Here is a 72,089-nt window from a genome sequence, read left to right on the forward strand (position 1 = left end):
ATCGACACTGTACCTGGCATGAGCTCAATATAGAAGTCCACCTCTCTGTCTTGTGGAATGCCTGAAACATCGTCAGGGGAAAAAATGGAGAATTCACTGACCACATCCACATCCTCGAGCCTCTGACTGACTGGCTCTGACACTGATACAATGTTGGCCATAAATTCCTTGAAGCCTCTCTTCATAAGCTTCCTCGCACACAACCAGGAAATGACATGCCACAGCTGCTGGTGTCTGGCAGCCTAAAAAACGTACGGCTTACCACTGGGCGGTCAAACAGAAACTGACCTCTGTCGAAAGTCTATGTCAGCTTTGTTCAATGAAATCCAATCCATACCCAGAATAATGTCGAACCCCAGCAATGGTAGGACTATCAAATCTGCCTGAACCATATATTTCTGTAACTGAAGCTCCAATCTCTTCATTATCTGAGAAGTGAACATCTAATCCCCGGATGGGATCGATACTCTGAACCATGAATCCATCGCTGCTGGTATGAATCCTAGTCGCTTTACGAAAGATTCTGATATAAACGAATGTGTAGCCCCAGAATCTAGAATTGCATGCGTGGCCACACCTGCAATATATATCCTCCCTGCGACAAAACATACCATCAAATCTAATCATGTTGAATCTTAAGGAATTTATTATCGGCAATTATCCCAAAACCCACAAAAAATTCTACGCATTAACCCAAATAATCTTCAAAGATTTAGAAATTAGCCCTCAAAAATCGAGAAATGCCAATTTTCCCCTTCAAGTTTCAAAAATACACATTGGTCCTCCAACTTTTTGAAATATGAAAAATGACCCATAAAAATTATCAGTTATTATAATTGGTTCCTAAAATTTTCCAATTAAATAATTACACTCTTAGCCACAACTAGGTAGAGCATGCATCCTAATTCTTTCTAAGTTATCATTCCCAATAATATCATACTCATACAAGCATAAACTCCATGCAATCATGCGATAAAGTAAAATCTTAAACACAAGGGTTACTAGTAATCAGCGTCGAATTTGGCTCTGCATCGGCCTCCTCGGCATGCATCACATAAGCTCGGCCAGTAGTGGGGCCCGTGTTCTTAGGGCAGTCTATTGCTTTGTGACCCTCCTGCCCGCAAACGAAGCATCTGTAGGTCCCCCACAAACACTTGCCGACATTAAACTTGTTGCACTGCAAGGCTGCATGTCCTCTGACTTAGGCACCCTTGGCACCTGAGGAGGTCTCTGCTGCTGGGGCCTCCTAACCTGTCCCTGGGGTTTCTGCTGCCCTGTTGTCTCGATGGCCCTGAATATTGTTTCTTCTGCGGCTGGGAGCTGGACTTAGTCTGATGCCGCTTCCTTTGCATCTCAAAGTCTATATCCCGCCGAGCCTACTCCGCCTGAAAAGCGCAGGCGGTGACCTCATCATAACCTGCTGGCCTCATCAGCATCACGTCCTGGCAAAGGGTGAGTTTCAGTCCATCCAAGAAATGTCTCATCTTCTGGGCGGCAACTCTAGCTATCATGGGTATAAAATGGCAGCCCATGTCGAATTTGCAGATAAACTCCGCGATAGAAGAGTCACCATGGTGGAGACTTATAAACTCCCTATTCAGGAGGCCACTGACGTCAGCTCAAGAGTAATTCCCATAGAACATCTCCTTGAATCTTTCACAGGGGAGAGTAGCCAAGTCCACTACATGAGCGGCTCCCTCCCACCAAAGGGATGCATCATCTCTCAACATATAAATGGCGCACCTGGCCCCGTCTCCATCTCTCATTTGTATGTATTTGAAATGCAACTCCAGTGATCGAATCCACCCCTCTGCCAACAATGTATCAGTAGTGCCCCCGAACTCCTTCGGGTTGAGCCGCCTAAACTGCTCATAAACATCAGTCTGAGGACTGGGAGCCCGCTGTGCCTGCTCCAATGACCTAGCCATACCCTCCAGCACATGAATAGTTGTATCCATAGGAGGTGGTCGTGGTGGAGGTCCTCTGCCACGTCCAGGATTCTCATCCTATCAATCTGCACTAGGATCGCATCTGGGACGCATATCTGAATACATTCCAATTTTTAAACATAACCCATAATAAAATTAATCTAGTTTTCCAAAATAAAAAGTCCTTAAATCATAAACTAAATTAAACATGCATGGAAAATCATCGTAAATCGTACATCATGAAGGTATGTAGGTGATAGCAGTAAATCATTTAAAACAATGAAAGCTTACAGACTTGAGACTTGACGACTGAGTTGCAGAAGCTAGTGGTGGCACGACCATATACAGGACCCTTGATCTGATACCAACTGAAATGTCTACTCACTTAAAATGCAGAAATATATATATATATATATATATATTTAAAAGCTCACATATTTGAAATATACACTTAAACATTTTGCATGCATGCGACCCTACTGAAATACATACCAATTAAAAATAATCGTAAATGTTTATCAACTTAAAACAGTGCAGTTAAAGTGGCCAAACTCGACCAACAGAAAAAGCGCAACATAACGAGTAAAAATCCTAAAAATAGCAGCATAACAAAAACAATGTATAAAATTCCCATTTCCTCTCAAAACTTATTAAAACATAATGTGCGGAAGAAATATGGTCCTCGGGTCGTGCACGCACATCCAATCCTGCCGACTCAGAGTTCGGCACCTCTAGTCCCTTCATAAACATGATCACCTGCATCACACACACCTAGTGAGTCTAAAGACTCAACAAACCTGTACTAGAAATAACAAGTACATATACATAGCACACATCAATGAAATTATACTGTATTTTCAACATACCTTACATGAACTTTAAAAGCGTGAATGCAAGCATGTCATATGAAATCATAACATGTCAAAACAACTCATCATTATCATCATATCCTCATACATCATTTCCTTTAGTGAATTCAGTTCATTAGTTTTGACTGTCGTACAACATTCATCATTTACGATGGACCCATCTCTACATAACCGGCGACTGTCAAACATCAGTGACAGTATTACCCATCCACTATGCCTTTGCCTCATCATCAGCATTTACATATACATCTTAAGCATTTACATATACATCGATAGCCGCAAAAAATTCCCATCCTACAAAACATCAACATTTACATCACTTATCAAAATTATGCATATGCGTAAATTTTTCTTAAAACCAAGCATACAACGTATATTTCTTTATTTCATAAAAATCATGATTGTAATTCATAAACATTTAAAAGCATGATAATTTGTGCTCAGGGCGCTGTTAGGACTAAAAACTCACCGGGGCAAAAAATGACCATTTTGCCCCTGGAAACCCAAAATGACCGTTTTACCTCTAGACCTCTCAATTTTGACCCGAAGCTTACCAGACTCCTTAAAATCAACCCAAACATATTTAAAATTATTTCTTAGACGTAAACTCGGGCCCGATAAAAACTCGACCGATTCATTTTAAAACTTGGACGGGGTCTCGGGTTTAACCCGAATCGACCCAAAACTTAACCAAATTATCCCAAACTTAAACCATGCCTAAAATATGTCCTACCAGCCCCTAAACATCACATTTCAGCCCACTAGGACCCACGGAAAAGAGGCTACAAGACGCTGTAATTTTTTTCTTCCCACTTAATCATCTTCTAGCCTTGACTCTCGAGTCAATCATCGAACCCACACCTAACCATCTAGGACCAGACACAAACCAGCCCTTTTATACCACCATAGGACCCTCCTGGACCGAACCACCTCATGCAAGCAGCCCCATGCATTCAACACGGGAGACACGATCGTTAAGTCCTCCAAACCCACAAACCGAGCCAACCCTCGTCCGAATCCCTCTTCTATTTGAGACCAACTGTGATGAGGCCTTCCCTGGACCTCGGTTGGACACTCATAGATCGCACCTTGGTCTGGTTCAGTCGCTTTTCAGCCGAGTCTACCCTACCTTGCCCCCAAAGCCCTCAAAACCCTAGCCGCCTAGGACACAAGTCTCGGCCTTCACCTAATACCGGCACTCCATCGACTTACAACACTATAACAACATTAAACCACCGTTCCTAGCCTCTTAGAATGCAAGAAATCGGCAGCCCCTTTGCAACAATTCAAGAAAAAATGTGAGTTGATCATAGAATCCAAGAACTTGTAACAAAAACAAACAAAAATTTTATGCTGCAAGCTATATCGAAGGTTTTACATTCATTAACATAAATTTTTGCATAATATCACCGTGTATGATGCAAAAAAGAAGAAACAAGTGTGCCTTGATGTTATATGTTCGAAATCTTGAAGGAGAACGCATCGGGGAAGCGCCGGAGGAGCGGGGAAATGATTTCTTCTTGACAGAAAATGGAGGACCGAAATTCTTCAGTAAAGTGCTACTGAAAATCATGTGAATGTGGATGCTGGAGTGTAGGGGCGGGCGGCTGATGGGAGTAGGGTTAGGTTTATGGTAGATTAGTGTAGTAATTAAATAGATGATCAAATGTTAATGGGCCCTAACTTGGATATAAAAAAGATTAAAAGGGTTTTGAGCCCATTAAACTTAAAAATAGGCATATCAAGCCCAAACACACTCCTGAGAAATATTTTTTTTGATAGTTTTTTAAAATATTTCCCGAGCCCTCAAAAAGTCCTCGAAATCATTAAAATTTGTGTACCGATTAAAAACATGCTCAGGTGGGTAAAAATACCCAACAAAGCCCATTTCTTGAAAAATACACTTAAACACCTTATTTTAATAAATATAAATTAAACATGTAGTAAAAATATGTTTACTAATAATTCACTGGCCTCCGTTCCTCGATCGAGCACGAAATACATCTAGAAATTCTAATGCATGAACTTTTAAAATAATCGCTAAATGAATCCTATCATGCAATAATTATGCATTAAATTCATAAAATTAAATACATCATATAAATAAAATCCTAGATTGCTAGATTGCATGCATTCAGGTTACATAATTTTAATTTCCTGAACCTTACATTTTTCCTCGTTTTCATCACTTTATAAAAATAATGCAATAATATCAAATTTTTTTAAAACCAAGCATACCACACATCTTTTAGCATTTATCATTTTCCATCATAAAATTTCATAAAATTTCAAAATAAACATTTTATCATTCATTACAGCATTCAGGGCACTACCAGGACGTCTAACATTATTCAGGTGTAAAATGATCGTTTTGCCCCTGAAACCCTAACTTTCCCAGTTTACCCTTAGACCTTAAAAGGACAACACAAATCCATCCAAAATTAACTGAAACACCTTAAAATACACCTATAAACATTTCTTAGACGTAAACTTCGGCTCCTCGATTAATTTCCCAGTTTTTTTTAAAACTTAAACCTATGTCTCGATTTTAACCCAAATTAACTCGAAACTAAACCAAACTTGAACAATATCTTATTAACACTTAACCATACCCTATGCAAACCAAATCAAACCATTTAGAACCCTTAAAGACACATAAACCTTGTTGTAAAATTATGTACTAGTTTCGAAAACCCTAACTTGAACCAATCATAAATTCCTTTGACCCTAGGCCTCGACCGACAAGACTAGACCCTATGCACCCTTCCTAGGACCATAACCAAATCCATAACAAGAAATTGGCCTAGCCTAGACATCCATGCAAGCCGCAACCCTGACCCGTCGACTATAAGACACGCGCACCCATGCTTCCACGTTCCAGCCCTAGGCCTTGCACCAGCCTTCCCTCAAGCCATCTAGGACCATGACTAGACCCTATTATGACCCATGAACAGAACCCTACAGCAGCTAGAATCCTGCTCCTTCTGAGCCACCAAATCGAAACCCTAGCCCTCTTACAGCCCAATTTTCGTTCAACCCTAACCTTCCTTGAACCAGCCCAGAACCGTGGCCCCTAATGACCCTAAAACACACTGCAATTTATTCCTTCCCATAGCCCTATCATGGGCCCTTTTGTGCATCATAAACATGAGTTTCAAAAGCAATAAAAAACATGATTTTCTATGTATATGCCATAAAAACGAAAAATAATTGAAAGTGCATCATATTTTTCATTCAATCATGTTAAATACACATAATATGGTATGAAGGATGAATGAAGGAAGATTAAGACACGCTTTTGCGTATTTCACGCACAAAAAAAAATACTTGATGCGAGGGACGTTGGCGGAGATATGAGGGAGGAAGCTTTCTGCGTTTTTTGCCCAATTCATGTGAATTTGCCTCAAAAAGGACGTGTGGGTGCACTCGGCTGTCATTTTCTAAAATAACATTTAAAAAGTTCTCAAAAGTTGCCATTTTCGAAAATAACACTTAAAATATACCATATATTATATAATTAAAAATAATCATTTTAGAAAAATATTTTTCCTTTATGGTCATCGGTCTCTATTCCTCGATTGCGTCTCGAATAACTTTTAAACACACAGTTTTATGCATTATAGTAGGATAAAATATTTTAAAAATGTTTATCACATTTAGTATATGCAATTAAAATAATTTACTTAGTCATTTTCTATTTTTTTTTCCTAGATTTGCATGCAGATGGATTACGTTATCGCATTTTGGACCTTTCATGAACATTCTGCATATTTCAATTTTTCATTTAGGTTCCCTTCATACGCCAAATATTCTATCTCTACAATGTGGTTTGGGTCCGTACATATCTCCTTATTGCGACACAAGAGAGAAATTGCGAACCTTTAAAAGGTTTGAGGGTAAGGCCAATAGGTATTACAGAGTACCGAATTTTCCTAGGTTTTTAAAAGGGCCTACATATCTTGGACTTAGCTTGCTGATCTTGTTAAATTGTCGAACTCCTTTCATTGGCGAGACCTTCAAGTATGCTTTCTCTCCCACTTGGAACTCCAGTGATCGCCTCTTAGTGTATGTTGATCGAGCAAAATTTGCACTGTTAAATCCTTAATAAAAATACGGTTTTGTATGCTCAAAATTTATCGTAAGTGCACGATATCAAGTAATAGTACAATGTATGTGAGTACGAGTATCGTTCCACTAGAGACTGTATTTGAAAATTATTATTTTCAGTTATTAAATCTTTAGCAACGAAAATTTGAATGATTGTTTTATTGCTACTATAATCAAATAAACATGCAAATAAACTGATTCAAGTATTAGATAATGAAATATAATATCTAAAATAGTTGATTAAAATTCAATGAGAAATGAATTTTTTGGGAATATCGGTTCACCTACCCCCTCGTTAATTAATTAATTCGTTCGATAATGATTGTATGCTTCCGACAGGATTTCCTATTCAATTAAACACACACTCTCGAGCTATGCCAAACTAATTCTACTCATTGAAGTAATTAAATGTCTTTAATTATTTATCAAGAGTGAATTGCATGTCGATTTATGAAATACCATAGTTTTCGACCCTTAGGACTATGACTATCGGCGCGTATCCAATTTCATCTGTCTATGTAAATTGTAGATCCACGGATTATACTACTCGTTCCTATCACAAGCTATTCTCTCAAACTCACTCGCCATATAAAAACGTTGTTAAAGTTAGCTACGCTCTAACAACAAGATAAAACAGTAGTATAATCAAGAATAACGTAACAATCGAAATATAAATTAATTAGATCAACGTCTAGGGTAGGATCCCCTTAAATCCCAACAAATAATATAATTAGCTACTAGAATTCATAGTGGAAATAAACACAACAATGTTTAAGAGATAAAAACTAAATTAGAAATACTAGAATTGATGGAAATTGCGAAGAACGACGCCCGGAAAGCTTCGAATCTTCAATCCAAGCGCAACAATCCTCTCCAAAGCTTGCGCGGCTGCTCCTATGAAGTCTGAATGAATCTCTTTCCGTGCCTCCCCCTTCCATATCCTCTCCATTCAGAATTAAGGTAAGGAATCGTCCACAATTTTTTCCAAAAATACAGACGCGCCCGGGGAGATGGTCTTCTTAGATTTCTTTCTTCTTTTGCGCGCCCGGGCGGACATCGAGCGGATGATTCTGGCAAAATTTTCTTTTATTCCCAGCTCTCAAGCGGCCGGGTGGATATGAATTTTCGCACGGGCGGAAGTCCTTCACAACTAATTCTTTTTCCTTCATTTTTACATGAATCTCCTGCATTTTCACATCGAGACATATGATTAATAATAAAACACAATATAAACTAAAATGTGACAAAATGCATGCAATCTAAACTATAAATGCAACACAATGGGACAAAACATGACATGAAAAACAAGTAAAATCCACCTATATCATATGTCCAACTCATTTTTCAATCATGAGATACTTAAAGGAGTTCTTTGATGGTTTAAACTTTCTCTATGGTTTTTTGGATCAATTCTGGTATAGTGATAGAATTTTCTCCCAATTCGTCCCAATGTAGTGGTGATCAAAATTTTTGGCCTTAGAGAGCCTCGTATGGTTCCATTCCGATGCTACTGTAATAGCTATAATTGTACGCAAATTCGATGAGGGGCATGCATTCGCTCCAATTATCATTGGAATCTAGTGCAGAAGCTCTCAACATATCGTTCAATTTTTCAATGTTCCTTTCAATTTTTCCATTTGTCTTGAGGATTTTTCAACTTCATGCCCATTGCATGTCTTGAGGTGAACCTTGTATATCTTTCGGATAGAATAATGAGTCGGATGCAGTGTATTCTTATTATGTTGTCCATATATAGTGTTGCTAGTTTTTCGAGGTTGTAATTCGTGTGCAGTTTTACTGAATGTATCCATTATCACCCATATTGCATCATGTCCCTGGTGAACCTTTGGTAACCCACCATGAAATCCATTGATATGTGCTCTCACTTACATTATGGAATAGTCGTGGCTGCAGGAGTCTTTCAGACCATAGATATTTCATTTTGACCTGTTGGCATACCAAGAACCTTGTGACAAATTATGGCACGTCCTTCTACATATCATTCCACCAAAATTTTTGTTTTAAGTTCTTGTATATTTTTGTACTTCTAGGATGTATTGAAAATTTTTACTTGTAAGCTTCTGTAACAAGCTCTTGTAGAAGGTCATCTGTTTACTGTATGTGGGGACCCGGACTCTAACTCAATTCTTTTGGGATTTATTGGATCTTTTCTAAAAAATGTGGGTCAAAATTTTGCTTTTAACATTAAATCAAATGTATAAATAAAGCAAGATGTCTCTGTTTTATTTCAACAAACATAAATACAAACATGTCTTGTTTCCACATTTATATACAAACTAGTATTAAAAATGTTCAAACATCTAGACCACTAGTTCTTCTTCCATGCCCGTGATCACCACTCTATCAATCTCTCATCCTCGTCGAGACCCAGATCTTGTCCCACCTGTTGCCATGCACACATACAGAAACAACAACAGCCGGAAACTCCAGTGAGAACGAATCCCAGTATAAAACATGTATACATGCATATACAAAATCATAAATCATAAACATGCTATTATCATGAAGCAAAGTAATAGCAAAAGGTTCCATATTCTAGGAAACCAAGTCAATAAAAGCATGAAACTCAATCAAATCATATCTTGACTCGACTCAACTCTAACTCTATGGATCCTGGTGTGAATAAGACGTCACTGTCTTCCACCTACCCTCCCAATCGAGGTGAAGGTACGTCTTATTCCTAGACTTCGGCCCTGTCTGTATCGGATATCTACAATCGGAGTCGATCTTCTCCAATGCGCTGATACCACCGAACGTCTAGTTTGGCAAGTCTGCCAATGACTCCTATCTCAATGCTTGAATATGAATCTATAAACAAGGCATAATCGAAATCAAACATAAACAACAATCTAGTATGTGATTTTGGGAAACTCCAACCAAGTCTGATTCGAGTCATATCTCCTGAATTCACATGAATTATACCTTCTAGGCGTTGGAATAAATCGAAGTCTCGAAATTGGTATCAAATCTGTCAATCCAAATCTGAAATGACAATGTTGAGATGCACAATATCAAACCACAACTCAAACTAATACTAGTACGGTTCAATATCAATCTTGATACAATTCGACGGTATAACGCATAGTTTCTCGATACCGGTCACTCAATAACAATCAATATATTATCCACAAGCCATAACATCAATCACAACAATCATAATCTCCCAAAATCTGCCTTATCTCAACTCATACAAGCTGGAATTTGATAACAATAGCATATGACATCCGATAATCGATCCGGTTGCAAATATACGTGTCCCCAAAATCTTAAGAACATATCATAGAGCTCAATTCATCATTCTCCCAACACATATATATATATCAAAACATGCTAGAATTTAATAAAACATATACCCTTTTGAATCCCTTGATGCAAGGAGTGCAAATCTATGTTTAGATTGAAGTTTGGATGGATAAAAGTTTCACAATCTTGCTTCCAAATGAAATCACCTTCCCCTTTTTTTCTGAAATGCTCCCTCGGCTCTTCTGCTCAAATGGAAGGGAAGAAAGACAACACACCTATATGCATGGCCAAGGACACATGTTATTATTTTTCAAGCAACACGTATGACCGCGGGTGCGGTAGCTCATGAACCGCGGCTGCGCTCAAGCTTCGGCAGGCCATCCAAAATGCATAAACGTCGACTGCGGGCGCGGTCACTTCTGCACCGCGTTGTGGTCCTAGTTCGTATAAAATTTCCCACCCTACTGGCCATCTACCGCGGGTGCGGTACATTTCTAGGCGCGGGTGCGGTGTGGCTTCGGCCCTACATTCTGAAATTCAATATAAATGAGCGCAGGTGCAGTATAAACTGGAGTGTAGGTGCGGTCTCTCATCCACGCAATATTTCATTATTTCATATTATCAACCTACAATCTCGGGCATTACATTTCTCCCCCTCTTAGATATGAGTTCGTCCTCGAACTCGCAAACAATAAATCAAGGTATGTAACGGAAGCAATGTAATCAAAACTGAATAAATACTCACATCATGTAAATAACTCGGGATGTCTCTGTCTCATATCTGTTTCTGTCTCCCAAGTCGCTTACTCGATGCCATGACGACTCCACTGAAGTTTCACAAGAGGAATAGTCTTTGTTCTGAGCTGCTTCTCTTTTCGATCAAGAATCTGTATCGGTTGCTCAACATAACTCAAAGTCTGATCAAGCTCGGCTTCGTCAGGCTGAATGACATGAGAAATATCTGGCATATATTTACGTAACATCGATACATGAAAAACGTCATGTATCCCAGATAAAGAAGGAGGAAGAGCAAGTCCATATGCTTGATCGCGAATCTTCTCAAGAATCTCGTATGGATCGACGTATATAGGAGACAACTTTCCACGCTTGCCAAATCTGACAATGCCTCTGAAAGGTGATATCTTCAAGAATACTCTGTCTCCCTGCTCAAATACCAATGGTCTACGTCTGACATTTACATATTTGGCTTGCCTATCCTGTGCTGCCTTCATTCTCTTCTGAATTATCTTTACTTTCTCAGTAATTTCACGAATCATATCAGGCCCAAGTTCTGGTACCTCAGATACATCTTCCCAATACAGAGGAGATCTGCACTTCTTGCCATACAAAGCTTCAAACGGTGCCATCTCGATACTCGTCTTATAGCTGTTGTTGTACGAGAATTCACAAAATGGCAGTGAATCTTTCCAACTAGTGCTGAAATCTAGCACTACAGCTCTCAAGATGTCCTTTAAAGTCTGGATAGTCCGCTCTGACTGTCCGTCTGTCTGAGGATGATAAGTAGTACTCAGGTGCAATGTCATACCTAAAGCCTGCTGCAAACTGTGCCAGAAATGTGAAGTGAATCGGGGATCACGATCTGATACGATAGACTTCGGTACACCATGCAATCTGACTACCTCTCTGACATATAACTCTGCCATATGATCGTGTCGGTATGTCATTCTGTATGGAATAAAACACGCTGATTTGGTTAATCTGTCAATAATGACCCAAATCGCATCACAGCCCCGGGATGATCGAGGTAACTTCGTCACGAAATCCATGGAAATGTGATCCCATTTCCATTCAGGAATAGACAAACTCTGAAGTAGACCTCCAAGCTTCTTTCTCTCCGCCTTCACCTGTTGGTAATTCAAGCACTTAGACCCAAATTCGGCAACATCTGACTTCATCTGTTTCCACCAGAACTGTGTTTTCAAGTCATTATACATCTTTCTACCACAAGGATGAATACTAAACCGACTACAGTGGGCTTCTGACATAATCTGTTGTTTCAATTCTGGAACGTCTGGCACTACAATACGGCTATTTACATACAGAACATAATCATGTACCTGATACTCTGACTGATGTCCTGATTTGGCCATATCAATCGACTTCTGCACATTCTGATCAGTTCTTTGGGCTTCCTTGATTCTCATAATCAAATCTGGCTCAATTTGAATCGAAGCAAGTCGTAGCGGTCTACTATCTGTATCAAATGTCAATCTAGACAAACAGCAATCTTCAACTAAATTCGAAACACCTATCGTCAATAAGGATAGGGCACATGCCTTTCGACTCAAGGCATCCGCTGCTGCATTTGACTTCCCTGGATAGTATTTGATCTCGCAATCAAAATCTTTCAACAAATCGAACCATCTACGATGTCTCATGTTCAACTCTGACTGAGAAAACAGGTTTTTCAGACTCTTGTGATCGGAATAGATCTCAAATTTCTCGCCATACAGATAATGACGCCAAATCTTTAGTGGAAATACAATAGCCGCCAATTAAAGATCATGAATTGGATATCGGGTCTCGTGTGGCTTCAACCATCTAGAGGCGTATGCGATCACATGTCCTCGCTGAATAAGAACACATCCTAGCCCTCTGTGAGATGCATCACAATACACAACGAAATCACCAATACCTGAAGGAATCATCAAGACAGGTGCACTGGTCAGCCTCTTCTTCAACTCCAAGAAGATAGACTCACAATCCTCAGACCACACAAATGGCGCATTCTTCTGTGTCAACTGGGTAATCGGCTTCGCAATGCTGGAGAAATCCTTAATGAATCGTCGATAGTACCCTGACAGACCCATGAAACTGCGTATCTCTAGCACAGAAGTCGGTCTCGGCCAACTGATCACAGCTTCAACTTTACTTGGATCTACAGAAATACCGTCTCCAAATATGATATGACCCAAGAAGACAACCTGTCTCAACCAGAATTCACACTTTGAAAATTTAGCATACAATTGCTCATTTCTCAATGTCTGCAATACAATTCTCAAATGATCGGCATACTCACTCAGATTCTTAGAATAAACTAAGATATCATCAATAAAACAATCACAAACTCATCCAAATACCTCTGAAATACACGGTTCATCAACCCCATAAACACCGCTGGAGCATTCGTTAAACCAAAAAGCATGACAACAAACTCATAATGTCCATACCTGGTTCGGAATGCTGTCTTCGGTATATCAACATCTCGAACTCTGAGCTGGTGATATCCTGATCGCAAATCAATCTTGGAATAAATAAAAGATCCCTGAAACTGATCAAATAAGTCGTCGATACGAGGCAATGGATATTTGTTCTTTATCGTTGCCTTATTCAGTTGTCGATAGTCGATACACAATCTCATCGAACTGTCTTTCTTTCGTACAAAAAGTACTGGAGCGCCCCAAGCAGACACACTCGTTCTAATGTATCCCTTGGTCAGAAGATCTTCTAACTGTGTTTTCAATTCTTTCAGTTCAATAGGTGCCATTCTATACGGAGCTCTCGAAATAGGAATGGTACCTGGAATAATATCAATACTGAAATCTACCTCTTGAACTAGAGGTAACCTTGGAAATTCGTTAGGAAATACATCTGCAAACTCCCGTACTACTGACAAATCTGCCAATGCCGGGCTCGATTTCTGTAGATCTACAGAATAGACAAGGAACTCCTATGCTCCTTTCTGCAACAATCTACTCATAGTCAAAGCAGATACTAAGGGAATCTGAGTTTTGGAACCCTTACCGTAGAATTTCCATTCTTCTGTCATTTCAGGTCTGAATCATACAATCTTGTGAAAACAGTCTACGGTGGCTTTGTACTTGGTTAACATATCGATACCCACTATACTATCAAACTCAGCTAAACCAAGCACTATGCAATCTAAGTCAATTTCATGACCCTCAAACTGTAGTATGCAATGTCTAACTAAAGTCACAGATATCAGACCACTTCCCAACGGAGAAGAAATAGACACTACAGTAGACGATGGCTCGAAAGGAAATGCATGTGTCAATGCAAAATGCTCAGAAATGAATGTATGGGATGCACCTGTGTCTATCAACACATATGTAGGATAACCGCAAAGAAAACAGTTACCTGCAATCACATCGTCTGGCGCATCCTGGGCCTGCTCCTCTGTCAGTGCGAACACTCGAGCCTGCTGTCTGGGAGGTTGGCTCACTGTCTGGCTACCTCTGGCTCGGGACTGGGTCTGTGCAGGTGGCGGCTGGAAGGAATGAACAGATGATGCTTGCCGCTCAGGCTGAGATACTGAACCAGATGCTCCTACACTCTGAGCTTCCTGTGCACCTCTATGGGGACAGACTCTGGCAAAGTGTCCCGGATGTCTACATATATTGCATTGGCCCATCACTCTCTGACACTGCTCAGTGGCATGCCTGCTTCCACAAGAACTATAGTAAACACCTGTATACTCTGAACTCTAGCCAGGACCTCTCTGTGGTGACCCACTGGAGCTCGAAAAACTGCTCCCTGATCTCTTGAACTGTTTGTCTCTAGCTTTCAAATAATCTTTCTTGCCACTACTACTGCTTCCACTATCAAATCGAGGAAGAGGTGGTGGAAACTGGGCGGCGACCTGTGGCGGTCTCTGACTCTGAACATTATAGGAAGCTCCTTGCTGCCTAATCAAGCCAGCCTCTGCTCCTTTCGCTCTATTCAGTGCATCAGAAAAAGTGATGGGTCACCCCGTGTTGACTAAAGTAAAAATATCTGGGTTAAAACCATTGATGAATTGATCGGCGACCGCTTCATCATTTCCTGCCACGTGTGGCGCAAATCGGAGCAAGGAAGAAAACTTGGCAACATACTCTTCTATGTTCAACTGCCCTTGTCTCAAGTTGGCAAATTCTGCTCCTTTGTCTTTTCGATATGAGACTGGAAAGAAACACTGATAAAATTCATCTTTGAATACCTTCCAAGTAATATCGATCCCTCGATGCTCTAATGCTCTTTTCGTGGTAAGCCACCAACTCTTTGCCACTTCCTGCAACTGATGCCCAATCAACTTCACTCTCCGTTCATCTGTATAAGCAAGAGATTCAAATAGCATCTCTATATCGTCTAGCCAGCTCTCAAAATCCAATGCAGTCTCCGTGCCCTTCAAAGTCGGGGGATGGAATTACTGAAACCTCTTCAATAACGTCTCCATAGGTGTAGCGGTCACATCCATCTGAGTACCTGACGTACTATCCTGTTTTGGCACTTGACCTGCAGCTGGTTGTGGTATTCTTCTAGGCGGCATATCTGATTATCAACAAGATTAGTATACAATTTATACAATCTGTTTCAGCCCTCCTCTGATCATATACCTCTGATCTTGAATCGGTTTTGATTCATGCTTGACAATTATATGAATTGATTACAGCATATAATAGGAAAAACAATAAATCATGCTAGCACCACAAAAGCAAGGAAGATGACTTGATCTACCTCGCTCATTCTATTCTATCTCAGTCTACAGAACCTACTGCTCTGATACCACATGTTGTGGGGACCCGGGCCCTAACTCAATTCTTTTGGGATTTATTGGATCTTTTTCTAAAAAATGTGGTCAAAATTTTGCTTTTAACATTAAATCAAATGTATTAATAAAGCAAGATGTCTTTGTTTTATTTCAACAAACATAAATACAAACATGTCTTGTTTCAACATTTATATACAAACTAGTATTAAAAATGTTCAAACATCTATACCACTAGTTCTTCTTCCATGCCCGTGATCACCACTCTATCAATCTCTCATCCTCGTCGAGACCCAGATCTTGTCCCACCTGTTGCCATGCACACATACAGACACAACAACAGCCGGAAACTCCGGTGAGAACGAATCCCAGTATATAACATGTATACATGCATATACACAATCATAAATCATAAACATGCTATTATCATGAAGCAAAGTAATAGCAAAAGTGAAACGTCTGCTTATTCGTTTTCTTAAAAAGTACTAGAAAAAGAATTTTTTTTTAAAACACTCGATTTCTCATCCATGTACCTTTACCCCAAGAAAATATTTTATAAAAATATTTTACCCTTTAAAAATAAACATCAACCAATTAGCATTTTAAAAATCAACTGCAATAGTCATAAAATGAAATCATAAATCGTTTTACCAAACCTAGAAAGCAATAAATGTTGAAAAGTGTATCTCATACTAAACCTCTCAAAATCTCTCAAAAACATAAATAAAATGTCGTAAAAATCTTTAACTTAAAATCATAAACTTAAATGCGGAAATAGAAGCGCTGGTCCTCGGGTTATGTGCACCGACAGTCCAGCAAGTCACTCGTCAAGACCTCCAATATCATAGTTATTTATATCACCTGCATCATACACACCTAGTGAGTCTAAAGACTCAACACGTCCTATCCTTGATAACAAGTAATACATAATACAGTTAACATATAACAGTGAAAAATACTTGTACTTAAAATATCATTTTCTTGACAATGCATAAACTTTAAACTTAAACAGTAACGTACCGTACTTTTTATACTCAAAATTTGCGGAATAATTAAAAATTTTCTTAAACATAAAATGATATTCAAAGTTTACCATAAAAATATCCCAACCAAGTCCCCATAAGACATGGCGGTTCAAAGTACTACATTAAAATTTGCTCACAAAAGTTTTTCTCAAAGTGTTTCCCTCAAAACATGAAGTCAGAGTAAATTAACATTTGCATAAAAACATAAACATTGCGGTCCTCGGGTTAGCCTCTCGCTCAGTCCAAGCCTGCCCCTTGGTCGCCACCTCCTGTCTCCTCATCCACATGCTCACCTGGATCGATCAAGTCTAGTGAGTCTGAAGACTCAACACGTAAAACTGGAATAACGAGTACTACGTAATAAAATCGCATGCACTTTAAAATAGGACATACATAACTCGAAGCTTGAACTTGCATAATAAACTTGGACATACGTACGTACATAACTAGACGTGCCATCAACATAAACTTTCATAAACATGCTGCATACTTGAACATACATAATTTCTTCATTTTGCGTAGAGGATGTTTCAAGGCAAGTGACCCATACATAATAAACGCCTGATCAGACAAACCACAGTACTGGGCTGACAGGGACGTATCCACTGCCACTATGAGATCCCCGTTCATAATTTAACGAGCTGGTTGGTCCCCGTTCATAATTTAACGCTTTCCAACCACGATCTAACCCGTTCATAATTTACGAGGTGGAGAGGTCCTCGGCCATGTTCACCGACTTCCAAACCCATTCATAATTTGGTCACGAGACAATTATCATACCTCAAAAACTTAAAATATTTTCTTTTGCACGTCCACATACTTACTTGGCGTTGAGGGATTCGTTGGACTTCGACTGGGGCCGTTGCTGCACATACTAACATGAATTTGCATACTTAACTTGCATAACTAAACGTAGAAATCATACTTACTCTCGAGTTCGACCACTACTTAGGACATTCTAAAATTTCCCATGACACGACCTTGATAATCCTTGCACTAAACCAAGACACGGACCCCGTGCCCAGGTCCGGCCCTGGGTCCGTGTAGGTATTGTAAAATGTGTGTGCAGAAAAGGGGAGACACGAACCCCGTGCTTAGGTCCGTGTAGGGGTCCGTGTGGACTCTGGAAAAAGGCACTCCGGAAGAACAAAGGCACGGACCCCGTGTCGAGGTCCGGGTAAGGGTCCGTGTACTCTCGGTTCCTCTGCACCTACGAGGAAACTTGTGCAATGTCTATTCACCCAATTTGACACTTAAATGATGTAATCCAACACCTTACGACTCTTCTTAGGACACCATAACATTGCACCAAAACCCATACAAACTCCCCAAAACACGATGTCCCCTCTACTACCCAATGCAACACAAAAAAAACGGCAATTGACATCAAATCGATTTCCTACGTCTTCCCACTAGTTCAATTGCCTAACGACACGAAACGAAAACGCAATAACCATCTTAACAACATGCTAACCATACCTAAACGCAGCAACGATCGCCCGTCAATCCCCAACGAAGCCTGCAACTTAAAGACTTCAAGACACAAAATTTCGCAAAAGTCGCAGTTTGAGCAGTCCCACGAAAAACGTCATAACTCACACAATTTTCATCCAAAAATCTCGAATTTTATATCAAATCGAAGGCATCAAAAAGTTCTACAATTTTCTAGTTGAAAGTTTTCTTAAAATCTCGACCGAAAATTCGCAGTTTCAACCAGACCAGTAAAAACGTGATTTTTAGATCTAAAAAGGGCTCCAAAAGCGATTTAAACATGACTGCTCAAACTTCTACACAACATACACTTGGTTTTACGCATAAATAACAACACACGCATAATATGACATGATCGATGCATCAAGAACAGAATATACGTGCCTTTTGATATTTAAAAATATCGATACGACGATACCGAAGCGGAGACGGTGCGAGGCTCGGTCCGGGACGAACGTGGCGCTAAAGTCTTGAAATAAAATTCACGAAAACTTGATGAAATGCTGAAGGGATTGGGCGGCTGTTTTCTACCTTAGAACCCTAGGTTTTCTTTCTTTTAAAATCTGAAAATGAGATGTGTAGGGTGTGTTGTGTGTTTTAGTGTGTGTAAAAACATGTGCGTGTGTGTGAGTGTGTGTAACGTGTGTGTATGTTTTTAATTAGGAGAAATTTGTGCTAAATTAACTAAATTAAACACTAATTAAAAGTGAACACACTAATTAAATCAAACTCCCCATTTAAAAATGATTACACACTAATTTTAAAAGTTCGAAACTCTAATTTACTAAACACCCAAATAAGGCTTTAAAAATACTAAAACTAAATAAATTATTTAAAGTGCCTCATCCTTAACTGTAAAATAAAATACCGCATTTAAAGTTTTCATCAATCGTCACCGGTCTCTTTTCCTCAATCCCGCCTCGAATAATCGTCTGGAACATAAAACTCGAAAAACATTTTAACGTTCATCACATAAACATAAATAATTTAAAACAATGCATTCAAATAAATCATGCATGGCTTAAAACTCACGATATCTCCAACATATCAGTAGTCACAATCCCTTCACATCCTTCAACATGTTATCACCACTTAATAAAAACCATGCATATACGTATCGTTTTTATTTTTGAAACCAAGCATGCACAATTTCTTTTAAATGTCAAATATTAAACCATAAAAATCCTTAAACATTTAAAAATCATAATTTAACATATAAAAATTCATAACTTTTAAAATAAACGTTTTAACGTATAAAATTCCATAAAAATTTTAAAACAAACGTCTTAACATATTAAATCCTAAAAATCCGAAAACATAAACATTTTAACATATTAAATCCACAAAAAATTAAGAATACATTTTTTGACATATTAAATCATAAAAAATCCATAACCATGAAAAATAATCATATCAGCATGTAAAATAGCATTTAGGGCACTGCCATGACGTTTACTAATTTCTAGGTGTAAAAAGATCGTTTTACTCCTGGACGTAAAATTTCCCGTTTTTGACATTTTCTTAACTTCATTGATTCTAACATGTCCCAAATAATTATTTAAGCCTACATGAATTTTCTCATATTTTTATTTAGCTTAAATCGAGAACTTTTAAATTAATCTTTAAAATGTGACGAATTAATGCGTTTTAATCCCAAATTAAACCAAACCTTAGTATAAAATTCTCAAATTAAAAAATTAGACTTATAATAATTATTTAAACTTAAACCTAATTTTTCATAATTTTATAAAGCTTAAAACTAGGCGTTTCAATTAACTCGTTAATTAGCGTTTCGTGCGGCGATTAAATCCCGGAAGATTCCAAAACTCGTTAGTTTGATCCCAAATTTTAAACATAGCATTTTTATGATTTATTCTACCCTTCCAAGTCATGAGCTACCCCCGTGGACCCTTGGTTTTAATTTTAGCTTTATTATTTTTGTTTTTGACACCTTATCGAACACACCGAGCCATCTCCTAATTTTCTCGAGCCACGCCCGAGCCGCCTTGAACCAAAACCTAGCCAACCCATCTAGGGACCCTACTGTCCAAGCCCAGCCCGAAAGAACCCATGGCCCGACCAAAAGCTTGCTGGATACTCACCCAATTTACATGCATGTGTACGTGTGTAGTGTTTTGGCACAATAGGACTCCTCCTCCTTCTAGGGCACTACCAGCTGTTAAACACTTGACCCAACCTGACCCTAACCTTCCCTAGACAACGACTAGACCAAGCCCAGACCAACCCAAGCCCTGGACGCGAGCAGAAATCTTCCTGAACTCTGCACAACAACCTGCGCTCATGGCTTCTCCCCACGGTTTCATGTTCTTGCTCGGCCCTAGCTAAACCAAACCATACCAGACCCTGAACCAACCCCTCTAGCATCCCTCTAGGACCCTAAGGACCTAACCTAGCCCAGCCCAAGCCCCTTGGCCGAGCACCTCCTCCCTACACAATCTTCTAAAACATGCGCATCACCATGACAGTTTCTCGGGTAGGAGTCCTTGCTGTCAAGGACTCCTCTCAAGCCCCTTAGCTCGAGTTCTGTAATGCCCGAGATTTAATTACTGTAATCAGATGTTGATTAATTGACGTAATGGAAGTCATAGGAACTCAAATGACGAAGCCGGGCGTTGGTTTATGTTAAGCCAAGATGTTGAACCGAACATCTCAAGATGTTAGGCCGAACATCTCGCGCCCGAGCGGCAGAAAAGCACCGCCCGAGCGCGCATGTATAATTTGTGAGGGCCGAGAGTTCTTCGCCCTAGCGAGCAACTTCTGACCGCTCGAGCGAGAGGAGATGTTCAGCCGAGGATCTCGACCGAAACTGACTCGCCCTAACGGTAGATTTTGACCGCCCTAGCGAGAAACATGCAGAAGGAAAAGTTGCCACTTGGTCACTTGCATGCAAACGTGTATGTATATATATATATATATATATGTACAAACGTAAATAATCAGAAAGAAACGGAATTCAGAGGAAACTTTGATTCTTTGATTTTAGAATTCGATTCGTGAGAAATCCGTCCGTTCGATTTTGAATCCGACTTCAGTACTGTATTCCTATCAACGTAGGCTACAACTGGACGTAAGTTTTGCTACGTTTTGACATGTTTTGAAATTAGACTATTGTCCGAATTGAATAGGATTCATATATGATGTTCTTGTCATGTTAGACATCATAGAATCGAAGTCAGATTAAAGAACGGACTGTTTATGTAATTGTTATGATTTTTGGAATCGATTTGACTGACAATTCATATCAGATATGTAGGGTTATCGAGATTTTGACTGGTATCGATATTGATTATGAGTTCTGGTATTATATCTGTGATGTTTGGACTGACGGGGTTATTGAGACAGTATTGTTATGCCGTCGAAACATCAGTTGACTGATATTGATCAGAGTCGGTATTGAATTAGATTGTATTGGTATACCGTATGTCGATTGACATTGATCAGAGTATATCTTGATTTAAATATTGATCAGAGCATATTCCGGATTGGGTTATTTATTGATATTGTGACTGTTCAATATTGTGATTACCAGATTGGGACTGGACCGAGGTAGAGTCGGGATTTCTTCTTCTTCTGAGCGAGAAGATAAAGGTATAAATTAATGTTGAGTTGGGATTGCACAACTCGAGGGAGGTTTGACTCGAGTTTCCCTAAATCACATACTTTACCTGATTGCATTGATATTTGCATTAAGTTGATTGATGTACTTGTTCTCTTGATATTAGATGACAGGTATTAAACGAGTTATCTTGTGACAAAAGTGCCGGATAGTGGTGGTATCGCCACGGCACATTGCACGATGTCTCAAGATAGGATATTAGCGATAGAGCTACAGTCCTTGACGGTTAGGTCAGGACACTGGATGTTTGGTTATATCGAGTAATGGAATCTATTACGGAATTCGATATAGGAACACCATATTTGGTTATATCGAGTAAAGGGTATTGGAATTCTTCTATTACGGAATTCGATATAGGAATACCAGGGCCATGGTTATATCGAGTAATAGAGATTATGGTTCCATCCTTTACGGAATTCGATATAGGAATACCACATCTGGAAACCGGGATCCCTAGACTAGGATTGAGTCTAGTCTAAAAAGTAGAGTCACTGGATTGAGTGACAGTTATAGTTTATGGTATTGATTAATACTGATTTATGTTCCTGAATATGGTTCATGCCCTTTTATGTTTCCTGATATTGGTACATATCTAGAATAGGAATTATTCTTGATATTGATTCTGTTCCTGATATTTGGTACATGTTTAGAATAGGAATTATTCTTGATATTGAATTATGTTCCTGATATTGGTACATGTTTAGAATAGAAATCATTCTTGATACTGATCATGTTCCAGATGTTGGACCATGTTTAGAATCGAAGTTATTCTTGATATTGATTATGTTCCTGATATTTGGTATATGTCTAGAATAGGAATTATTCTTGATATTGAATTATGTTCCGGATTAGGGTACATGTTTAGAATATGATTTATTCTTGTTATTGATTTATATCATGATGTTGATATAGGATATGATTTTGTTATATGCTCTTATATGATTTATATGATTGCATGTATACATGATTTATATTGGGATATTTATATCTCACCGGAGTTATCCGGCTGTTGTCTTGTCTGTATGTGTGCATGGCAACAGGTGGGCTAGGATCAGGGTCAAGAAGAGAACGAGGCTGGACTAGATAGCGTGGAGGTCCGGACTTTGAAGCAACTTAGGGTTCAGCACTGACTTATAGTTGAACCTAGTCGGATTATTGTAGATCATACAATAATTGTACGTTATGTTTAATATGTAATTTGAATTTAATTACATTATGTTTCCGCTGTGTAATTTAAAAAGAAAAATTTTTAGACCATGTCTATTATGAATGATTAAATATTCCTAAAGACGATTAAGGAATGGATTAGCGTCCGGGTCCCCACAACAGGTGGTATCAGAGCTGTAGGTCCTTGAACTGTAGGTTCCTTAGCACTGAGATAGAAAAGAGTGAGCGGGGTAGACTGAGTTTTCTTTCCTGCTTTTGATTGCTAGCATGTGATATAGTATTATGTTGATTTACATTGAGTATGCTAGCATGCCAGCATGGTTTATTGCATTTAAATGTATGTTACCTGAATATCTGAATTGATTTGGTAATATATCTGATTTGAAAATAAATCAGAACCAATTCTTGATCAGAAGGTAAGCTGATCAGAAAGGGATTGGGATTGATTATCTCTTGTGATTACTGACTCCTGTGATCATCAGATACACCTTGTAGAAGAATTTCAGAAAGGGGTAGTACTTCGTCTGATCAGATAGATGTATCAGAGACTCCGATGGAATTGAAATTGAAAGAGTTTCAGTTATTTCAGCCGCCGATTCTGAGTGGTATCGGGACGTCGGAAGAGTATGAAAACTGGTTTGATGATATAGAAATACGGTTCGATTTACTTAATTGTACAGATGAACAGAGAATTACACTGGTATTCCCTCAGTTACGAGAAGCTGTCAGAAGTTGGTGGATTATAACCAAAGGAGTATTAGAACTGAGAGGTTCCCGAGGATTTCAGGGAGCTAGATCATCTGGATATGGTGATCAAGGAACAGACCCAGGACACACTTGATGATATAGTGGCAGGTATTGTTCCTTTATGATTATGGTGCATATGTATTGATATATACTAATGCAATCAGTATGATTATCCTGGATTGGGTGGCACTGATATATGCTTTACCTGTTGGTTCTGTATCTACTGTAGTATTGCTTCTTTACCTTTTGGGGAAAAGAATTTGATATCAGTGATATTCTGTGGGATATCATATACTGCAGTAAGTTGAGAATGAGATTGAATTAGAATAGATTGTACTTGTATTGTCGGATGATGACTGCATGATTGATATTGATATATCGAACAAGTACAGATTTATTATAGAGTCTTGCCAGGAGATGGTAAGATTCGGACCTGAAATGGCCAATGAATGAATGATATACGGTAAGGGATTTAGATTTCGAATTCCTTGATATCCGTATTATGTATGATTCGATGATTATCGAAAGTAATGGAATAATTCCTTATGTATTCAGTTGATGACTGAAGTTGAGCTTATCAGGGATTGATTTACTAATAGCAGGAAGTTTGCTATAGTCTTTCAGATGAGATTTCAGATTTGTCATGTATCCGGAAGAGTGATTTCAGCCCTGATTTGATTCCAGGGATCAGTGACTGAGAATGACATTGAAGATGGCAGAATTTCCGAGATGTCAGAAATGTCAGAGATTGTGTCTTATGCAGTCATTAGATCAGCATTGTGTACTGATATTTTGAATCTGATCCGATAGTATTATCCTTCTGAGTCTGTGTTTGATATCGATTGTTATGAACCGTTGAGGTTATATACAGTTCAGTCGAGTCAGAACTGATTTTGAAGATTAAAGCAGTTCAGAAGTTGAATCAGACTGTTCAGAACTTGATTTTGATAGTTAGAACAGTGTGTCAGAGCCGATTACCAGGTAGGTAATATTTTATGTTATATGATTAGCTGATTTGTTTGTGTCAGATATTCGGATTTGAATGGCAGGTATTGTCAGATGCACACAGTAGTAGGTTCAGTACTGTTCTGGTAACAGGAAATGTGTGATAATTCGAATGGACAGTTTTGATATAAACAGATGAAATCAGTTATGTCAGAATTGATATTGAAATGTCTAAATCGTTGACTGATGAAGACTGGAAGATAGAAACCAGGAGATTGGTTATATCGATTATTGATTCTTAAATAGAAATGGGAGTACATTTCTATGGATTTTGTGAGGGAATCACCGAAATTTGCCAAGATTATACCAGTAGGTAGTTATGATTGAACAATTGTTCAAATCTGCCTATGTTAGATTGTACAAGATGACGTACAAATATGACCAGATGACTGAGAGCTATGTCAGAAACAGGGGTCAGATTGTATTAGATGCCAAAGTTGATTTTATCAGACTGTGATATTCGTTTGATTTTGTATTTTTGGTTGAGTGTACAGCATGATTGTTCATCTATGATTTATAGATTGACAGATAGTCGGAGTGAACTATCCTGATACTGGAGGATATCCAGGAAATGTAGTGCTTGATTTTAGCACTAGTTGACATGATTCATTGTCACTTGTGAAGTATTGTACAATAATGGCTATCAGATGAGTATCGGAATAGCTTTAGTCAAGGTATTGTACAGTGAGAACTGCTATTTTCCTTCGTATGGGAATGATATTGCAGTAATGCTTGAGGACAGATTTGTTAAGATCAGAAATCTGATAAGGAAAAGGAGACTGAATCAGAAGAAATGAGGATAGCTCAGAATGCATAGACTAAATAAACCAAAGTCGGATGATGACGATTGGTAGTTGAAGCTAAAGATTGTATATATCTTTGCTTGAGATAAACAGATTTGATAACAGCTGATGGTCCTGATAGGTGAGGAGCTGTAGATTGGTTTATACGGATGTTGTATAACCAGTAATGCGAGATCTATTCTGTCAGAAGAACTGGAGAAGAAGTATTATGACATTATACTTCGTGAATTCTTATTCCAGACTGGAATCAGATATTGGAGTTTTGGTTTAAACTCTGTACACATTTCTTCTGATATATCTGAATTGATTGTTGTGAGTTCGAGGACGAACTCAGATCTAAGAGGGGGAGAAATGTAATGCCCGAGATTTAATTACTGTAATCAGATGTTGATTAATTGACGTAATGGAAGTCATAGGAACTCAAATGACGAAGCCGGGCGTTGGTTTATGTTAAGCCAAGATGTTGAACCGAACATCTCAAGATGTTAGGCCGAACATCTCGCGCCCGAGCGGCAGAAAAGCACCGCCCGAGCGCGCATGTATAATTTGTGAGGGCCGAGAGTTCTTCGCCCTAGCGAGCAACTTCTGACCGCTCGAGCGAGAGGAGATGTTCAGCCGAGGATCTCGACCGAAACTGACTCGCCCTAGCGGTAGATTTTGACCGCCCTAGCGAGAAACATGCAGAAGGAAAAGTTGCCACTTGGTCACTTGCATGCAAACGTGTATGTATATATATATATATGTACAAACGTAAATAATCAGAAAGAAACGGAATTCAGAGGAAACTTTGATTCTTTGATTTTAGAATTCGATTCGTGAGAAATCCGTCCGTTCGATTTTGAATCCGACTTCAGTACTGTATTCCTATCAACGTAGGCTACAACTGGACGTAAGTTTTGCTACGTTTTGACATGTTTTGAAATTAGACTATTGTCCGAATTGAATAGGATTCATATATGATGTTCTTGTCATGTTAGACATCATAGAATCGAAGTCAGATTAAAGAACGGACTGTTTATGTAATTGTTATGATTTTTGGAATCGATTTGACTGACAATTCATATCAGATATGTAGGGTTATCGAGATTTTGACTGGTATCGATATTGATTATGAGTTCTGGTATTATATCTGTGATGTTTGGACTGACGGGGTTATTGAGACAGTATTGTTATGCCGTCGAAACATCAGTTGACTGATATTGATCAGAGTCGGTATTGAATTAGATTGTATTGGTATACCGTATGTCGATTGACATTGATCAGAGTATATTTTGATTTAAATATTGATCAGAGCATATTCCGGATTGGGTTATTTATTGATATTGTGACTGTTCAATATTGTGATTACCAGATTGGGACTGGACCGAGGTAGAGTCGGGATTTCTTCTTCTTCTGAGCGAGAAGATAAAGGTATAAATTAATGTTGAGTTGGGATTGCACAACTCGAGGGAGGTTTGACTCGAGTTTCCCTAAATCACATACTTTACCTGATTGCATTGATATTTGCATTAAGTTGATTGATGTACTTGTTCTCTTGATATTAGATGACAGGTATTAAACGAGTTATCTTGTGACAGAAGTGCCGGATAGTGGTGGTATCGCCACGGCACATTGCACGATGTCTCAAGATAGGATATTAGCGATAGAGCTACAGTCCTTGACGGTTAGGTCAGGACACTGGATGTTTGGTTATATCGAGTAATGGAATCTGTTACGCCTTAAACGCATACAAATCTCGAGGATGAGATTAATGTTTTTAATGCTGTAACATATCCCAAAGTTTTTGTTTTGATGATACCAAAACTTGGATTAAAAATGTACTAATGTTTTATATTGAGGCATGCAGGAAATTAAGAACAAAGTTAAGTTCGGAAGATCCGAAATGTGGTTCGGACGTTCCGAATTTGTGCAAATCAGAAGCAAAGTAGAAGCTGTTCGGAAGCTGCGAGGAGCCAGTTCGGACGTTCCGAAGACGTGATCGGACGTTCCGAACACAAGCAATCAAATCACTTCAATGCGGAGACAAATTGATATGACTGTTGATTGAGTTAGATTTCGGACGCTACGAAGACATGATCGGACGTTACGAAGTGTTGAAGATTTCAAATCTCCGGAAACGCGGGAATGTTCGGACGGTACGAACCTGAGTTCGGACCTTCCGAAGTTGTTCATCACTGTCTGAAAGAACTGTTCGGAAGCAACGAAGTATGATCGGTCCCTCCGAAGCATATGTTCGGACCCTACGAAGTCATGAACGGACGATCCGAAGTCATCCCAGATTTACGCAAATTGATTTCAATCAGATCGGACGTTCCGAAGCATAAACAGAAGATCCGAACCTTGGCGTCCAAGTCTAGTATAAATAGGCCTTTGAGGATGCATTTTCAATCATTCGATCCCACTCCACTCTCTTGTCTCTTACAAAGCTTTCTACTATCTCTTGTGTGCGTTGATTAAAAGAGTTGTAATATCAAAAGAGTTGTAGAAAAAGAGTGAAAGTAATACTCTCGAGTGGGTTGTAAAGTTCGTGGCTATCCTTGGAGCCCTCAAGGCCAAGTAGACGCATCGAGGCGTGGTTGTAAAAGCTAGCTTGGAGCTCCTAAAGCCAAGTCGATATAGTGATACCTCGATCCTCATCGAGAAGGGGAGACGTAGACGATTCTTCGTCGAACTTCCATAAACATCTCTATCCCTCTTTACTTTACGCATTTACTTTACTACGCATTTATTTTACGCACTTACTTTACGCATTCACTTTATTTGTGATTGTCCCTCAAGTCTTCCGCTTGCAATTTTTGCAAACTCGTTTTAAAAACGCTAAAGGGCCTAAAAGAACCTATTCACCCCCCCTTTAGGTTCTTCAAGTGGTATCAGAGCAAGGTTTTTCAAAATCTTTTAAAATGGCCAATCTAGCAAGCGAGTATGCCCAAGGACAATCCACAAATCGTCCCCCTCTTTTCAATGGTACAAATTACGGATATTGGAAAAATAGAATATCTCTATACATCCAATCCGTCGATTACGACCTTTGGAAAATAACGGTGAAAGGTCCCTATATCCCCATGAAAACGGTGGATAATAAGGAAATTCCTAAGGGAATGGATGACTTCACCAAGGACGATATGAAACTTATCTCTCAAAATGCTAAAGCTATGAATATTCTTCATTGTTCTCTAGATATGAATGAATACAACCGAATCTCGGCTTGCACCTCCGCCAAAGAGATTTGGGACAAATTGGAGATTTGCCACGAGGGAACCAATCAAGTCAAAGAAACGAAGATAGACCTTCTCCAACTCAAGTACGAGACCTTTGAGATGGAACCCAAGGAGGATATCGACACCATGTTCCGGCGGCTCACCCAAATCATCAATGAGCTTGCCCAACTTGGTGAGAACTACCCAACTAAACAAGTGTGGAGGAGAGCCCTTCGAGCATTACCGGCGGAATGGGATGCAAAGCGCACGGCTATCATTGAATCCAACAAGGGAGATGCGGCATCCTACGACCTTGATCAACTTCATGGGACCCTAAAGACCCATGAACTTGAAGTATCTACCCGGAAGGAGACAAAGAAAGATGACGATAAAGTAAAGGCGAAAGGGATCGCCTTGACCAGTCAACTTGAAGATAGCGACGATGAAGAAATGGCTCTCCTCACTAGAAAGTTCAAAAGATTCATGCGGAGTTCCAACTTCAACAAGAAAGACAAAAAGTTTGAGAAGGAAGTGACCTGCTACAACTGTCAACAAAAGGGTCACTATGCAAACGAGTGTCCCTCCAAGAAGAAGGCCGGCAAAGACAAGAAAAAGGCCCTTCTAGCCACGTGGAGCGACAGCGACAACGAAGAGGAGTCTACCCTATGCTTCATGGCGAAGGAAGATCATCTGACCGACTCGGATGACGACGAGGTACCCTCTTACGATGAATTACTCTCCGCTTACACTAGTATGTACAATAAGGCTAAGTCACTTAGAAATGAGAATAAGCAACTTAAAACTGAACTAGAAGCTAGGATGCATGACAACACTAAGCTCAAGACAAATCTAAGAGACTTAGAGAAAGCCTTCAACAAGTTCAATGTGAGTAGCGGTAAACTAGAAAACCTCTTGAGCATGCAAAGGTGTAACTTCGACAAAGGAGGTCTAGGATATGAAAAGAAATCAGTCAACTTCGCTAGTCTTATCGCAAAGGCAAAACCAAGAACACCACCAACATGCACTTACTGTTGTAAGATAGGCCACATAAGACCTAAATGCAAGAAACTTAGACACCAACACAACAAAAATAGTTATTGGAAATGGATCCCCAAATCCCCAACTACTACTAACCCCAAAGGACCCAAAGAAACGGGTACCAACTATCAAACTGTATCTCAACCTTGTAGGGACAAAGGGGAGACAAGTCATCGAGCACTTGGTATCTTGACAGTGGATGCTCTCGACACATGACGGGAGAAAAGAAGCTGCTACAATCCATTCGACCAAAAGAAAAAGGATCGGTGACCTTCGGAGACAACAGCAAAGGGATCATAGAAGGCATCGGCTCAATAGGTATATCTAACTCTACTATTATTGATGATGTACTTCTTGTGAAAGGGCTTAAACATAACCTCCTAAGCATTAGTCAATTGTGCGATAGGGGTTATGAAGTCAAATTCACACCACACGATTGCACTGTATCACTCACAACTGACAAAACCATTAGTTTCAAAGGTTATAGAAGTGAAAATGTTTACAAGGTCGATTTAAAGATTTCATCTTTTTCAAAAATAAAAAGCCTTGTAACATTAAATGTTGATGACAACATTCTTTGGCATAGACGACTTGGTCATGTTGGGATGAGCACCATAGAAAAACTTTTAAAACTTGACCTAGTTTCCGGAATGCCAAAGCTGAATTTAAAATTAGATTCTTTTTGTGATGCTTGTCAACTTGGTAAACACACAAAGGAATCTTTTAAAAATAAAAATTTTGTATCCACTTCTATGCCCCTTGAATTACTTCACCTAGATTTATGTGGTCCCTCGAGGACAACTAGTCTAGGAGGAAAATCTTATGCTTTTGTCATTGTAGATGATTTTTCACGTTTTACTTGGACATTGTTTTTAGCCCACAAAAATGATGCCTTTGATCATTTCAAAATTTTTGTCAAAAAGGTTGAAAATGAGAAAAATCTTTTGATCAAACAAATCCGTAGTGACCACGGAACGGAATTTCAAAATGAAAATTTTTCAATTTTTTGTCAAAGCAAAGGCATTGGTCACAACTTTTCTTGTCCTAGAACTCCTCAACAAAACGGTGTCGTTGAGAGGAAGAATAGGACCCTAGTAGAGATTGCAAGGACCATGCTATGTGAGCATTCTCTACCAAAATATTTTTGGGCTGAAGCAATGAGTTCTGCTTGTTACATCATCAATCGCGTATCAATAAGGCCAATTCTCAAGAAAACTCCATACGAACTATGGAGAGGGAGAAAGCCTAACATTTCTTACTTCCGCGCTTTTGGATCAAAATGCTTCATCCACAACAATGGTAAGGACAACCTGGGTAAGTTCGATGCTAAATCGGACAAAGGTATCTTTCTTGATTACTCTACTTCTAGCAAAGCATATAGAGTCTTTAATAAACGTACTTTACTAGTTGAAGAATCTATTCATGTCATATTTGATGAAACTAACCCTTGCTTGCCTAGAACTGTTGTTTCTGATGATGATGATATAGATATCCTTGGCGAAAAGTTGGAGTCCACAAGCCTAGATGATGTTCCTAAAGATCAAGAGGACGCACCTCTTCCGAAGGAGTGGACTACACACAAGGATCATCCCATGGACCTCATCATTGGTAGCCCATCGAAGGGAGTATCTACTCGCTCTTCTAATATGTGCAATTATCTTGCTTTTCTTTCTCACATAGAGCCTAAGAACATAGAAGAAGCTTTACTTGATGATTCTTGGATTATTGCTATGCAAGATGAACTAAATGAATTTAGAAGGAATAAAGTTTGGAATCTTGTACCTAGACCCACTGATAGACCTGTCATAGGAACTAAATGGGTATTTAGGAACAAGTTAGATGAGCATGGTACAATCACTAGAAATAAAGCTAGGCTAGTAGCTAAAGGATATAGTCAAGAAGAGGGAATTGATTATGATGAGACTTATGCCCCTGTTGCTAGACTAGAATCCATTCGCATGCTACTTGCTTTTGCTTGCTCTAGAGACTTTAAATTGTTTCAAATGGATGTTAAAAGTGCTTTTCTTAATGGTGATTTGAAAGAAGAAGTGTATGTTGAGCAACCTATTGGTTTTGAAGATGTGCACTTATCTGATTATGTGTATAAACTTGATAAGGCTTTGTATGGTTTGAAACAAGCTCCTAGAGCTTGGTATGAGAAATTATCTACCTTTTTGCTGTCTAATGGTTTTTGTAGAGGTAAAGTTGATATTACCTTATTTACCTTGACTAAAAATAATGATTTGCTGATAGTACAAATATATGTAGATGATATTATTTTTGGTGCTACTAATGAACACTTGTGTAGAGATTTTTCTAAGCTTATGCAGGATCACTTTGAGATGAGCATGATGGGCGAGCTCAACTACTTCCTTGGTCTCCAAATCAAGCAATGCAAGGATGGTTTCTTTGTCAACCAAGGAAAGTACATCAAGGAGATGCTAAAAAAGTTTGGGATGGAGTCTTCCAAAGCCTCATCCACACCTATGAGCACGACAGTCAGACTCGACAAAGATGAGGGAGGTAAACCTGTTGACCAAAAGTTATTTCGTAGCATGATTGGCTCCCTACTCTATGCGACTGCTAGTAGACCTGACATTATGTTTAGTGTTTGCTTGTGTGCACGATTTCAATCATGTCCAAAGGAATCACACTTATTCGCCTTAAAACGCATTTTCAAATATCTTTCAAATACTCCAAATCTCGGATTATGGTATTCTAAGAACTCATTTTTCGATTTAAAAGCTTACTGTGATGCCGACTTTGGAGGATATAAGGTGGATAGAAAGAGCACTAGTGGAACTTGTTTCTTTTTGGGAAATTGCTTGGTGTCATGGTTTTCTAAAAAGCAAAACTGTGTTGCACTTTCAACGACCGAGGCCGAGTATATGGCTGCCGGTAGTTGTTGTGCACAAATTCTTTGGATGAAGTATCAATTACTCGACTATGGTGTTACTTTTTCAAAAATTCCAATCTTTTGTGATAATACAAGCACCATATGTCTAACAAAGAATCCAGTTCAACATTCTCGTACTAAACATATTGACATTCGACATCATTTCATTCGTGATCACATTGAGCAAAATGATGTTGAACTTCACTATGTTGACACCAAGAATCAAATTGCTGATATTTTTACAAAACCACTAGATGAATCTACTTTTACTCGTTTGCGTGGTGAACTTGGCATGATTGAGTTGTAAACACTAGTCTAATACTCTCGTACATATTTGTTAAATTGAGGGGGAGTATTATTAATGTGAGCATTATAATGTCGGATAATACAAATTAATTGTATTTATCCATAATTATGGCTCAACATTCATTTATGTGCTAAATATTTTAAAATTTTGGGTGTTCCTCATCTTGGCTACTTCGGAATCACCGCTCCTATTCGGATGCTCCGTTTCACCTCGGATCCACCGAACGTGTTCGGATCGTCCGAACCTGACCATAGGTTCCAGAACCTCCGATTCACTCTTCGGACCATCCGAACATACATCGGATCGTCCGAACCCCCTTCCGATGTCATTAAATGTTCGCGCCTTCCCATGCCTGATTGTCAGACTTCGGACTCTCCGTTTACTCTTCGTAGCCTCCGTTCTATGATCGGATTGTCCGATTGCTAATCGGATCGTCCGAACTGATTGCCAGATAACCGTTCCGTTCAAATTCCGGACCTTCCGAACTCTTGTTCGGACCGTCCGAACATGGCCTATAAATAGGCGTTCGGATCCTCTGATTTATTTGCTCATTCACTCCTTCTTTCTTTCCCCACACAAAACACTCACTACTCACTATGCCTCCGCGCCGTAACGTAGCTGGCCGAAATGTTCGCCCTCGTCACGGTGCCTTTCACCATGATCTTACCCAACCACCCAACCCTCGTCCTACCCCACCTGAATTCGAAACCCGTAACATTCTGCCTGGTCGTACCCTTCACACCGATTATCTTCGTGCAAATTTCTTTACGTTGATTACTCTTATTGAGTCTCAACGTTGGGGAAACTTCTTTCTACCTTCCGTACCCGATATCATCTACCCCTCTCTCATACATCAGTTCTATGCGAACTTTTCCTTAGTTCTTGGTGGTGATGACACTCGTGTTGTTACCATTGTTCAGGGTCGGTTCATTTCTTTTTCTACCGCCGACCTCTCCACTTGGTTCGATCTTCCTCGAGACGGACCGAGTGAGTTCTTTTCTCAGTCTTGGACTGAGAATGACCCCACTTTTGATCGAGTCACTGCCTTGACCACCATCTTCGGTCGTCCGCCTACTCCTGCCGATGACCGTCCTCATGCGAAGGACCTTTCTCCTCAGCTTCAGCTTGTTCTGAAGCTCATCACTTCTTCTATTGTTCCTCGCAGTGGAGACCTCTCCACTTGCAAATATCTCGATCTGTACATTCTCTATTATTTAGTCTCCCAGCGTCCTTTTAACCTTCCCCGTTTTCTTATGTACGCCATGGAGTACGCGGCTTCTTCTACTCGCGTCTCTTTTCCATTTGGCCGGTTCATTAACCGGATTCTAGCCCATCTGGGCATTGACTTTACAGATGAAGAATCCTTATCTATTTCTCCTCGCGAGACTATCGACCATGATACTGTTGTTAAGATGGGACTCTCTTGGAATCCCGTCTTATCCTCTTGGGTCATCGACAAGGATCGCATCTTTGCGTCCTATCGTCCGACCGAACACTTTCATGTTCCCTTCGGTCTCCTTCCTCCTCACGTTCAGACGAGAGGATTTCCCGCTGGTCCCCCTACTACGGGTACCACTCCTACTCCTTCGGTTGATATTCCCTCTTCATCCCATCAGCGTGTTCCCGACCCTATTAGCACTCCTTTGATGACCATGGATGACCTTCCTCATGGCTTCACTCCGCCTGCTCCCTCTGGACCCTACGATCGGATTTTCGAGTATCTCGAGCGATTGGAGACTCGTTTCGACACTCGTTTTTCTCTTTTAGAGTCTACCTTAGAGCGCCATCATACCGAGACTTCTTCGCGTCTGGATTCCATCGAGGCTGAGATGAGGAGACATAGAGAGTCGCGGGATGCGGATTCTTAGCTTATGTTTTTGTTTATTTTATCTTTATGCATCATTGTATAAAAGACTTGCATTTATTAGTGGATATTTTACCTGTTTATTTGTCTCTCTTTATACTTATGTCTTTTTGCTTATCACAAAAAGGGGGAGAATTTATTTGGTTAAAATTGCTATTAATTGGTTATTAAATTCGCCTTAATTCAACCTCTTAGACTTGTTATTTGATTAAGGGGGAGTTATTTAATAACCATTTCGATTATGTTGATTATTGTTATCTCAATTTTTAACCAAGTTTTGTGATCATCAAAAAGGGGGAGATTGTTACGCCTTAAACGCATACAAATCTCGAGGATGAGATTAATGTTTTTAATGCTGTAACATATCCCAAAGTTTTTGTTTTGATGATACCAAAACTTGGATTAAAAATGTACTAATGTTTTATATTGAGGCATGCAGGAAATTAAGAACAAAGTTAAGTTCGGAAGATCCGAAATGTGGTTCGGACGTTCCGAATTTGTGCAAATCAGAAGCAAAGTAGAAGCTGTTCGGAAGCTGCGAGGAGCCAGTTCGGACGTTCCGAAGACGTGATCGGACGTTCCGAACACAAGCAATCAAATCACTTCAATGCGGAGACAAATTGATATGACTGTTGATTGAGTTAGATTTCGGACGCTACGAAGACATGATCGGACGTTACGAAGTGTTGAAGATTTCAAATCTCCGGAAACGCGGGAATGTTCGGACGGTACGAACCTGAGTTCGGACCTTCCGAAGTTGTTCATCACTGTCTGAAAGAACTGTTCGGAAGCAACGAAGTATGATCGGTCCCTCCGAAGCATATGTTCGGACCCTACGAAGTCATGAACGGACGATCCGAAGTCATCCCAGATTTACGCAAATTGATTTCAATCAGATCGGACGTTCCGAAGCATAAACAGAAGATCCGAACCTTGGCGTCCAAGTCTAGTATAAATAGGCCTTTGAGGATGCATTTTCAATCATTCGATCCCACTCCACTCTCTTGTCTCTTACAAAGCTTTCTACTATCTCTTGTGTGCGTTGATTAAAAGAGTTGTAATATCAAAAGAGTTGTAGAAAAAGAGTGAAAGTAATACTCTCGAGTGGGTTGTAAAGTTCGTGGCTATCCTTGGAGCCCTCAAGGCCAAGTAGACGCATCGAGGCGTGGTTGTAAAAGCTAGCTTGGAGCTCCTAAAGCCAAGTCGATATAGTGATACCTCGATCCTCATCGAGAAGGGGAGACGTAGACGATTCTTCGTCGAACTTCCATAAACATCTCTATCCCTCTTTACTTTACGCATTTACTTTACTACGCATTTATTTTACGCACTTACTTTACGCATTCACTTTATTTGTGATTGTCCCTCAAGTCTTCCGCTTGCAATTTTTGCAAACTCGTTTTAAAAACGCTAAAGGGCCTAAAAGAACCTATTCACCCCCCCTTTAGGTTCTTCAGAATCTATTACGGAATTCGATATAGGAACACCATATTTGGTTATATCGAGTAAAGGGTATTGGAATTCTTCTATTACGGAATTCGATATAGGAATACCAGGGCCATGGTTATATCGAGTAATAGAGATTATGGTTCCATCCTTTACGGAATTCGATATAGGAATACCACATCTGGAAACCGGGATCCCTAGACTAGGATTGAGTCTAGTCTAAAAAGTAGAGTCACTGGATTGAGTGACAGTTATAGTTTATGGTATTGATTAATACTGATTTATGTTCCTGAATATGGTTCATGCCTTTTTATGTTTCATGATATTGGTACATATCTAGAATAGGAATTATTCTTGATATTGATTCTGTTCCTGATATTTGGTACATGTTTAGAATAGGAATTATTCTTGATATTGAATTATGTTCCTGATATTGGTACATGTTTAGAATAGAAATCATTCTTGATACTGATCATGTTCCAGATGTTGGACCATGTTTAGAATCGAAGTTATTCTTGATATTGATTATGTTCCTGATATTTGGTATATGTCTAGAATAGGAATTATTCTTGATATTGAATTATGTTCCGGATTAGGGTACATGTTTAGAATATGATTTATTCTTGTTATTGATTTATATCATGATGTTGATATAGGATATGATTTTGTTATATGCTCTTATATGATTTATATGATTGCATGTATACATGATTTATACTGGGATATTTATATCTCACCGGAGTTATCCGGCTGTTGTCTTGTCTGTATGTGTGCATGGCAACAGGTGGGCTAGGATCAGGGTCAAGAAGAGAACGAGGCTGGACTAGATAGCGTGGAGGTCCGGACTTTGAAGCAACTTAGGGTTCAGCACTGACTTATAGTTGAACCTAGTCGGATTATTGTAGATCATACAATAATTGTACGTTATGTTTAATATGTAATTTGAATTTAATTACATTATGTTTCCGCTGTGTAATTTAAAAAGAAAAATTTTTAGACCATGTCTATTATGAATGATTAAATATTCCTAAAGACGATTAAGGAATGGATTAGCGTCCGGGTCCCCACAAGTTCTAATATGGCTAGACTCTACCTTGGACCCCCCACGACCCTGGCTAGCCCCTCGACAGGAGCCAACACCAAGCCCAGCCGTGAAGACAAGAACCGAACCCCTTGATTTCCTATTATGTGTTCGGTTTTGTACGAGTTGGTGGCTTATTTTAGGACTCTAACCTCATGTAAAACACTATCTAAACATGTCCTGATCATGGCAGCCCCTTTAACACATATAAAACATGATTTTGGAAATTTAAAACACCAATTTAGAACACATGCACCTGAAGTTACGAAATTTTAACATGCTGCTATGTTTTTTCTAAAAACAATTCATGCACAAACAAATACTATATTGTGATGATGAGTAAAGGGAGAATATGGCGTGCCTTTGCGTTTTAAACGCACGAAAAACTGTTGCCGATTGCGAAGAACGGAGCGGGAACCGTGGCTTGAACTCTCCTTGAGCTTCCACCAAAATTTTGCTTCAATTTGTGTGTGTGTGCCGTGTTCTAGGAGGAGTATTTTCGGTGCCCACAATTCAGAAAGTGGCGTGCACAAAAGTTTAGGTTTAGGGTGAGTTTTATATATTAAATACTAATTAAACATTAGGCCTATTAAGCCAACAATTAAGGCTCATTAGTTTTAATTAGGATTTAATTAAAGTATTAAAATAATTTTGGTAAAAATAATTTTGCGAATTTAATAGACGGGTTGCCAAAAAGTTCGTATTTTTGTTGAAAAACCAACACCGATAAAATTTACGTCCCGGCGTATAAAATCACCTCAAAACCCCTTATTTTCAAAAATAAGAAAACCCACAATCATATTTTAAAGAATCAAAAATAATTATTTAATAAAAACATTTTTCGTTATTCAGCCATCGGTCTCCGTTTTTCGATCGCAACTTGATTAATCATTAAAAATACAATTTTATGCATCATGACAATAAAATCCTATTTAACATATAATCATGCATATCACATAATCAATAAGAAATTAAAATAATTTAATTAACCATTTTTCAGAATTCCTAGATTTGCATGCCGTTGGATTACGTCGTCTTAACTTTGGACCTTACAAAAAGGTTCCATATTCTAGGAAACCAAGTCAATAAAAGCATGAAACTACATCAAATCATATCTTGACTCGACTCAACTCTAACTCTAGGGATCCCGGTGTGAATAAGACGTCACTGTCTGTCACCTACCCTCCCAATCGGGGTGACGGTACGTCTTATTCCTAGACTTCGGCCCTGTCTGTATCGGATATCTACAATCGAAGTCGATCTTCTCCAATGCGCTGATACCACCGAACGTCTAGTTTGGCAAGTCTGCCAATGACTCCTATCTCAATGCTTGAATATGAATCTATAAACAAGGCATAATCGAAATCAAACATAAACAACAATCTAGTATGTGATTTTGGGAAACTCCAACCAAGTCTGATTCGAGTCATATCTCCTGAATTCACATGAATTATACCTTCTAGGCGTTGGAATAAATCAAAGTCTCGAAGCCGGTATCAAATTTGTCAATCCAAATATGAAATGACAATGTTGAGATGCACAATGTCAAACCACAACTCAAACTAATACTAGTACGGTTCAATATCAATTCGACGGTATAACGGCATAGTTTCTCGATACCGGTCACTCAATAACAATCAATATATTATCCACAAGCCATAACATCAATAACAACAATCATAATTTCCCAAAATCTGCCTTATCTCAACTCATACATGCTGTAATTTCATAACAATAGCATATGACATCCGATAATCGATCCGGTTGCAAATATACGTGTCCCCAAAATCTTAAGAACATATCATAGAGCTCAATTCATCATTCTCCCAACACATATATATCAAACATGCTGGAATTTAATAAAACATATACATTTTTGAAGCCTTTGATGCAAGGAGTGTAGATCTATGTTTAGATTGAAGTTTGGATGGATAAAAGTTGCACAATTTTGCTTCTAAGATGAAATCACCTTCCCTTTTTTTTCTGAAATGCTCCCTCGGCTCTTCTGCTCAAATGGAAGGGAAGAAGGACAACACACCTATATGCATGGCCAAGGACACAAGTTATTATTTTTCAAGCAACACGTATGACCGCGGGTGCGGTAGCTCATGAACCGCGGCTGCGCTCAAGCTTCGGCAGGCCATCCAAAATGCATAAACGTCGACTGCGGGCGCAGTCACTTCTGCACCGCAATTGCGGTCCTAGTTCGTATAAAATTTCCCACCCTACTGGCCATGTACCGCGGGTGCGGTACATTTTTAGGCACGGGTACGGTGTTGTTTCGGCCCTACATTCTGAAATTCAATATAAATGACCGCAGGTGCAGTATAAACTGGTGTGTAGGTGCGGTCTCTCATCCATGCAATATTTCATTATTTCATACTATCAACCTACAATCTCGGGCATTACAGTGTATGCATATTCATCCCTTCATCCAAAGTACTATGTAATTGTTAGTGCAGATTTCATGGGTCTTTCTTTCCTTAACTTGCTCCTTCAGTTTGGAAAAATCCGGGTGTAACGACCATGGGCTGTATGCTGACCCAACATGAGCCTCAACCTATATCCATATACCACTACTAGACATGGGCTGTAAGTTGGTCCAACATGAGCCGTAGTACATGTTGGATCTCGGTTTTCTACACGCCCAAACGCAGCGGAAGTTTAAAATTTTTTTATTTTATTTTGAAAAACAAAATAATTTTGGACACTCGTATGGTTTTCATAAATTAACATTCATAGGATGTCAGAAAAATTATACCTTTGTGAATTAATCACGTGGCTCCAACTAATCCGGTATAAGCGGATTAGCTCTTGATGAATCCCTACGAACTTTCTTTGATGAAATCCTTCTTTCCTTCTAATCAGGTCCACAACTGAATTGTATGATCCTCTTCCAAATTGCACTAGAAATATTGGAAGATATTTTTCATTGAGATGAAACACTAAAACCCGGCACAACCTCAAACAATTTGACTGGCCAAAATTTTCTTGTTTTGAGAATGGATTTTTCGAGAGATGCTTGGTGGAATTGGAACAGCCGAAAAGTTGTTCTCCTTTTATTCCTTGAAACTCATGAATCCTATCTCAATCTTTTTGAGAATAATGAAATCTTAATCCTTTTAATTATCATTTGCTTAATTAATTAAATTAATTAAGTAAACTAAATATTTGCAGGATTATGGTTGTGATTCTCAAAATCTCACAATCAAAATTAGTGGAGGCTATGATTTTATGTCAAAATTTTTAAAATAAAAATTCCATGACCTAATTACTATAATTAACATTAATGGGCTTGATCAATTAATTGGGCTAGTCCAACTAGTTTAATTAATTAATCAAAGTCCATTAAAACTTTAATTATTTAGTATGTTGGACTTATACTCCTACAAACACATTAAACATACTTCCTACTATATTTAATTTAATTTTTAATAAACTCAACTTTTGAGTTTAATAAATTAAATCGATGATAAATTCAACATTTTAATTTAATATTTAAATTATAAATTCAACTCCTTGAATTTATCACCTCCAAAGATTTAATAGTTAATAAACTCAACTCTTGAGTTTAATAAATTAAATTATCAATTTTATAAATTCAACTCCTTGAATTTATTATCTCCAAATTTCATAAATTCAACTTCTTGAATTTATTATCTCATAAATTCAACTCCTTGAATTTATTTTCTCAAAATTTAATTATCATAAATTCAACTCTTTGAATTTACTATATCATAATATAAATTCAACTCCTTGAATTTTTTCTCTCAACGGGAACAAACGATCCAGTGCTTGTGTGACCCTCAATGGTTCAGGGATACAGCTAGCCGTGGATTCACAACTCTTTGTGATTCAGGACATAATCCTTTATTCGGGCTTACCCTAGTTAGCCTCATTCTTTTCATCAACACCTTGATCAAGAATGTCAGAACTCATTTCTAATAGCACCCATCGGATCATGGTAAGAGCGTCTAGTGGCATCGCCCCATGATCCCCTAGGTATCACTGATAGTGCCTGCAAGAACCAGTATATTATGATTAACATACAGTACGGTCCCTTCATCTCATATATCCCGATCGAATCTGCAACCATTGGTTCATCGAGGGTTGCATATTAATTCGATAACAATGTGATAACTTTAATAGTGGCATCGCGTGTACTATTGGAGAACTCCTTCTCCATTGTACATCTCATACTCTGGCCAGAGATTCCATGCACTATTATTACATCAGATCACATAGGATATCCACACCCGCAGGTGAGCGGTGAATCCCCGACTACAATGCACTGGCTCCTATATGTGTCGCAACTGTACCCAACCTCGCCACCTGATGAATCTCCTGGAGCCGGTAAACGAGTAAAAGCATAGCCCTAGCATATAGAGCCTCAGTGTTGTCCCGGGTCGTAAGGACTAATGGTGTACAATCATAACCACGGACTTATCCTCTCGATGAATGATAACCACTTGGAAAGTCCGAGGGAGGGTTGTTCGGTATAATCATCATATGACTACCCATCTGCATGTTTGGACATCTCCATTCCCTTACCAAGAAACGCAGTACACAACATCACAGATGCTAGTCTCGAGCTCAAGCGACCTTAATCCATGTTTTAGGCGGCTGAATCGACTAGGAACGAATTTAGAATATGCAATGCTTACAAATGAGTTTCAACATCGAATTACGATTCATTTATATTAAAGCATAATCCAGGACTTTATCTATGCTGTTCGCATGGGTATACAGATAAAGTATAACAAGACCATAAAAAGTTAAATTATATTAAAATAAAGATTGTTTATTTCATTTGAGTCAATAAATTCCCTAGCCAACCGTTGGCTTGCAGGGCATCTACTCTAACAATCTCCCACTTGCCCTAGAGCCAACTACCCTTAATCTCATTGTTTCGCGATGCTTTTCAAACAATGGTCCTAGCAAGGGCTTTGTAAGTGGATCAGCAACATTATCTGCAGAGAGGACTCTTTCAACTGATATATCTCCTCTTCCCACCATCTCCCATATGATGTGGAACTTCCTCAGTACATATTTGGATCGCTGATGAGACCTTGGTTCCTTTGCTTACGCAATGGCACCAGTGTTGTCCCAGTACAACGGGACTGGATCAACTCCCTTAGGAATAACGCCCAACATTTGGACAAAATTCGTCATCCAAACTGCCTCTTTTGGATGCATCAGATGCAACAATGTATTCAGCTTCAGTGGTGGAATCTGCAATGCTGTCTTGCTTGGAACTTTTCCAAGAGACAGCCGCACCATTAAGCATGAATAAAAATTCCAAAGGTCGATTTCGAATCATCTACGTCACATTGGAAGCTAGAATCAGTGTAGCCTTCCAATTTCAATTCTGCACCCCATAGACCATGAACAAGTTCTTAGTCCTTCTCAAGTACTTAAGAATATCTTTCACGACCTTCCGATACATTGGACCAGGGTTTGCCTGATATCTTCTTGTAACACTTATAGCGTAAGCAACATCAGGACGTGTCTATATCACACCATACATGATACTACCAATGGCTGACGCATATGGAATACGTGTCATCATCTCTATCTCTTCATCAGGTTTGGGACACATAGCTTTAGATAGAGTAATACCATGACACATTGGTAAGTATATTCTCTTGGACTCTTCCATATAGAATCGTTTTATAATGGTATTGATATAGATGGCTTGGGTGAGTCCGAGCATCCTCTTTGATCTATCTATATAGATTTGTATTCCAAATACGTAGGACGTTTCACCCATGTCTTTCATGGAGAATTTACTGGCTAACCATACTTTAGTTGATTGCAGTAATCCTACATCATTCCCAATGAGCAGGATATCATCAACGTAAAGTACTAGGAATGTCACCGCACTCCCACTAATTTTCTTGTACACGCACGGTTCCTCAGGATTCTTGCAAAACCAAACTCTTTGATAGTGCTATCAAATCTGAGGTTCCAACTTCTTGACGCCTGCTTGAGACCATATATTGATCTCTGAAGTTTGCATACCTTATGCTCACTTCCTACTGATGTGTATCCCTCAGGTTGAGACATATAGGATTCTTCTTTGATGTCTCCATTGAGGAATGCAGTCTTTACATCCATTTTCCATATCTCATAGTCATACCATGATGCTATGGCTAGTAGTAATCTAATGGACTTAAACATAGCAACTGGTGAAAAATTTCCTCATATTCAACTCCTTGCCTTTGAGTATAATCTTTTGCAACCAGCCTTGCTTTGAAGGTCACTACCTTCCCATTCGCCCCAAGATTTCTTTTGTAGATCCATTTGCACCCTATAGGAACGATTCCTTCAGGTTGATCCACCAATGTCCATGCTTGGTTTGAATACATAGAAACCATTTCTGACTGCATGGCTTCAAGCCATTTGGTTGAATCAGTAGCAGATATTGCTTCTTTGAAATTCATTGGATCACATCCAACACAAGACTCAACATGGCCTTGTTCATGAATAAGCGTATATCTTGCAGGTTGTCTAATAACCCTTTCAGACCTTCTAAGAGCTTGTACTTTAACTACCGGTTCTTGGAAAATGGGTTAAACTTCTATAGTTGAGGGAGTATCTTGAATTTCTTCAAGTTTTATCATCTTGCCTTTTCTATCTAATAGAAATTCCCTTTCCAAAAAGGCGGCATTTCTTGAACATTTTTGCTTCATTGGGACGATAGAAATAATACCCAACAGAATTCTTTGGATCCTACAAAGTAGCTCAAAGTGGATCTACTATCCAATTTGTCTCCCACTGTCTGCTTCACGTAAGCAAGACATCTCCACGTTCTCTCGTAAGAATATTTAAGAGTTTTTCCCATCCATATCTCATATGGTGTTTTATCTACTGCTTTAGTATGGACATTATTCAACAATATTGCCGCAGTTTCAAGCGCAAAGCCCCAAAAAGATGTAGGCAATCCAGTGAATCCCATCACAGATCGAACCATGTCCATAAAAGTTCGATTTCGACGTTCAGAAACACCATTCAATTGTGGCGTTGCTGGTGGAGTCACTGTGAGATAATCCCATTCTCTTTTAGATAACCCAAAAATTCAGCACTTAAATATTATCCACCTCGATCAGATCGAAGTGCCTTAATACTTCTTTCTTGCTGATTTTCTACTTCAGATCTGAATTCTTTGAACTTTTCAAATGCTTCAGATTTGCGTTTTATCAAATAAACACACCCATACCTCGAATGGTCATCAGTAAAGGTAATGAAGTAGGATTGCCCATATTTTGGGCTAACACTTAGCGGGCCACAAACGTCTATGTGGATCAAATCCAGTAGACCATGCGTACGTTCCACGTTTCCATCGAATGGAGCCTTTGTCATTTTTCCTGTTAGACAAGATTTACAAGTAGGTAGAGAATTTATGTCTGACAAGTCAAACATGACTTCTCCCACTGGCTTGTGCATCCTTCTTTGGGAAATATGACCTAGTCTAGCGTGCCATATTTTTGTGGGATTTGGATCATCTAACTTTCTTTTTTTTGTTGTTGAAATCGTGTTTACTTGGACATTCACTTATCATTTCCAGAACATTTCTGGCACATATAATTTCTTATGTCCGAACTTCTTGCAGTGAAATAAATATGTTCTAACTTATCGGGCTTTATAGGCCTTTTAAGTGTCTTTCAGAGTTTACTTCTTATTGGGATTGTTTTTCTTGTGAGGAGCAGAACATTTCTTTCCCTCACCTTGTGGGCCATTTTTCGTCTGACGAGAGGCCCTATTAGAAAAACAACAATTTTCTGTTTTATGGTGATCTCATAAGTTATAATCATATTGGCTAGCTCTTCAAGGCTATCATCTATCTTATTCAAATTTAAGTTCACCATAACCCTATCAAATGAGAAAGAGAAAGACAAAAAATTGATGTTATCTAGTAACTCGTTAGGAATCACATATTCCAGGCCCACCACATCCTCAATAAGCCCAGTCATACGTACACTACGCTCATGGACCAAAGCCCCATCTTGCATGCGTGTAGTCACGAGCTTTTAAAAGTGGTGTGCATCAATGTACGAGTTTCATGCACCATGAAATTCTTGCATGTTTATTCGAATGTCAGCAGCATTCAAAATTTCCTCAAACTGTCCCTGCAGTTCATTTGGCATAAAAGCGAGCATGTTACACTTTAGCTTGCATACTATGATCCTACCATCTTGCATGCTTTGTCAGTTCAACAGGACTGACATTAGTGTGTATGCCATTTTCTCTGAATTCAGAACAATTTTCCCAACTAGTCTTTAGATTCGATTAGCTTGTTAATAACAAAATTGGATTATGTGACGAAATCGAAAATATACTGATACGAAAACAGAATAATGATTGCTGATTATTTTAAAATAATTTTAAGATATAAAATATGGATTTTATTTTATAAATCTTCCTCCTACTATTTTGACATTTCCACCACCTTCTGATGAAAAAGGGAAATCGTATTTCTTTAGTAGGCACGTAGAGTCCAATTAGCCAATTATAATCCCGAATAATATCAGCCAATTATAATTTCTAAAAGGTAGAGTCCAATTGCATCCCTATGCAACCTCTGCGTGTTTTGCCTCACGTTTAATAAGGACCCAATAATATGACGTCGTTTATTTTCGCGTGTCAAACAAACCCATCAATATTGAATTGTAGTAAACGATCGCCATGAGTTCCCCAATAATATGAGCCGAAGTCATGGGAGTTCCACTCAATTCACATCATATGTCCGGTGGAAGTCACAGCTTTCCGGCGTACAGGCCTCCCCAATAATATGAGCCAGACACTGTCCGCGGGTAGCGATCAACATGCAACCACGGTTGATGGAAGGCAAGGAAAAATTAAACTCTTTTAATTTTTACTTTTCCGGTTTGATATAAATTTTGAATCTTATTCAAAATGAGGGATTTTAATTTTAAAATTGTCTCATCATTTTAATTTCAAATCGCGTGCCATGAGTTTGTATGTTTGCCGGATTCATGCAACTATATTATCTGTACATACATGCATTCTACTATATATCACATATATCATAATATGACATTCAACTATAAATAAGGATGATCGATCGCCAACACTATTAGATTCATGTGAGCCAAACATGGATCCAGGTCCTAAACCTAGGTGAATGCAGGGATGCAAATGCAACTATTACAAGAGCTTCCAATATTTTACATGTCTTCATCTCGTTCCTCGAGCCCACCATCTTCCAGTCTTGATCTCCCACTATTTCTAATAATTACATTTAAATAGCCATGGCACATAAGGGATACGTCTCATGGGGTGGGAACGGGCCATAAACCAGGCCCACTTTAATAATATCAAATATTAAAAAAACAAATAAAACAGTAAAACATCATAACATACACCTAACACATTGGTCAAGGCTCTCGATCATCCTTCATGCATTTAATATCAAATATTAACATCAATTTAATTAAACAATTTAATTAATTGATAAATCATATATATAATAATTTTATCACTAACCACCACAATTATTAAAGAATTTAATAAATTAAATAAACTCTTTTATTTAATTTCCAATTATATCAATAATAATGGATTTCTAGTAAAACTCATTATTACCATAAATAATTAAAATCATATTCTAATTATTTATTTTACAAGAAAATTATTAATTTCTAAAAAATCAATTTTCCAAAATAAAATTTGAACCAATTTTCAAAAATATCAATTTTACCCAAAAATTTGAAAAAATCAGAAAATTGCACCCTAGGCCCAAACAATTCAAGCCCATAATCCAGAACGGTTCTCGAGACAATCCCTAGCAGCCGCCCGCACTGCCCGCCCACTGCCCGAACGTGCACTGCCCGCCCACTGCCCGAACGTTTCGGGCAGTGGCGGCAGCCCCTGTCTGACGCCGCGCGCGCGGCTCGCTGCCGTGCGCGTCCCTGCGCACACGACTGCCCGGAACAGTTCCGGGCAGATTAATTTTTTTTTATTTCGAAAATGTGGAAAAATAAATTTTCGTGGTGCATCAATTTTCTGAAAAATTTTCTTGTGTGGTTAGAAATTAATTATTCAATATCAAACCATACGATTTAGAAAAACCTGGCTCTGATACCACTGTTGGATCTCGGTTTTCTACACGCCCAAACGCAGCGGAAGTTTAAAATTTTTTTATTTTATTTTGAAAAACAAAATAATTTTGGACACTCCTATGGTTTTCATAAATTAACATTCATAGGATATCAGAAAAATTATACCTTTGTGAATTAATCACGTGACTCCAACTAATCCGGTATAAACGGATTAGCTCTTGATGAATTCCTACGAACTTTCTTCGATGAAATTCTTTCTTTCCTTCTAATCAGGTCCACGACTGAATTGTATGATCCTCTTCCAAATTGCACTAGAAATATTGGAAGATATTTTTCATTGAGATGAAACACTAAAACCCGGCACAACCTCAAACAATTTGACTGGCCAAATTTTTCTTGTTTTGAGAATGGATTTTTCGAGAGATGCTTGGTGGAATTGGAACAGCCGAAAAGTTGTTCTCCTTTTATTCCTTGAAACTCATGAATCCTATCTCAATCTTTTTGAGAATAATGAAATCTTAATCCTTTTAATTATCATTTGCTTAATTAATTAAATTAATTAAGTAAACTAAATATTTGGAGGATTATGGTTGTGATTCTCAAAATCTCACAATCAAAATTAGTGGAGGCTATGATTTTATGTCAAAATTTTTAAAATAAAAATTCCATGACCTAATTACTATAATTAACATTAATGGGCTTGATCAATTAATTGGGCTAGTCCAACTAGTTTAATTAATTAATCAAAGTCCATTAAAACTTTAATTATTTAGTATGTTGGACTTATACTCCTACAAACACATTAAACATACTTCCTACTATATTTAATTTAATTTTTAATAAACTCAACTTTTGAGTTTAATAAATTAAATCGATTATAAATTCAACATTTTAATTTAATATTTAAATTATAAATTCAACTCCTTGAATTTATCACCTCCAAAGATTTAATAGTTAATAAACTCAACTCTTGAGTTTAATAAATTAAATTATCAATTTTATAAATTCAACTCCTTGAATTTATTATCTCCAAATTTCATAAATTCAACTTCTTGAATTTATTATCTCATAAATTCAACTCCTTGAATTTATTTTCTCAAAATTTAATTATCATAAATTCAACTCTTTGAATTTACTATATCATAATATAAATTCAACTCCTTGAATTTTTTCTCTCAACGGGAACAAACGATCCAGTGCTTGTGTGACCCTCAATGGTTCAGGGATACAGCTAGCCGTGGATTCACAACTCTTTGTGATTCAGGACATAATCCTTTATTCGGGCTTACCCTAGTTAGCCTCATTCTTTTCATCAACACCTTGATCAAGAATGTCAGAACTCATTTCTAATAGCACCCATCGGATCATGGTAAGAGCGTCTAGTGGCATCGCCCCATGATCCCCTAGGTATCACTGATAGTGCCTGCAAGAACCAGTATATTATGATTAACATACAGTACGGTCCCTTCATCTCATATATCCCGATCGAATCTGCAACCATTGGTTCATCGAGGGTTGCATATTAATTCGATAACAATGTGATAACTTTAATAGTGGCATCGCGTGTACTATTGGAGAACTCCTTCTCCATTGTACATCTCATACTCTGGCCAGAGATTCCATGCACTATTATTACATCAGATCACATAGGATATCCACACCCGCAGGTGAGCGGTGAATCCCCGACTACAATGCACTGGCTCCTATATGTGTCGCAACTGTACCCAACCTCGCCACCTGATGAATCTCCTGGAGCCGGTAAACGAGTAAAAGCATAGCCCTAGCATATAGAGCCTCAGTGTTGTCCCGGGTCGTAAGGACTAATGGTGTACAATCATAACCACGGACTTATCCTCTCGATGAATGATAACCACTTGGAAAGTCCGAGGGAGGGTTGTTCGGTATAATCATCATATGACTACCCATCTGCATGTTTGGACATCTCCATTCCCTTACCAAGAAACGCAGTACACAACATCACAGATGCTAGTCTCGAGCTCAAGCGACCTTAATCCATGTTTTAGGCGGCTGAATCGACTAGGAACGAATTTAGAATATGCAATGCTTACAAATGAGTTTCAACATCGAATTACGATTCATTTATATTAAAGCATAATCCAGGACTTTATCTATGCTGTTCGCATGGGTATACAGATAAAGTATAACAAGACCATAAAAAGTTAAATTATATTAAAATAAAGATTGTTTATTTCATTTGAGTCAATAAATTCCCTAGCCAACCGTTGGCTTGCAGGGCATCTACTCTAACAATCTCCCACTTGCCCTAGAGCCAACTACCCTTAATCTCATTGTTTCGCGATGCTTTTCAAACAATGGTCCTAGCAAGGGCTTTGTAAGTGGATCAGCAACATTATCTGCAGAGAGGACTCTTTCAACTGATATATCTCCTCTTCCCACCATCTCCCATATGATGTGGAACTTCCTCAGTACATATTTGGATCGCTGATGAGACCTTGGTTCCTTTGCTTACGCAATGGCACCAGTGTTGTCCCAGTACAACGGGACTGGATCAACTCCCTTAGGAATAACGCCCAACATTTGGACAAAATTCGTCATCCAAACTGCCTCTTTTGGATGCATCAGATGCAACAATGTATTCAGCTTCAGTGGTGGAATCTGCAATGGTGTCTTGCTTGGAACTTTTCCAAGAGACAGCCGCACCATTAAGCATGAATAAAAATTCCAAAGGTCGATTTCGAATCATCTACGTCACATTGGAAGCTAGAATCAGTGTAGCCTTCCAATTTCAATTCTGCACCCCATAGACCATGAACAAGTTCTTAGTCCTTCTCAAGTACTTAAGAATATCTTTCACGACCTTCCGATACATTGGACCAGGGTTTGCCTGATATCTGCTTGTAACACTTAGAGCGTAAGCAACATCAGGACGTGTCTATATCACACCATACATGATACTACCAATGGCTGACGCATATGGAATACGTGTCATCATCTCTATCTCTTCATCAGTTTTGGGACACATAGCTTTAGATAGAGTAATACCATGACACATTGGTAAGTATATTCTCTTGGACTCTTCCATAGAGAATCGTTTTATAATGGTATCGATATAGATGGCTTGGGTGAGTCCGAGCATCCTCTTTGATCTATCTATATAGATTTGTATTCCAAATTCGTAGGATGTTTCACCCATGTCTTTCATGGAGAATTTACTGGCTAACCATACTTTAGTTGATTGCAGTAATCCTACATCATTCCCAATGAGCAGGATATCATCAACGTAAAGTACTAGGAATGTCACCACACTCCCAGTAATTTTCTTGTACACGCACGGTTCCTCAGGATTCTTGCAAAACCAAACTCTTTGATAGTGCTATCAAATCTGAGGTTCCAACTTCTTGACGCCTGCTTGAGACCATATATTGATCTCTGAAGTTTGCATACCTTATGCTCACTTCCTACTGATGTGTATCCCTCAGGTTGAGACATATAGGATTCTTCTTTGATGTCTCCATTGAGGAATGCAGTCTTTACATCCATTTTCCATATCTCATAGTCATACCATGATGCTATGGCTAGTAGTAATCTAATGGACTTAAACATAGCAACTGGTGAAAAATTTCCTCATATTCAACTCCTTGCCTTTGAGTATAATCTTTTGCAACCAGCCTTGCTTTGAAGGTCACTACCTTCCCATTCGCCCCAAGATTTCTTTTGTAGATCCATTTGCACCCTATAGGAACGATTCCTTCAGGTTGATCCACCAATGTCCATGCTTGGTTTGAATACATAGAAACCATTTCTGACTGCATGGCTTCAAGCCATTTGGTTGAATCAGTAGCAGATATTGCTTCTTTGAAATTCATTGGATCACATCCAACACAAGACTCAACATGGCTTTGTTCATGAATAAGCGTATATCTTGCAGGTTGTCTAATAACCCTTTCAGACCTTCTAAGAGCTTGTACTTTAACTACCGGTTCTTGGAAAATGGGTTAAACTTCTATAGTTGAGGGAGTATCTTGAATTTCTTCAAGTTTTATCATCTTGCCTTTTCTATCTAATAGAAATTCCCTTTCCAAAAAGGCGGCATTTCTTGAACATTTTTGCTTCATTGGGACGATAGAAATAATACCCAACAGAATTATTTGGATCCTACAAAGTAGCTCAAAGTGGATCTACTATCCAATTTATCTCCCACTGTCTGCTTCACGTAAGCAAGACATCTCCACGTTCTCTCGTAAGAATATTTAAGAGTTTTTCCCATCCATATCTCATATGGTGTTTTATCTACTGCTTTAGTATGGACATTATTCAACAATATTGCCGCAGTTTCAAGCGCAAAGCCCCAAAAAGATGTAGGCAATCCAGTGAATCCCATCACAGATCGAACCATGTCCATAAAAGTTCGATTTCGACGTTCAGAAACACCATTCAATTGTGGCGTTGCTGGTGGAGTCACTGTGAGATAATCCCATTCTCTTTTAGATAACCCAAAAATTCAGCACTTAAATATTATCCACCTCGATCAGATCGAAGTGCCTTAATACTTCTTTCTTGCTGATTTTCTACTTCAGATCTGAATTCTTTGAACTTTTCAAATGCTTCAGATTTGCGTTTTATCAAATAAACACACCCATACCTCGAATGGTCATCAGTAAAGGTAATGAAGTAGGATTGCCCATATTTTGGGCTAACACTTAGCGGGCCACAAACGTCTATGTGGATCAAATCCAGTAGACCATGCGTACGTTCCACGTTTCCATCGAATGGAGCCTTTGTCATTTTTCCTGTTAGACAAGATTTACAAGTAGGTAGAGAATTTATGTCTGACAAGTCAAACATGACTTCTCCCACTGGCTTGTGCATCCTTCTTTGGGAAATATGACCTAGTCTAGCGTGCCATATTTGTGTGGGATTTGGATCATCTAACTTTCTTTTTTTTGTTGTTGAAATCGTGTTTACTTGGACATTCACTTATCATTTCCAGAACATTTCTGGCACATATAATTTCTTATGTCCGAACTTCTTGCAGTGAAATAAATATGTTCTAACTTATCGGGCTTTATAGGCCTTTTAAGTGTCTTTCAGAGTTTACTTCTTATTGGGATTGTTTTTCTTGTGAGGAGCAGAACATTTCTTTCCCTCACCTTGTGGGCCATTTTTCGTCTGACGAGAGGCCCTATTAGAAAAACAACAATTTTCTGTTTTATGGTGATCTCATAAGTTATAATCATATTGGCTAGCTCTTCAAGGCTATCATCTATCTTATTCAAATTTAAGTTCACCATAACCCTGTCAAATGAGAAAGAGAAAGACAAAAAATTGATGTTATCTAGTAACTCGTTAGGAATCACATATTCCAGGCCCACCACATCCTCAATAAGCCCAGTCATACGTACACTACGCTCATGGACCAAAGCCCCATCTTGCATGCGTGTAGTCACGAGCTTTTAAAAGTGGTGTGCATCAATGTACGAGTTTCATGCACCATGAAATTCTTGCATGTTTATTCGAATGTCAGCAGCATTCAAAATTTCCTCAAACTGTCCCTGCAGTTCATTTGGCATAAAAGCGAGCATGTTACACTTTAGCTTGCATACTATGATCCTACCATCTTGCATGCTTTGTCAGTTCAACACGACTGACATTAGTGTGTATGCCATTTTCTCTGAATTCAGAACAATTTTCCCAACTAGTCTTTAGATTCGGTTAACTTGTTAATAACAAAATTGGATTATGTGACGAAATCGAAAATATACTGATACGAAAACAGAATAATGATTGCTGATTATTTTAAAATAATTTTAAAATATAAAATATGGATTTTATTTTATAAATCTCCCTCCTACTATTTTGACATTTCCACCACCTTCTGATGAAAAAGGGAAATCGTATTTCTTTAGTAGGCACGTAGAGTCCAATTAGCCAATTATAATCCCGAATAATATCAGCCAATTATAATTTCTAAAAGGTAGAGTCCAATTGCATCCCTATGCAACCTCTGCGTGTTTTGCCTCACGTTTAATAAGGACCCAATAATATGACGTCGTTTATTTTCGCGTGTCAAACCAACCCATCAATATTGAATTGTAGTAAACGATTGCCATGAGTTCCCCAATAATATGAGCCTAAGTCATGGGAGTTCCACTCAATTCACATCATATGTCCGGTGGAAGTCACAGCTTTCCGGCATACAGGCCTCCCCAATAATATGAGCCAGACACTGTCCGCGGGTAGCGATCAACATGCAACCACGGTTGATGGAAGGCAAGGAAAAATTAAACTCTTTTAATTTTTACTTTTCCGGTTTGATATAAATTTTGAATCTTATTCAAAATGAGGGATTTTAATTTTAAAATTGTCTCATCATTTTAATTTCAAATCGCGTGCCATGATTTTGTATGTTTGCCGGATTCATGCAACTATATTATCTGTACATACATGCATTCTACTATATATCACATATATCATAATATGACATTCAACTATAAATAAGGATGATCGATCGCCAACACTATTAGATCCATGTGAGCCAAACATGGATCCAGGTCCTAAACCTAGGTGAATGCAGGGATGCAAATGCAACTATTACAAGAGCTTCCAATATTTTACATGTCTTCATCTCGTTCCTCGAGCCCACCATCTTCCAGTCTTGATCTCCCACTATTTCTAATAATTACATTTAAATAGCCATGGCACATAAGGGATACGTCTCATGGGGTGGGAACGGGCCATAAACAAGGCCCACTTTAATAATATCAAATATTAAAAAAACAAATAAAACAGTAAAACATCCTAACATACACCTAACACATTGGTCAAGGCTCTCGATCATCCTTCATGCATTTAATATCAAATATTAACATCAATTTAATTAAACAATTTAATTAATTGATAAATCATATATCTAATAATTTTATCACTAACCACCACAATTATTAAAGAATTTAATAAATTAAATAAACTCTTTTATTTAATTTCCAATTATATCAATAATAATTGATTTCTAGTAAAACTCATTTTTACCATAAATAATTAAAATCATATTCTAATTATTTATTTTACAAGAAAATTATTAATTTCTAAAAAATCAATTTTCCAAAATAAAATTTGAACCAATTTTCAAAAATATCAATTTTACCCAAAAATTTGAAAAAATCAGAAAATTGCACCCTAGGCCCAAACAATTCAAGCCCATAATCCAGAACGGTTCTCGAGACAATCCCGGGCAGCCGCCCGCACTGCCCGCCCACTGCCCGAACGTTTCGGGCAGTGGCGGCAGCCCCTGTCTGACGCCGCGCGCGCGGCTCGCTGCCGTGCGCGTCCCTGCGCACACGACTGCCCGGAACATTTCCGGGCAGATTAATTTTTTTTTTTATTTCGAAAATGTGGAAAAATAAATTTTCGTGGTGCATCAATTTTCTGAAAAATTTTCTTGTGTGGTTAGAAATTAATTATTCAATATCAAACCATACGATTTAGAAAAACCTGGCTCTGATACCACTGTTGGATCTCGGTTTTCTACACGCCCAAACGCAGCGGAAGTTTAAAATTTTTTTATTTTATTTTGAAAAACAAAATAATTTTGGACACTCCTATGGTTTTCATAAATTAACATTCATAGGATATCAGAAAAATTATACCTTTGTGAATTAATCATGTGACTCCAACTAATCCGGTATAAACGGATTAGCTCTTGATGAATTCCTACGAACTTTCTTCGATGAAATTCTTTCTTTCCTTCTAATCAGGTCCACGACTGAATTGTATGATCCTCTTCCAAATTGCACTAGAAATATTGGAAGATATTTTTCATTGAGATGAAACACTAAAACCCGGCACAACCTCAAACAATTTGAGTGGCCAAATTTTTCTTGTTTTGAGAATGGATTTTTCGAGAGATGCTTGGTGGAATTGTAAGAGCCGAAAAGTTGTTCTCCTTTTATTCCTTGAAACTCACGAATCCTATCTCCATCTTTTTGAGAATAATGAAATCTTAATCCTTTTAATTATCATTTGCTTAATTAATTAAATTGATTAAGTAAACTAAATATTTGGAGGATTATGGTTGTGATTCTCAAAATTCTCACAATCAAAATTAGTGGAGGCTATGATTTTAGGTCAAAATTTTTAAATATAAAAATTCCATGACCTAATTACTATAATTAACATTAATGGGCTTGATCAATTAATTGGGCTAGTCCAACTAGTTTAATTAATTAATCAAAGTCCATTAAAACTTTAATTATTTAGTATGTTGGACTTATACTCCTACAAGCACATTAAACATACTTCCCACTATATTTAATTTAATTTTTAATAAACTCAACTTTTGAGTTTAATAAATTAAATCGATTATAAATTCAACATTTGAATTTAATATTTAAATTATAAATTCATTGAATTTATCACCTCCAAAATTTAATAGTTAATAAACTCAACTTTTGAGTTTAATAAATTAAATTATCAATTTTATAAATTCAACTCCTTGAATTTATTATCTCCAAATTTCATAAATTCAACTTCTTGAATTTATTATCTCATAAATTCAACTCCTTGAATATATTTTCTCAAAATTTAATTATCATAAATTCAACTCTTTGAATTTACTATATCATAATATAAATTCAACTCCTTGAATTTATTCTCTCAACGGGAACAAACGATCCAGTGCTTGTATGACCCTCAATGATTCAGGGATACAGCTAGCCGTGGGTTCACAACTCTTTGTGATTCAGGACATAATCCTTTATTCGGGCTTACCCTAGTTAGCCTCATTCTTTTCATCAACACCTTGATCAAGAATGTCAGAACTCATTTCTGATAGCACCCATCGGATCATGGTAAGAGCATCTAGTAGCATCGCCCCATGATCCCCTATCACTGATAGTGCCTGCAAGAACCAGTATATTATGATTAACGTACAGTACGGTCCATTCATCTCATATATCCCGATCGAATCTGCAACCATTGGTTCATCGAGGGTTGCATATTAATTCGATAACAATGTGATAACTTTAATAGTGGCATCGCGTGTACTATTGGAGAACTACTTCTCCAACGTACATCTCATATTCTGGCCAGAGATTCCATGCACTATTATTACATCAGATCACATAGGATATTCACACCCGCAGGTGAGCGGTGAATCCCCGACTACAATGCACTGGCTCCTATATGTGTCGCAACTGTACCCAACCTCGCCACCTGATGACTCTCCTGGAGCCGGTAAACGAGTTAAAGCACAGCCCTAGCATATAGAGCCTCAGTGTTGTCCCGGGTCGTAAGGACTAATGGTGTACAATCATAACCACGGACTTATCCTCTCGATGAATGATAACCACTTGGAAAGTCCGAGGGAGGGTTGTTCGGTATAATCATCATATGACTACCCATCTGCATGTTTGGAAATCTCCATTCCCTTACCAAGAAACGCAGTACACAACATCACAGATGCTAGTCTCGAGCTCAAGCGACCTTTAACCATGTTTTAGGCGGCTGAATCGACTAGGAACGAATTTAGAATATGCAATGCTTACAAATGAGTTTCAACATCGAATTACGATTCATTTGTATTAAAGCATAATCAAGGACTTTATCTATGTTGTTCGCATGGGTATACAGATAAAGTATAACAAGATCATAAAAAGTTAAATTATATTAAAATAAATATTGTTTATTTCATTTGAGTCAATAAATTCCCTAGCCAACCGTTGGCATGCTGGGCATCTACTCTAACAATACATGCCCATACACCCTCACTCATAGAATATTCCACCATTGGAATATGGTTTCTTTCGCCTCCCCAAACACTCGAACTCAGGGCCTCCAAGCTTAATTACCTAGATTTCTAGACGGTTGGTACCAATTGATGCCTTTTTTGGTAACGACCATGGGCTGTAGGCTGACCCAACATGAGCCTCGTCTCATACTCATGCAACACTACTGGTCACTGGCCATAGGTTGGTCCATTATGAGCTGCGGACCATGCCCATGCACCGTCATTCATATAATATCTCACCAATGGAAAATGGTTTCTTTCGCCTCCCCTAACACACAAACCCAGGACCTCCTAGCTCAATTGGTACCAACATTCTTGTGATCTAGGTACTTAAACCTAGAAGTTCTGGGTTCGAGTGTTGATAGAGGCGATAGAAACAACTTTTCAAGGGTTACATATTCTACGAGTGACTCTTCATGGGCATGTGCTACAACTCTTACTGGACTAACCAACGACCCATGACGAGTAGTGGTGCATGGGTTTGGACTGAGGCTCATGCTGGGTCAGCCTTGGAACCATGTTGTTACAAAAAAACATCTTTTTGGTAAGTACCATGGATCGTAGGCTGACCCAACATGAGCATCAGCCCATACCCACGCACCACTTCTGGTCATGGGTCGTATTTTAGTCCAACATTAGCTATAGCCCATGCCGATTGGTACAAACACTCTAGGAATTTAGGTACTTAAGCTTGGAGGTTTTGAGTTCGAGTTTTGGGAAAGTCGAAAGAAATCACTTTCCAGGGGTGAGATATTTTATGAGTGACAGTGCATGAGCATGGGCTACGGCTAATGCTGGACCAACATAGGGCCAACGACAAGTAGTGATGCATGAGTATGAGCTATGTCTCATGTTGGGCCATCCTATGACCCATGTTCGTTACACAAGGTCTTTATCTTGAATAATCTTCATTGTCTCCTTCAAATAATTTTGTGCTCCAGGATCATCTTTTCAGCGTTATTTCTACTAAAGGCATCCACTACCTTGTTTTCCTTCTTAGGGAGATAGTTGGTAGTCTGATCATAATCATTTAAGGCATAGTTTGATACACATGATAGGATAAACATGTGATATATAATATAAGGATAAGTTAAGGATAAATAATATGTAGGATATTATATTTAATATTTGGTATGATTTTAATAAGAGTGATTGAATTTATATATTAGATTGTAATGACAAATTTAACCTTATCATAATAAATTTTATAATTTCAAAGTTGTTGCTTGAATTCATATTTTTTATTTGTTCATGTGCCGATAGTACTTGTATGATTTATTTATTTTTACCTAATTTTATATATTATATAATATGATAATCGAGTTCTTGATTTTGTGTGTCAAGTCAAATATCAATTTTTAAGGATAATCGAGTGATAATAATAATTTTATTGAGATTTATAAAAATTATTTATATAATTATCTCGAAATCATTTATATAATTATCATATTATATAATATATAAAAATAAATAAAATATTTATTTGATTTTAATTTCTACCTACTAGCATATATTTATAAAAAAATCATTTATAAATTGAGGGTAATTAAGTAATTTGTAGTGTATTTTATCATTTGATTAAAATTATCACACCTTCTATTAGGGATATTTTATCCTTCTAAAAAATTATTTATCAAGGGTCCATGATATTATCATGAGCTTTTTAAAAAGGAATCAAACATGGGATAAGGAGAATTATTTATCAATCCCTCTCTTATCCCATATACCAAACTATGCCTAAGAGTTCTATCCATCTCTCTTGTCTAATGTTTCGCTCCTTTTGTGTGAAAAATTATTTTAGGCTTATATGATCGAAAACTTCGCACCTCACCCCATAGATGCAATACATCCAAAAATTATTTGAAAAGACCACGATTGCTAGCTCAAGGTCTTGCATAGGGTAGTTTCTTTGTATGTTTTCAGTTTCCTTGATGCTTACACAATTACCCTCCTAATCGGCATGAGTACCCTCCTAATTATCCAAGTCTTTCTCTTGCCGTTTGATGTCTGCCTCCGCACGTATAGCGGCTCCCATCAGACGCTCAAACTTGCCTCGCTCATAGACGGCCAATGCCATCTGTATTCAGCATGATAAGCCTTTGATGAATGGTGCATCTTCAATGTCTCATCAGTAGTTGAATATGTTCATAATGAGTGGAATTTTAGGCGTAATCCATCATCGTCATCTCATTTGTTTGCTTCAATTTTCAAACTCATACATCTTTTGTAGTCTCATAGTAGTTGGGAATTAGTGGTTCATAAATGCTCGCCGAAATCTCTTATGGGTCTCGTTTATACCACTGAATGTGAAACTCATTCATGCCATTTGATTGCTTCACCAAAATGGAGTAGCTACCTCAATTAGAATTTCATTGGGGACCTTCATTAGCCGAAGATTAGTATCCATCTCTTTTAGCCACTTCTATGTGGTTTCTGGACCGAGGCCTCCTTCTAAAGTGGGAACCTGTGTCTTTGTTGTTGTAGTGTTCCCTAGGCCATGTAGAGTCATTTCCACGACATTTGTAATTGCCATCAGGTCTTCAGGGCTAAGGCCTCTAGGGCCTTGTTAAGTTTGCTCGTTGTTATCTCCTTCAGGGTTACGTTGGTTGGCCAAACGAGGGTTGCGATTGGCACGGGCTGGTATGTCTTCCATATCCATCTATAGTAGAACATTTCTTTGGGTGCTCCCTCTACGTTTACCTTTGTAGCTGGCACAAATATTGGGTCCTCCTCTAGGGTTTTCTTCTAGGTCTTCTTCTTCACGATTCACTTGTTTTTGTGATAGTTTTAGTATAGGACAAAATTGTGGTGGTTGAGTGTTACAATGGTATTGAGGTGGGTAAGGTATTCAATAAATGCTTAAAACCGAAAAAATCGACCAGACAATAAATTTTGGTTATTATGGTTCGGTTTAAAATGTTTATTCCATCGGTTCTGGTTTGGCTTTTGACACTTTCAGTTTTACAATTCGGTTTTCGGTTGTCAAAATTTAAAAATAGTAAAAAATGAACTGACTGTTTTATAGGCATGTAAATGATCCAAACCAAAACAAACAGTATCAGGCTTGATATTGGCTTGTTTAAGATTGTTTGTGTAAGGCCCGAGATGTGAGTTGGTAATCAACAATTATTAATGCATGATTTGATGTACTTATCGAAGGTCGAAGAAGCGACGTTGCAATTCGATTTTAGTGCAACATATATTGTTGGGGCAGCAAAGACAGTGCACCTGTGGTTCAAAAGACAGTGCACCCGCGATCGATTCTCATGAAATGTTGAAGACTTACAGTAGCATGACCGCACCTGCGGTAAGAACAAGATCACACCTGCGATAGATGCACCGAGACAAAACCGCACCCGCGGTTGTTCCTTCATAATTGTTGGATGTGATCCAGACTCTCAGGGCAACGCGTCGAAAAGTTAGCGCACCCGCGGTAGGGTGGTGCGAGAAATCCAGCATGCATATTAACTTGACATATGGCTTGGTAGATATATATAACATGCATTTCTTCACTCCTTCAGCATCAGACCACCGAGAACAACCCCAGGAAGGCTTCAAAATTCCTTTAGCTTAGAAATTAGCTTACACAAGATCTCACCATCCGATTTTCGATCCGAGACTAGATTCGTGTTCCTCTCCTCACCAGCTTCGAAAGGACGTAAGTATTATTACATTTCAGCATGTTTTGAAGTTGAAAGGTTGGGGGAAATCAGATTTGAGTTCTATTTTGTGTTCTTATGATTATTGTGAACATATAGTTGAAAATGGATTGAAGAAAGGATACCATATGTGATTGTTATGATTTTCCAGCATATATTGAGTTGAGATGGTGCATATTTCAGCATGGTATATTATATTATTGAGAATTATGAGTATTGCTATTGTGTATTGATATTTGAGTTGATTGGTATCGAGAAACTATGTCGTTATGCCGTCAAAATATATCGAGATTGAATATTGATACGTACATGTATTGAATTGAGTTGAAGATTGATAGAATGCATCTCAACATTGTCATTTCAGATTAGTCTTGACAAGCTTCAACATAGAGACTACGACAACAACATAGACTGTACGACGAAAGGTATAATTAATGTTGATTCGGGAAGATACAACTCGGATTAGATTTGATTCGAGTTTCCCAAAATCACATACTAGATTTCTATACCTTGTTATGTTGTGCTTTATATTGATTTATATACAAGCATTGAGATAGAAGAGTCATTGGCAGATTTGCCAAGTTCTAGACGTTCGATGGTATCGAGGCATAAGAGAAGATCGACTCCGATTGTAGACATTCGATACAGAGGGCCGAAGCCTAAGAATAAGACGTACCGCCACCCCGATTGGGAGAGTATGTGGGAGACTTGTTACATCTTATTCACACCGAGATCCCTAGATTTAAATACGAGTCAAATTAAAGAGTAAGAGTCGAATTGTTTTATCTGTATTCACTAGTGTGTCATAATTACTGAATTATGTGTTCTGATTTTGTATGAAATTACATGACATGCATGTATACATGTTTATACTGGGATTTGTTCTCACCGGAGTTTCCTGCTGTTGTTTTGTCTGTATGTGTGCATAACAACAGGGGGTACAGGATCAGGTTCCAGAAGAACTTGACGAGGATGAGAGATCAAGATAACGTGGTGATTTCGGGCGTAGAAGATTACTAGTGATTGTATATGTGATGTGGAGTTGTACTAAAACACTAGTTGATATGATAATGTTGGAACAAAACGTCTATGTGTTTTTAATGAAATAAATTTGAGATAAATCTTGTGTATGATTATACACATTTGTTATGTTATTAAAAGAAATTTTTTTATGACCCACATTTTGTAGCAAAGATCCAATTAATCCCAAAGATAAAGGAGTTGGAGCCCGGGTCCCCACAACAGGTGGTATCAGAGCGAGAGATCCTTTAGACTGAGATAGAATAGAATGAGCGAGGTAGATTGAATTCTCTTCCTTGCTTTTCTTGTGCTAGCATGATTTATTGCTTTCACTATTACATGTTGTCTTGTTATCTGAGTTGATTTCAGTATGTATTTGGAAAGACTGAATCAGAACTGATTCTGGATCAGAAGTATATGATCAGAGGAGGACTGAGATAGATTATATAGATTGTGTACTAATCCGTTTGATAATCAGATATGCCTCTTCGACGAGTACCGCAACCAGTAGCAGGTCGAGCACCAGAACAAGGCAGCACTTCCAATGATCCGATGGATGTGACCGCTACACCGATGAAGACTTTGCTGAAAAGGTTTCAGTCGTTTCGACCACCGACACTGAAGGGAACAGAAAGTGCAGTTGAGTGTGAAAGTTGGCTCGATGATATTGAGATGTTATTTGAATCTCTTGACTACACCGACGAGCGACGAGTTAAACTTATTGGGCATCAACTGCAAGAAGTTGCAAAGAACTGGTGGCTTACCATGAACAGAGCATTGGAGTATCGTGGCACAGAGATCACTAGGAAAGTTTTTAAAGCAGAGTTCTATCAGCGATTCTTTCCTGTGTCCTACCGAAAAGACAAAGGTGCTGAATTTGCCAATTTGAGATAGGGACAGTTGAACATCGAGGAATATGTGGCAAAGTTTTTGACATCGCTCCGATTTGCTCCTCATGTCGCAGAGAATGACGAGGCCGTTGCGGACCAGTTTATCAATGGCCTGAATCTGGATATCTTTACCTTGGTAAATATCAATAGACCGAACAACTTTTCAGACGCCTAACGAAGCACTTCTTATGTCGCTCCTACTCCGAGACCGCCACAATATTCAGTTCAACCCCCTACTAGATTCGAGAGTGGTGGTAGTAGCAGCGGGAGGAAATACCAGCTGAAAGCAAAGGGCAAACAGTTCAAGATATCAGGGAGCAGTTCGTCGAGCTCCAGCGGATCACGACAGAGAGGTCCGGGCCAGAATACAGAGCATACAGGTGTGTATTGCAGTTCTTGTGGAGGCAGAAATGCCACCGAGAAGTGCCAGGGTGTGATGGGTCGCTGTAAGATCTGCAGACAGCAGGGAAATTTGCCAGAGTATGTCCACAGAAAGGGGTACAGCAAACTCAGAGTGTAGGAGCATCTGGTTCAGTGATTCAGCCTGAGAGGCAAGCTTCATCTGTTCATTCCTTTCAGCCCACTCCTACACAGACACAGCCCAGAGCCAGAGGTAGCCAAATAGTGAGCCAACCTCCCAGACAGCAGGCTCGAGTATTTGCATTGACAGAAGAGCAGGCCCAAGATGCACCAGAGGATGTGATAGCAGGTAACTGTTTTCTTTGCGGTTATCCTACCTATGTATTGATTGATATGGGTGCATCTCATACTTTCATATCTGAACGCTTTGCATTGATGCATGTTTTGCCTGTCGAGTCATTATCTGTTGTAGTATCTATTTCTTCTCCGTTGGGAAGAGCTCTTATATCTGTGACTTCAGTTAGACATTGTATACTACAGTTTGAGGGTCATGAGGTTGACTTAGATTGCATTGTACTTGGATTGGCTGATTTTGACAGTATTGTTGGTATCGATATGTTAACCAAGTACAGAGCCACTGTAGATTGTTTCCAGAAAATTGTCAGGTTCAGACCAGAGATGGCTGACGAGTGGAAATTCTACGGGAAGGGTTCCAGATCTCGGATTCCCTTAGTATTGTTTTGACGATGATTAGATTATTACAGAAAGGGGCAGAGGGGTTCCTTGTGTATTCAGTAGATCTACTGAAATTGAGCCTAGCATTGGCAGATCTGCTAGTGGTATGCGAGTTTGCTGATGTATTCCCAGACGAGATTCCAGGGTTACCTCCAGCCCAAGAGGTTGATTTCAGCATTGATCTCATACTAGGTACAATTCCTATATCTCGAGCTCCCTATAGAATGGCGCCTATTGAATTGAAAGAATTGAAAGAAAAGCTCGAAGATTTGTTGGCCAAGGGTTACATCAGACCAAGTGTATCTCCTTGGGGCGCTCTAGTACTATTTGTGCGAAATAAAGATGGTTCGATGAGATTATGTATTGATTACCGGCAACTGAAGAAGGCAACAATAAAGAACAAATATCCATTGCCTCGTATCGATGATTTATTTGATCAGTTGCAGGGATCTTCCGTCTATTCCAAGATTGATTTGAGATCGGGATATCACCAGCTGAGAGTCCGAGATATTGATATACCGAAGACAGCAATCCGAACAAGGTATGGACACTACGAATTTATTGTCATGCCTTTCGGTTTAACGAATGCTCCAGCGGTGTTTATGGGACTTATGAACAGTGTTTTTCAGAAGTATTTGGATGAGTTTGTTATTGTTTTTATTGATAACATTCTGGTATATTCCAAGAGTATGATTGAGCATGCTGAACATTTAAGAATTGTGTTGCAGACACTGAGGAATGAGAAATTATATGCTAAATTGTCAAAGTGTTAGTTCTGGCTGAGACAGGTTGTTTTTTGGGGCATATCATATCTGGAGACGATATTTCTGTTGATCCTAGTAAAGTTGAGGCTGTGATCAGTTGGCCTAGACCGACATCAGTGCCAGAGATACGCAGTTTCATGGGTTTAGCAGGGTACTATCGACGATTCATTAAAGATTTCTCCAGTATAGCGAAGCCGATTACCCAGTTGACACAGAAGAATGCGCCATTTGTATGGTCTGAAGCCTGTGAGTCTAGCTTCTTGGAGTTGAAGAAACGACTGACCAGTGCTCCAGTGTTGACGATACCTTCAGGTATTGGTGATTTCATTGTATATTGTGATGCATCTCACAGAGAGTTAGGATGTGTTCTTATGCAGCGAGGACATGTGATCACATATGCCTCGAGACAGTTAAAGCCACACGAGACTCGTTACCCAATTCATGATCTTGAATTGGCGGCTATCGTATTTGCACTAAAAATTTGGCGACACTATCTCTATGACGAGATGTTTGAAATCTACTCTGATCACAAAAGCCTGAAATATCTGTTTTCTCAGTCAGAGTTGAACATGAGACAGCGTAGATGGCTCAATTTATTGAAGAATTTTGATTGCGAGATCAAGTACTATCCAGGAAAGTCTAATGCAGCAGCGGACGCCTTGAGTCAAAAGGTATATTCTTTATCCTTATCGACGATAGGTGCTTCGAATATGATTGAAGATTGCTGTTTGTCTGGATTAGCATTTGATACAGATAGTAGACCACTACGACTTGCTACGATTCAAGTTGAGCCAGATTTGATTCTGAAAATTAAAGAAGCACAAAGAACTGATCAGAATATTCAAAAGTCAGTTGAGATGGTCAGATCGGGGCATAATTCAGAGTATCAGGTACATGATCATGTGTTGTACGTGAATAACCATCTTGTAGTGCCAGATGTTTCAGATTTGAAACAACTGATATTGTCAGAAGCGCACTGTAGTCGGTTCAGTATTCATCCTGGTGGCAGGAAGATGTACAACGATATGAAGACATAATTCTGGTGGAAACAGATGAAGTCAGATATTGCAGAGTTTGTGTCTAAGTGCTTGAATTGCCAACATATGAAGGCCGAGAGAAAGAAACCCGGAGGTTTACTTCAGAGTTTATCTATTCCTGAATGGAAATGGGATCACATTTCCATAGATTTCGTTACAAATTTACCACGATCATCCCGGGGTTGTGATGCGATTTGGGTTGTTATTGACAGATTGACCAAATCTGCATGCTTTATTCCGTACAGAATGACATATCGACATGATCAGATTGCAGAGATATATGTTAGAGAGATAGTTCGATTACATGGTGTGCCGAAGTTGATCGTATCAGATCGTGATCCACGATTCACTTCACACTTTTGGCATAGTCTGCAGCAGGCTCTAGGTACGACATTGCACCTAAATACTGCTTATCATCCCCAGACTGACGGATAGTCAGAGCGGACCATCCAGACCTTAGATGATATGCTGAGAGTTGTGGTGCTAGAATTTGGCAATAGTTGGCAAGATTCACTACCACTTTGTGAATTTTCGTACAACAAGAGCTGTCAGACGAGCATTGAGATGGCACCGTTTGAAGCTTTATACGGAAAGAAGTGCAGATTCTTGCTGTATTGGGATGACATCTCTAAGGTACCAGAACTTCGGCCTGATATGATTCGTGAAATGACAGAGAAAGTGAAGATAATTCAGAAGAGAATGAAGACGGCACAGGATAGACAAGCCAAGTATGTGAACATCAGACGTAGACCGTTAGTATTTGAACAGGGAGACAGAGTATTTTTGAAGATTTCTCCTTTCAGAGGCGTTGTCAGATTTGGCAAACGTGGGAATTTGTCTCCAAGATACATCGATCCATACAAGATTCTTGAGAAGATTGGTGATTGTGCATATCGACTTATGCTTCCTCCTTCTCTATTTGGGATACATGATGTCTTTCATGTATCGATGCTACGTAAATATATGCCAGATGTTTCTCATATCATTCAGCCTGATGAAGCAGATCTTGACGACACTTTGAGTTATATTGAATATCCAATCAAGATTCTTGATTGGAAGGAAAAACTGCTCAGAACGAAGATCATTCCGCTAGTGAAAGTCCAATGGAGACGTCATGGCACTGAAGAAGCAACTTGGGAGACAGAATCAGAGATGAGACAGAGATATCCAGAGTTATTTCCATGATGTGAGTATTTATTCAGCTTTTGATTATATTTATTATTTTACTTGTTTTGATTAATTGCCTGCGAGTTCGAGGATGGACTCATATCTAAAAGGGGGGGGAAATGTAAAGCCCGAGATGTGAGTTGGTAATCAACAATTATTAATGCATGATTTGATGTACTCATCAAAGGTCGAAGAAGCGACGTTGCGATTCGATTTTAGTGCAACATATATTGTTGGGGCAGCAAAGACAGTGCACCCGCGGTTCAAAAGACAATGCACACGCGATCGTTTCTCATGAAATGTTGAAGACTTACAGTAGCATGACCGCACCCGCGGTGAGAACAAGATCGCACCAGCGGTAGATGCACCGAGACAATACCGCACCCGCGGTGCAAAAGCCAGCGCACCCGCGGTCGTTCCTTCTGAATTGTTGGATGTGATCCAGTACTCTCAGCACACCCGCGGTCGAAAAGGTAGCACACTCGTGGTAGGGTGGTGCGAGAAATCCAGCATGCATATTAACTTGACACATAGCTTGGTAGATATATATAACATGCATTTTCTTCACTCCTTCAGCATCAGACAACCGAGAACAACCCTAGGAAGGCTTCAAAATTCCTCTAGATTAGAAATCAGCTTACACAAGATCTCACCATCTGATTTTCGATCCGAGACTAGATTCGTGTCCCTCTCATCACCAACTTCAAAAGGACGTAAGTATTATTATATTTCAGCATGTTTTGAAGTTGAGGTTGGGGGAAATCAGATTTGAGTTCTATTTTGTGTTCTTATGATTATTGTGAACATATAGTTGAAAATGGATTGAAGAAAGGATACCATATGTGATTGTTATGATTTTCCAGCATATATTGAGTTGAGATGGTGCAGATTTCAGCATGGTATATTATATTATTGAGAATTATGAGTATTGCTATTGAGTATTGATATTTGAGTTGATTGGTATCGAGAAACTATGTCGTTATGCCGTCAAAATATATCGAGATTGAATATTGATACGTACATGTATTGAATTGAGTTGAAGATTGATAGAGTGCATCTCAACATTGTCATTTCAGATTAGTCTTGAAAAGCTTCAACATAGAGACTACGACTACAACAAAGACTGTACGACGAAAGGTATAATTCATGTGGATTCGGGAAGATACAACTCGGATTAGATTTGATTCGAGTTTCCCAAAATCACATACTAGATTTCTATACCTCGTTATGTTGTGCTTTATATTGATTTATATACAAGCAATTAGATAGGAGAGTCATTGGCAGATTTGACAAGTTCTAGACGTTCGGTGGTATCGAGGCATAAGAGAAGATCGACTCCGATTGTAGACATTCGATACAGACAGGGCTGAAGCCTAAGAATACGACGTACCGCCACCCCGATTGGGAGAGTATGTGGGAGACTTGTTACATCTTATTCAAACCGGGATCCCTAGATTTAGATAGGAGTCAAATTAGAGAGTAAGAGTCGAATTGTTTTATCTGTATTCACTAGTGTGTCATAATTACTGAATTATGTGTTCTGATTTTGTATGAAATTACATGAGATGCATGTATACATGTTTATACTGGGATTTGTTCTCACTGGAGTTTCCGCCTGTTGTTGTTTCTGTATGTGTGCATAACAAAAGGATGAAAGGGGATCGGTTACGGTGACCGGAAGCGCAACGGAAGCTCAAAATTTTCGATTTTTACATAAAATTTTCGGCCACCATAAGTTTTGTGCAACAAATACAAAAACACAACTATGTCATACATAGGGTGCAAGAAAATCGTTACCTATCAACCTCTTGAGGTTGATGATGGCTCCAACTAAGGTGTAAACACCTTAGCTCTTGAAGGTAGACAATCTACAAGCTTCACCTTTCTTTTGGACTCCTTTCTTCCAATCAAGCCCACCACCAACTAGGTAGATCCACCTTACACTTGCACTAGAAAATGTATGGCATTTTTCTTTGAGAAGTGAGTGTTTTTCTCCAACAATTAAAGAACACAAAATGAAGAAAAATGGAGAGAAATCTAGTGAGAAATTTCGGCCATGAGGAGTGTGGGAGGAGGGAGGGAAGACTAGCCTTGGTTGTGGGAAAAAATGTTCCAAAAAGTTGCATGCCATGCCTTGAAAACACAAAAAGTAGTCTTCCAACCTTTCACCTCCCATGCATGCATATTATATGGTTTTTAATCAAATTAAAAACCTTGGACTAAATTTTAATTATCTCAAACATATTTGAGACTAATTAAACATTACTTGAATTTACCCAAGTCCCACTAGTTAAATAATTATTTAAATTGAGCTCTACAAGACTCAATATGATTTAATTAATTCAACACTTGAATTAATTTAATTATTTGGACTCTACTAGGTCCACTAGTGTTTAATTAATTCAACACTTGAATTAATTTAATTTAGTCCACAATAATGTTTATGAAAATCACAATTTTCAAATACATTATTCACTTGGCCAAATTTTAATTTAAGAACACTTCCATAAATTAAAATTTATATTTCTCTCATAGAAGTCATACTTCTATTTTTCTTTACACTTATAAACTCATTTATAAGTTGTTCAACACATTGAACTATTTTCTCCTTTATAGAAGTCATACTTCTAATTTTCCTTACGCTTATAAAGTCCTTTATAAGCCGTTCAACACATTGAACTATTTTTACTTCTCAACGGGATCTAGAAAGCTAGTACTTGTGTGGCCCTCAATGGTTCATTGATACAACTAGCCGTGGGTTCACATCTCCATGTGATTCAGACTAAACATGTCCTTATATGAGCATACCCCAATTGCTCCATTCTTACTTATCAACACCTTGATAACAAGAACGTCAGAACTCAAGTCTGATAGTACCCAACCAATCATGTTAAATGCCTAGCAGCATCGCTTACATGATTCCCTAGGTATCAAATGATAGTGCCTGCAAGAACCATTCAATTATGGTTAGCGTACAGTACAGTCCCTTCAACTCATATATCCCGATCAATTCGACAATCATTGGTTTATCGAGAGTTGTCAATGAATCGATACTATGTGTCATGTCGTAATTGCATCGATGGTGTAATCTATGAAACCCCTTTCATAATTACCACCATACTCTGGCCAGAGATTTCAACCTACATACACATGATAACACATAGGATATCCATACCCGAAGGTAAGCGGTGAATCCCCGACTACAATGCATCGACTCCTATGTGTTTTGACAGAACACCCAACCTTGCCACCTGATGACCCCATGAGAGTCGGTAAACAAGTCAAAGTGTAATTCTAGCAATAGAGTCTCAATGTTGTCCCGGGTCATAAGGACTAATTCTGTACAACCATAAACCAGGACTTTTCCACTCGATAAGTGAGAACCACTTGGAAAGTCCTTTAATGGAGGGTTGTTCAGTGCACTCTACCAGGAGCACCTATCTGCATGCTCGGACATCACAATGTCACCTACCAATGAAACATGGTACTCACATCGCAGATACTAGTCTCTAACTCGAGCGGCCTATATCCTTCTTAGTGGCGGCTGAATCGACTAGGAACCGTTTAGAATATACAGTATTACAAATATGAGTTTCATGATACTCATTATATGAGCATCTCATATTCTTTCTACTATTTGTATATTCAAGGGCTTTATCTATGCAACTAGCATGGATATACAGATAAATATGTGCCAAAATAATAATATCAAATATTACTAAAATAAAGATTGCTTATACATATAGTTTCATTGTGAACACTCGGCCAACACTTGGCTCGACGGGCACCTACTCTAACAATCTCCCACTTGCACTAGAGCCAACTACCCATATACTTTAAACCCATTGATTCGCGATGCTTGACGAATAATGGTCCAGGTAAAGGCTTAGCTAGTGGATCAACAACATTGTCTGCGGAGCCGACTGTGTCAATCGACACTTCTCCTTTTCCCACAATCTCTCCGAGGATGTGGTACTTTCTCAATACATGTTTGGACTTCTGATGAGACCTTGGCTCCTTTGCTTGAGCTAAAGCTCCCGTGTTGTCACACAACACCAGGACAGGAGCAACTCCATTAGGAATGACGTCCAACTCTTAGACGAAATTTCTTATCCAAACAGCCTCCCTTGCTGCATCTGATGCAGCAATGTATTCGGCCTCTGTGCTGGAATCCGCAGTATTGTCTTGCTTGGAACTCTTCCAAGAGACAGCAGCACCATGGAGCATGAATACAAACCCAGAGGTTGACTTCGAGTCATCGATATCGCTTTGGAAGCTAGAGTCGGTATAGCCTTCCAATTTTAGTTCTCCACCCCATAGACCAAGAACAATTTATTGGTCCTTCTCAACTACTTGAGGATGCCTTTCACAGCTTTCCAGTGTGGAAGACCAGGGTTCGATTGATATCTACTCACTACACTTAGTGCGGAAGCCACGTCAGGACGTGTAGATATCATCCCATACATGATCCTACCAATCGCAGATGCATAAGGAATGCTTTGTCATCGCCGCTATCTCTGCATCAGTCTTGAAAGACAGACTTGGATAGGGACACGCCATGACACATTGGTAGATGTCCTCTCTTGGACTTATCCATCGAGAACCGCTTCACGATGGTATCAATGTATGTGGACTGGGTGAGACCAAGCAATCTTTTCGATCTATCTCTATAGATCTGTATCCCAATACAAAAGATGCTTCATCCAAGTCCTGCATCGAGAACTTACTCGCTAACCATATCTTAGTTGATTGCAACATTCCTACATCATTCCCAATGAGTAAAATGTCATCAACTTAAAGCACCAGGAATGTCACAACACTCCCACTGACCTTCTTATACACACACGGTTCCTCAGGATTCTTAGTAAAACCAAACTCTTTGATCGTACTATCGAATCTAAGGTTCCAACTCCCAGATGCCTTCTTTAGACCATAAATAGATCTCTGAAGTTTGCATACCATATGCTCACTTCCGACAGATGTAAACCCTTCAGGTTGAGACATGTAAATCACTTTCTTAAAATCCCCATTAAGAAAGGCTGTCTTGACATCCATCTGCCATATCTCATAGTCATACTATGCAGCTATGGCTAGAAAAATCCTTATGGACTTGAACATTGCGACTGGGGAAAAGGTTTCCTCAAAGTCAACTCCTTGTCTTTGAGTATATCCTTTTGCCACCAATCGCGTCTTGAAGGTCAATACCTTCCCATCCGCCCCAAGTCCCTATG

General features: G+C 38.7%; 1 long non-coding RNA gene across 1 annotated transcript; it reads left to right on the plus strand.

The window, feature by feature from the left end:
• The first annotated feature begins 21,740 nt into the window (after positions 1-21,740).
• On the plus strand, positions 21,741-37,294 carry LOC140807906 (uncharacterized). The gene is made up of 3 exons (XR_012112775.1): positions 21,741-21,799; positions 26,901-26,959; positions 37,082-37,294. It is a non-coding gene; the product is annotated as an uncharacterized lncRNA (long non-coding RNA).
• The last annotated feature ends 34,795 nt before the right edge of the window (positions 37,295-72,089 follow it).

This window comes from Primulina eburnea, chromosome 12, assembly GCF_022965805.1.
Source record: "Primulina eburnea isolate SZY01 chromosome 12, ASM2296580v1, whole genome shotgun sequence".
Lineage (NCBI taxonomy): Eukaryota > Viridiplantae > Streptophyta > Magnoliopsida > Lamiales > Gesneriaceae > Primulina > Primulina eburnea.